At 38.7% G+C, this 72,089-nt stretch overlaps 1 protein-coding gene across 1 annotated transcript; it reads left to right on the plus strand.

The window, feature by feature from the left end:
• Positions 1 to 18,751: 18,751 nt before the first annotated feature.
• On the plus strand, positions 18,752 to 19,534 carry LOC137756429 (olfactory receptor 1N1-like). The gene has a single exon (XM_068532689.1). It carries the CDS (start codon positions 18,752 to 18,754, stop codon positions 19,532 to 19,534), a length of 783 nt encoding a protein of 260 aa, XP_068388790.1.
• Positions 19,535 to 72,089: the final 52,555 nt, after the last annotated feature.

Here is a 72,089-nt window from a genome sequence, read left to right on the forward strand (position 1 = left end):
TATTTATGCACCCAAAATAGGAGCAACTCAGTACATAAGGCAAATGCTAACAGCCATAAAAGGGGAAATCGACAGGAACACAATCATAGTAGGGGACTGTAAAAACCTCACTTTCACCAATGGAAAGATCATCCAAAATGAAAATAAATAAGGAAACACAAGATTTAAATGATACATTAAACACGTTGAACTTAATTGATACTTACAGGACATTCCATCTTAAAACAGCAGAATACACTTTCTTCTCAAGTGCTCATGGAACATTCTCCAGGATAGATCATATCTTGGGCCACAAATCAAGCCTTGGTAAATTTAAGAAAATTGAAATCATATCAAGTATGTTTTTGGACCACAATATTATGAGACTAGATATCAATTACAGGAAAAAATCTGTAAAAGATACAAACACATGGAGGCTAAAGAATACACTACTTAATAACCAAGACATCACTGAAGAAATCAAAGAGGAAATCAGAAAATACCAAGAAAAAAATGACAATGAAAACACGATGACCCAAAACCTATGGGATGCAGCAAAAGCAGTTCTAAGAGGGAAGTTTACAGCAATAAAATCCTACCTCAAGAAACGAGAAACATCTCAAATAAACAACCTAACCTTACACCTAAAGCAATTAGAGAAAGAAGAAGAAAAAAAAAAAACCCTGAAGTTAGCCAAAGGAAAGAAATCATAAAGATCAGACCAGAAATAAATGAAAAAGAAATGAAGAAAATGATAGCAAAGATCAATAAAACTAAAAGCTGGTTCCTTGAGAAGATAAAGAAAATTGATAAACCATTAGCCAGACTCATCAAGGAAAAAAGGGAGAAGACTCAAATCAATAGAATTAGAAATGGAAAAGGAGAAGTAACAGCTGACACTGCAGAAATACAAAGGATCATGAGAGATTACTACCAGCAGCTATATGCCAATAAAATGGACCACCTGGAAGAAATGGACAAATTCTTAGAAAAGCACCACCTTCCGAGACGGAACCAGGAAGAAATAGAAAATATAAACAGACCGATCACAATCACTGAAATTGAAACTGTGATTAAAACTCTTCCAACAAAAAAACCCAGGACCAGATGGCTTCACAGGTGAATTCTATCAAACATTTAGAAAAGAGCTAACACTTATCCTTCTCAAACTCTTCCAAAATATGGCAGAGGGAGGAACACTCCCAAACTCATTCTGTGAGACCACCATCACCCTGATACCAACACCACACAAAGATGTCACAACAAAAGAAAACTACAGGCCAATATCACTGATGAACATACATGCAAAAATCCTCAACAAAATCCTAGCAAACAGAATCCAACAGCACATTAAAAGGATCATACACCATGATCAAGTGGGATTTATCCCAGGGATGCAAGGATTCTTCAATATATGCAAATCAATCAATGTGATAAACCATATAACAAACTGAAGGAGAAAAACCATATGATCATCTCAATAGATGCTGAAAGAACTTTCGACAAAATTCAGCACCCATTTATGATAAAACCCTCCAAAAAGTAGGCATAGAGGGAACTTACCTCAACATAATGAAGGCAATGTATGACAAACCCACTGACAACATTGTTCTCAATGGTGAAAAACTGAAACCATTTCCTCTAAGATCAGGAACAAGACAAGGTTGCCCACTCTCACCACTATTATTCAACATAGTTTTGGAAGTTTTACCCACAGCAATCAGAGAAGAGAAAGAAATAAAAGGAATCCAAATCGGAAAAGAAGAATTAAAACTGTCACTTTTTGCAGATGACATGATACTATATATCGAGAATCCTAAAGATGCTACCAGAAAAATACTAGAGCTGATCAATTAATTTGGTAAAGTAGCAGGATATAAAATTAATACACAGAAATCTCTTGTATTCCTATAAACTAATGATGAAAAATTTGAAAGAGAAATTAAGGAAATATTCCCATTTACCTTTGCAACAAAAAGAATAAAATACCTAGGAATGAACCTACCTAAGGAGACATAAGACCTGTATGCTGAAAACTATAAGACACTGATGAAAGAAATTAAAGATGATACAAACAGATGGAGAGATATACCATGTTCTTGGATTGGAAGAATCAACACTGTGAAAATGACTATACTACCCAAAGCAATCTACAGATTCAATGCAATCCCTATCAAACTACCAATGGCATTTTTCACAGAACTAGAACAAAAAATTTTACAATTCGTATGGAGACACAAAAGACCCCGAATAGCCAAAGAAATCTTCAGAACGAAAAATGGAGCTGGAGTAATCAGAGAGCCTGACTTTAGTCTATATTACAAAGCTACAGTAATCAAGAGGGTATGGTACTGGCACAAAAGCAGAAATATAGATCAATGGAACAGGATAGAAAGCCCAGAGGTAAACCCACACACATATGGTCACCTTATTTTTGATAAAGGAGGCAAGAATATACAAGGGAGAACATACAGCTTCTTCAATAAGTGGTGCTTTGAAAACTAGACAGCTACATGTAAAAGTATGAAATTAGAACACTCGCTAACATCATACACAAAAATAAACTCAAATTGATTAAAGACCTAAATGTAAGGCCAGACACTATCAAACTCTTAGAGGAAAACATAGGCAGAACACTCTATGACATAAATCACAGCAAGATCCTTTTTGACCCACCTCCTACAGAAATGGAAATAAAGTCAAAAATAAACAAATGGGACCTAATGAAACTTAAAAGCTTTTGCACAGCAAAGGAAGACATAAACAAGACGAAAAGACAACCCTCAGAATGGGAGAAAATATTTGCAAACGAAGCAACTGACAAAGGATTAATCTCCAAAATTTACAAGCAGCTCATGCAGCTCAATATCAAAAAAACAAACAACCCAATCCAAAAATGGGCAGAAGACCTAAAAAGACATTTCTCCAAAGAAGATATACACATTGCCAACAAACACATGAAAGGATGCTCAACATCACTAATCGTTAGAGAAATGCAAATCAAAACTACAACGAGGTATCACCTCACCCCAATCAGAATGGCCATCATCCAAAAATCTACAAACAATAAATGCTGGAGCAGGTGTGGAGAAAAGGGGACCCTCTTGCACTGTTGGTGGGAACGTAAATTGATACAGCCACTATGGAGAACAGTATGGAGGTTCCTTAAAAAAGTAGAAATAGAACTCCCATATGACCCAGCAATCCTGCGACTGGGAATATACCCTGAGAAAACCATAATTCAAAAAGAGTCATGTACCACAATGTTCATTGCAGCGCTATTTACAAGAGCCAGGACATGGAAGCAACCTAAGTGTCCACTGACAGATGATGGATAAAGAAGATGTGGCACATATATACAATGGAATATTACTCAGCCATATAAAGAAATGAAATTGAGTTATTTGTAGTGAGGTGGATGGACCTAGAGACTGTCATACTGCGTGAAGTAGGTCAGTAAGAGAAAAATAAATACTGTATGCTAACACATATATATGGAATCTAAAAAAAAAAGACAAAAGCATATGGTTATGAAGAGCCTAGGGGCAGGACAGGAATAAAGGCACAGACATAGAGAATGGACTTGAGGACACTGGGATGGGGAAGGGTAAGCTGGGACGAAGTGAGAGAGTGGCATGGACTTATATGTACTACCAAATGTAAAATAGATAACTAGTGGAAAACAGCCGCATAGCACAGGGAGCTCAGCTCGGTGCTCTGTGACCACTTAGAGGGGTGGGGTATGGAGGGTGTGAGGGAGATGCAAGAGGGAGGAAATATGGGGATATATGTATATGTATAGCTGATTCACTTTGTTATACAGCAAAAACTAACACACCATTGTAAAGCAATTATACTCCATTAAAGATGTTAAAAAAAAAAAAGGCTACCTCTGAGTCAAAAAAAAAAAAAGAAATTAAAAATAGAACTACCATGATGCAGCAATCCCACTACTGGGTATATACCCTGAGAAAACCATAATTCAAAAGGAGTCACGTACCACAATGTTCATTCCAGCACTATTTACAATAGCCAGGACATGGAAGCAACCTAAGTGTCCATCAACACATGAATGGAGAAAGAAGATGTGGTACATATACACAATGGAATATTACTCAGCCATAAAAAGAAATGAAATTGAGTTATTTATAGTGTGGTGGATGGACCTAGAGTCTGACATACAAAGTGAAGTAAGTCAGAATGAGAAAAACAAATACCATATGCTAACACATATATATGGAATCTAAAAAAACACACAGAAATCAGTTCTCAAGAACCTAGGGTCAGGACAGGAATAAAGACGCAGATGTAGAGAATGGACTTGAGGACAGGGGGAGGGGGAAGGGTAAGCTGCGATGAAGTGCGAGAGTGGCATGGACATATATACACTACCAAACGTAAAATAGATAGCTAGTGGGAAGCAGCCGCATAGTACAGGGAGATCAGCTTGGTGCTTTGTGACCACCTAGAGGGGTGGGATATGGAGGGTGTGAGGGAGATGCAAGAGGGAGGAGATATGGGGATATATGTATATGTATAGCTTATTCACTTTGCTATAAAGCAAAAACTAACACACCATTGTGAAGCAATTATATTCCAATAAAGATGTTAAAAAAAAAAAAGAAAAAAAATACCCATTGGAAAAAAAAAAAAAAGAAGATTCAATGAGTTTAAATTCATTGACATGTTTCAGGGCAGTCCACTATGCCCAAAATATAGTATTGGACGAGACGCAAGAGGGAAGGGATATGGGGATATATGTATATGTATTCACTTTGATTCACCTTGTTATAAAGCAGAAACTAACACACCATTGTAAAGCAATTATACTCTAATAAAGATGTTAAATAAATAAATAAATAAATAAATAAATAAATAATAAAGTTGAAAATATATTGGCTTTGAAGTACAACAAAACTGAGTCTGAATCTTGTATTTACTACTAACTAGCAGTTTTACTTTGGCAAAGTTGTCCTCTCTGAACCTCACCTTTCTTGTCTGTAAACAGGTAATAGTAATACTAACCTCATATGCTATCGTGATGATTAAATATGAAACATAGGTAAAGCACATGGCACATGACAGCTTCTCAATAAATGGTGGTCATTATTAGCTACTATGTAGGTTAATACATTGTAGCTTTCTCTTCAGAACATATTTGTTCATTAATTAGTTATAAATACTCTCTCTTTCTAGCTCTCAAAATAAACATAGATCTTCTCTACTTTCCCAAAGAATAGCTTGGCAATAGTGCAATTAACTTATTAGCAACCTGATTTTACACATAAGGAAACCAAAGTTATATGACTAGTGTAACGTCATACAGTGAGTTAGTGACAGAGCTGAATCTAAAACCCAGGTCATCTCATCCCCAGTTCAGCAGATTTTATGCACTCAACTGATACCCCTTAGACTAGGCTGTACTGCTATTAACAGTTTGTGGTGTCAGGCAATAATAACAATTATTTTCGTTCACTTTTTTTTTAACATCTTTATTGGAGTATAATTGCTTTACAGTGGTGTGTTAGTTTCTGCTGTATAACAAAGTGAATCGGCTATACGTATACATATATCCCCGTATCCCCTCCCTCTTGCGTCTCCCTCCCCACGCTCCCTATCCCACCCCTCTAGGTGGTCACAAAGCACCCAGCTGATCTCCCTGTGCTATGCGGCTGCTTCCCACTGGCTATCTATTTCACACTTGGTAATGTATATGTGTCCATGCCACTCTCTCACTTACCCTTCCCCCTCCCCTTGTCCTGTATTGCTTATCTAAGTCTATGCAAGAAGAGCAAAATAGAATACTGGAAATCTGAGTAATTCAGACTAAAGCTTTTTTTCTACGTTTGGGGCAAAAGAGCCAAATGAAAAATACTTGGGCAGTTGCAGAAGAAGCAGGGCAAATTAATGTCAATGCTTACTTCCCCATATATACTCTTGTCCTCCTCCAGTTAGTCTGACCATCTGAGTGAAGGGTGCCACTCTCCATCTAGCCAGAAACCTAGGAGTCACACTTAACACCTTAATATCAATACCTCCTTTCTCCACTCCTCCCTTATCCAAAGGTAACCAAGTCCTTCTAACTCTATCTTCTAAATTCTGTTCAATACTTTCTAACCCCTCTACTAGGTGAAATTTTTTTTCTCACCTGGAAACTGCAAAAATCTGCTAATTGATCTCTATTTGGCTTTTCTTAGGCCTCTAAAATAAATTTATTATGCACATCCAGTTGGTCTTTTAAGACAAAAATTGGAATATGTATGGAAAAAGTGAAAATTTATGTACTATTATTATGTATCTTGTCCTGTATACCTCTTTTCCTTGAGTCACTAATTATCATTTTGACTTGACTAATTTGCTATATAATTATTTTCACTTTTCCCACAAACACTATCAGATGTTAAGACTACAAATATCATTTCTTCCAAATAATAAAATGTCAGATAAATTTATTCAACAAATATTTACTGAGGGTCTATTATGTCCTAGGCACTAGAAATGTATAGTGAACAAGACAGACAATATCCCTATTTTTATGAAACATGCATACTTGTAGATGAAGAAATATAATAAACAAATATATAAATATATAATATAATGAAAGTGCTACAATAAACTTGTTAAATGCCATGATGAAAAAGGGTTTCCAGTTAAATGCAGTGGATTAGACATTCATATTTATCTATAAATGACATAAAAGAACTATTTTAGAGCCGTAAACCCATGAGAACAAAACAGGAAAGAGTATGAAAACAGCAGCATTTTAGGAAATGGAAAGCTCAAGAGCAAATATTAACTGATTAGCAGACCCAAGGAACCTGAATCCTAAACCAGCAGTGAGAAAATGAACAATACAATTTGTACCAACAAACTCCCAAAAGGCTCAGAAACTAGCAGCATCAAGTCAGCATCCGGTACTTCTATAAGTGAGGGTAAAAGTGGAGCCAAAAACATGGGAATTAGTAGATAAGTGATTTGTGAAGCAATTAGGCCTCCAAATCCCCTTCTTTATTCTTTGAAGCTGGGTAATTCCCCTACGTACTTCCCTCTCAGAAAAGACTAGAGACTTATTCTCTGATAATTAAAATAGGAGTTCTGTCTTAGAACTGAGTGTAAGATTAGGTGAAAGTCTAGCTATATACTGCATGTTGAGACCACCAGCCCTCTTCCACTTGGTTCTCAGAAACCTACAGCCAAGGCTTGCATCCCCCAAGTAGAAGATTAGAAGATTATTTTCTGAGAGAATTTGACCAGACTTACAGAAAATTATCTGAACATAATTAGGGGTTCACCAAAGGAAAGAATCCAGCCAAATCATCCTATAGTAGGGCCCACCATAACAAAAAGTTTTAATCGTGCTTTTCATGCCCCATTCAAATATAACCAAACATTCAAGGATCCCAAGACATATGCTTTGTTTTTAATTCTCTCATGAAAGGAAGAGATCAAAACAAATGAGGAAAAAAAGCAACTCAGAGGAAACATTTCAGGAAGATGAGAACCTTAAAAATCTTTAAGATCATCAGAAATATAAAAGAAGATATTGTAGTCATTAAACAAGAATAGTATATTATTTTTTAAATGGGAATTAAATAAAAGAGTTCTTGGATATTTTAAATGACAGCAGAAATAAAGCTTCAGTAGAAGTAGTGGAAAATGAAGTTGAAAGATTCTCACAAAAACTAGACCAAAGAAACAGAGACAGAAAATAAGAAAAAAAATTTTTTTTTTATTTAGAAAACCAAACCAGGAGGTTTGGGATAGGTTTGATAGGAATGAAAGGTTTTTCTGAAAGAGAACAGTGAAAATGGAGGAGAGGAAATTATCAAAGAAATCATTTAAAATTCCCAGAACTGAAGAAATAGTTTCCAGATTAAAAGGGCCAATTGAGTACCCAGCAATACTGATGCAAGTAGATTCACACTAAGGCATGCCATACTGAAATATAAGAATACTGGAAACCAAGAGAAGATTATATTTGAATGGCAGAAGTTGAGTAGGAAGGCACAGATGAATAAGGGCCACAGAGATGACCATAGTCATGGCATTGCATATAACCACTATATCCAATCCATCATACTCTGCCTGATCTACTCTAAAAGGTCATCCAGTATCCAAAGACTTCTATTTACCTCCACTGTACCCTCTTAGCCCAATCCAATTGTCTTTCTCTTAGATTACTACAATAGCCTATAACTGGGCTCTCTGTCTTTACTCTGGCCCCCTATAGTCCATCGTCCAGATAGCAGCCAGAATCATCTTTGCAAAGTGTAAATCAGACCCCTTTTCTTCCTTTCTTAATCCTATCAATGGCTTTCCACTGCTTCCAGAATTAAGTCCAGACACTTCACCATAGCATTCTGGACTCCACCATTAGATGTCCTTGAATATCTTTTGACATCATCATCTATCTGTCTCTCTCATTACTTCCAGACGCATTGATTTAATTTACATTCTATGAACATGCCCACTACATTTCCAGCTTAGGTCTTTTGCACTAGTCTCTATCTGCAATCTCCAGCTCTTTCTCATCACTCATTACTTAGGTCTCAGCTCACTTGTCACTTCCTCAGAGAAAATTTCCCTGATCAACTTACCTAAAGCAGTCACTGACCCAGCAATTCTCTACACCATTTTATTCCAGCATTTATTCTAGCTATTATCAGCTAAAATTATGTTTTTAAATTCATCTCTCTATATATATTTATTATCTGTATTCTCCCACAAGAATATAAGTGCCATATGGGCAAAAGTGAATTTGCCTATCACTTTGCATGTTCATAGGTGCTCAATAAATATTGCCTGAATTAACTTTCTAATGGATTAACCACCAAGAGTTCATAGACCTTAACACAGTAACAGAATAGAGTTGCAGATTTACATGGTGACATAGTGGCCACATATTAGATAATCCGAAAGGCATCCCATGGCTGAGGAAAAAATGATAAACAGGCTCATCAATGTCACACCTGAAGAGAAACCAATAGCTTCGAACTCTGCTATAATGTCCTCTAGCTTCTTTGTTCCCATGACTAAGGAGTAGCAAACATGCAGAAAAGACATGCTAGTGAGTAAGAAATACACAAATGGTGTAAAATGGAGTATGTATGTGCAAGGTAGGGGTGATTATTTTGGTACAAAAGAGGGTAATCAAGCCCAGTTCCTCACTATAGCAATAGAAAAAATAATTTTTATTGCCCCTCAAAAAGAGACCCCTGAAGAGCCAGGCTCTAACGGGTTCTCAAGAACGCAAACTCAAATTGGTGGTATTAGATTTCCTTTCTTTACAGATCACATGGCAAGCCCAGTTTAGGAGAGGGTACTTGTCTTAGTCTGCTAAGGCTGCCATAACAAAATACCACTGAGTGGTTTAAACAACAGAAATTTATTTTCTCACAGTTCTGGAGGCTAGAAGTTGCAGATCAGGGTGCCAGCATGGTCAATTAATGGTGAGAGCTCTGTTCCCAGCTTGCAAACAACCACCTTCTTGCTGTGTCCTCACATGGCAGAAAGAGAGAGAGAGAGAGAGAGTGCACTCTGATGTCTCTTTTTATCAGACATCTAATACTAATCCCATCATGAGGTGCCCACACTCATGACCTCATCTAAACCTAATTACCTCCAAAAGGTCCCATCTCCAAATGCCATCACACTGGTGGTTAGGGCTTCAACATATGGATTTGGGTGGGGGGACACAATTCAGTCCATAGCAGTAATGAAACTGATAGAGAAAAGAGGCAAAGTGTAAGGCAGGCCTGCCAGATGATACAGTTGAATGAAAGAGTCTACAATTACATTCCTCTCAAGATTTATCTATTGGTGGAGCTCACTAAAGCACTCCTACATTTCCAATTATCCAACCCTTCCAAACCATCATGTGGTAAATACAAAGATTGTTATATTCTAAAGTTATCTGATGGGATCAAGTTACATAGCCAGGAAAGGAATTCCTTCGTGTTTAATAGATCATAAATCCAATATGCATACTAGGAAAATAATACGTTCAAAGTCACACTGAAAATAAGATTTCAAGCCGGATTTGAGACCAGAGCTCTTGTCTCCCAGCAAAAGGCTTTTCCCTCTGAAGATGCAGCTATTGTCCCAAGAGACCCATGCCTCAGGTTGGTTCTGAAAGAATACCATAGAGATTTAAGGGCTGCTAAAACCTTGGGTCACTGTGACCCTTACTCTGTACTTCGTTGTTGAATTCTGTCTTTCACTTCATCTAAGTAACTGAAGATCAGGAAGATCCTCCTTCTCTACCAACCTTGAATCTCATTAGGGAAGAAGTACACTGTGTACTTGTTCCCTTGGCACTTCAGGTGGCAAATTTCATCCTTTCCCAGGCCAGTTAGAAGCTTGCAAGTACCTTGTTCCCTTGCCAGCTGTCTTCAAGGACAGTGTGCTCCCTAAGACCCACATGACAACAAATATTACTTAACAGACCAATAATTCCATACCGCAGTTGAAAATATCAAGATTACTACTGAGATTGAAGCATTGACTAGAAAAGAGTCCCAATGATCTCCTGATTATGAAGCAATTATGGGTATAGGAACTGTCACCTCCCCTAAACTTATGTTCTCCAGGACATCTTTTATGATAAAACCCACCTAACTCTGATTACTCAATTCCTCTACTTTGCATTCTATTGTTTGCTTTTGTTCAGTTGTTGCTTTAAAAGACTACTTTGGGATGCAGAGCTGTCATCGTACAAGTATGTGTTTGTTCTCCCTAACCAACTTGTGTGTTCTGTATAGCTGCTTCTGAGTATGGTCTTCATTACCTGTGCTTTATCTGTTCTAAATTTCTCTTTCCTGCATTTCTTTTCACTGACAAAATAATCTAATGTTATGGGGAAGCATAAAAGCTAAGGGTTGGCAAAATATGGCTCATGCACCAAAAAAGCAAGCTGAATAGCAAAATGTGACACCATCTGCTATGATTCTCTGTGATAATAGGAACTAAATGGTTTAACTCTGATGCCCAAATATCTCCCTACTGATCTCCCTTCAATAGTCCCGCTAGGTCCCAACGTCTCCTTATGTAGCTGCCAACAAGACCTTCATAAATTGATAATTGGATGGAACAGGGATGATGTAGGTAATCTAACACTTGCTCTCTCAGCTTTCTCACTCCTCTCAGTATTTTTTGTTTTTATTTTTGTTTTTTTGCTGTAAAGGATGTTTGTGGAGGGGAAAGAGAAACAGGTAAGAAGGGGAGTCAATCCTAGATCCTTGGGCCCCCTCTCCCAACTGGATGAGAGAGGAGAGGGGCGACCTATGGGATGCTTCTCTCACTTCATTTCCTCTTCTCTAATCCTGAAGAGCTTTAATACTGCCTCTTTCTCCCATTAGTGAAACAATGAATTAATGGATAATCTGTTTGTCCACCCTGAAGAGGTTGCCATTAAAGGTAGAAACAGAGATTGGCTCCAATTTAGTTGACAAGCTGATAACAATTCCTAGTGTTTTTCAAAAACTTTTATTAATCAGATTACTTAAAGCTATGTTTAATCTTTTTCTCTCCCTTCTGCTGCTTACCTTTACTACCACCTCCAGATACCCCTCTTCCCTAACACCTCTTCTATAATGAGCCCCCTACCCCCACACATAGCATAGGTGAACCGATCAGGCAGAATGTAATTTTATTGTCACAAGCTCTTTCTAAGCTAGAAATAGAAAAACTTCATGAATTATACATCAAAACACATACACCAAACCCACTGTGTTAGGTGAAAAGAAATTGTACTATTTCTACTACCCACCTTCTAGTCATATATGATCACATTTCCACCACAACCTGCATAAATGTACCCAATTAGAAATCATAGAATTGTCAAGTGTCAGAGTGGGAAGGGAGTGTAGAGATAATTTAGTCTAACCCTCTCATTTTACAGAGGATAAAACTAATACCCAGAGAAAGGGCTTTCCAAAGGTCACTCAGGTAGTTGAGAATATAAGTTCAACTAAAACCATGGCCATGTTTATGATCCTCTGTGTCAAAACAAACATATATTCAACTAAGAATTTAAGGGTATTTGGATCCATCCTCCAAACGAGGAAGTATCAATCTTTTCAAAGCAAAAACGACCCCATTCATCATATCTGAACATCCCTGCTCTTTTCTGTACTGCTTTGCTGCTATTGTCAATTCCCAGGACTCTTTCCTTCCCTGGCCTCTGAACAGCCCCCACGAATGAGCAATTCCTAAACGCATTTGCTATGACGTTTGCAAAGGCAGCCACTCAGAGAAAAGGTCAGTGTCACTGTTCTCTGTTTCCAAATATGTCCCTTTAAAGAATCAGACATTACAATACTGAATACCAATTGCCTAAAGACTTAGAAATCTCCTCTAGGAAAGTTCAAGGCTCCTGAAAAAATGGAAAATCCAGTGAAGTTTGTGAAGTGATTTACCAAATTGGAAAAGGAACACAAAAGGGGAATGAAGAGACACCATTTTTCTACTGGCCTGGGGAATTGCGCTGATGGGTTCACAAGAGAGTGACATGACTCCTCATTCCTCTGTCTTTATACTCAGCCATTTCTCTAGTGAGTTGGAAAGTCAGGCAAGCCCCACACATGCTCCCTGGTCACTAGAAATAGGGAGTCGGGTTTCTAGGGGGCCTCCAAACATAGAAGTAGAGCCACAAAGGAAAGAAGTAATTATTTATAGCTATTTTGCTTTGTACTTCTGATGTTAGTTCTTACCTGGTGCCTGTCAGTCAGCTCTGATCTCTGAATTTCCCACGACAGAAAATGATGCTTACTATTTCTCTTAGATGTTGCCAAGCATCCTTAATCATATGGTATACACAAAAACCTTCACAACCATACCCAACCTATTACTTTCTAGTCTCACCTTCTACCACTTTCTCCTGTGCTATAGTTAGTCTCGCTTTCTACCACTATCTCCTGTGCTACAGCCCACACTAGACAACTCTAAGTTACTGCACGCATCTTGTATTTTGAGGACTCACACTTTTTTCCCCTCTATATCTTTACAAATTGTGTTTCAAATTGCTAGAATGCCTCCATCCCATCCTCCATTTCATTATGTAAAACATATTTTTAAGCTATTTTCTCTTTAAAGTCTTCCATGATCCCTACCCCTACCCCAAATTAATTGCTCTATAAATAATTTCTATTCTTCTATTAATTCAATCATTCACAAATTGTTGAGTATGAACAATTTGTCAAGCACTTTGCTAAGCACTGGGAATATAACAGTAGGTAGACATATTCCCTATCCTTATAGAATTTATAGGATAATAGGAAAAATAAGTATTTGCAGTACTTTTCATAGGAGATGTATACATGGCTATGGGATGTCACTGCAAGGATGTGACATAGTCTTGAGAGGTCAGAAAAGGTATACCTTCGAAGGAGCATTTAAATTGAGAACTGAAATAAAAACATGAGTTAGCCAAATATAAAGGCTGTTCCCTTCCAGAAAGAGAATATAAACATATGAAAAAAACAATAAGGCAAGAAGGAATTTGGTATTTTCAAGAAACTGAAAGAAGGGGAAAGTGGCACAACGTGAGAATTCAGAAGAAAGCCAGGCATTGTAGGCTACATTATTAATTCTGGACCATAAACTAAGAGGATTAGGAAGTCACTGAAAATTATCAACCTGGGGACTGTTTGGAGGGAACAAAAGTAGATGTAGAGACATGGTGATGGCTTAGAATAGGGTGATGGAGAGAAGCAGATACATTTGAGAGATATTTAAGATGGGGAATCTACAGGACTTAAATAATGGGATCTTAAGAAATAAAGTGGAAGGTATCAAAAATGACAAAAATTGATAATGCTATATTTTATTGAGGTAAGGAATAATAGAGGAGGGCCAAAATTGATTTCAGCAGTGTTGTGGGTAGACAATGAATATGGTTTTGAAAATACTGAATTTGAGGTGCTTATGAGATATAGAATTGTATATAACAAACAGTCAGGTGTGTGGTTCTGGGGCTCAGAAGAGAGAGCTAATTAAAGGTAAGAAACAGAATCATCAGCATAAAGATGGTAACTGAAGTCATGAAAGTGGATAATTTTATTCTAGGGATAGAGTAGAGTGAGCAAATAAAAACTTCGTGATATCACAACAAACATTTAAAGGTTATGTTGAAGAGCCTTGAAAGGAGATGGAGAAAGAGTGGTCAAAGAGATAGAAGGAAAACCAGGGGATTGCAGGTTCTCAATATCCAACAAAAGAGGGTACATCAAGAAAGAGGACCTACTGTATAGCACAGGGAACTATACTCAATATTTTGTACTAACCTACAAGGGAAAAGAATCTGAAAAATGATATATATGTGTATATATATATATATGCCTGAATCACTGTGCTGTACACCTGAAACTAACACAACATTGTAAATCAACTATACTTCAATTAAAAAAAAAAAAAAATATATATATATATATATATATATATATATATATATATATATATATAAAGAAAGAGGACCATCATCTGAGGTGAGTGTTGTTGAGTTGCCAAGAAGTGTGGATTTAGCAACATGGGTGTCATTGTGACCTTATCGAGAGCTATTTCAGTAGAGTTGTGTGAGGCAGAAGACAGATTGGAGTGGGTTGAGGTGAAGAAATGGAGACAGAAATGTAGACAATTCAAGAAATTTGTGTTTAATGGTAGGAGTGAGATTGTTTAGTAACTGAGGAGGCTAAGGGATCCTGGGGGCCTTGCCTGTCTCTTTGTTTGAACAGAAGAAAGACTATAACATGTTTTAAAGCCAAAAGAAAAATCCAGTAGAGAAGGGCTGATTGAAGATATAAGAAATAAGTTAACTGATAGCATGAGTCTTCTGGGAAAGCAAAAGGAGAAGGAATCCAAAATATAGGTGAAGGGATTGGCCCTTAATAAGAGGAAGGATAGCCTTCCATAGTAATATTAAGAAAGAAGAGGGTAGTGAAATGTCCATAATCTCTCGGTTTGGAGGTAGAGTTGAACAGGAAGTGAGGTCCTTTGCTGGGATTCAGGGTAGGGAGAAAGATAGGAGTGAAGTTTCAGAAGATAAGTTTTAGTCAAGTTCTCAGAATGCTTTTTTTTTCTAGAGCTGATTAATGATTAATAAGGGATATTTTAATGCAGTGATTAAGAAAATGGGATCAAGAGTGAGAGTTTCTGGTCAGAACCTTGGCTCTACCATCAAGTAGTTGTATGACCTTGGGCAAATCATTTAACTTTTTTATTTTCAGTTTCCTCATCTGTGAAAAGGGGATGATATTTTTACCCACCTCATACTTTTATTGTGAAAACAAATCAACTGAGTTAATATACATGAAGGGCTGAGAATAGTGCCTGATAAATAATAAGCACTCTGCAGTGTTGCTTTCATTATTAAAGCTCACCAAATATCACCTGAGTCAGTATGTTATCAGATTACGTGGAGATACAAAAGATAATTATTAGGTAGAAAGGAAGGTGAAGTTCTTCAAAAGTTGATATTTTAGTTTTCTAACTAGAGTAAAAATACAACAGGGACATAAGGCTTACTTTCTATTCATATATATATATATATATAAATCCCAAGAAATCAGTGAGTATCAATATATCCCAGCAGAGAGGACTTCATCCGTAGAGGATGGAATTGAGAGTGGTTTCTAATGAGTAGCCTAGAGAATTGTGTCCTGCAGGGTGATCTTTTTCTTAATACAGCAGCAGGGACAACACCACCAGTTGAGACTTTCAGTTTTATTTCAGCCCTCTCCTCTGTCTTTTTCTGTATTTAGAAAGAGAAAAGGTTCACATCTGTGGCTGGGAAAATCACCATTTTTTTTTTTTTTTTTAGTTCATAGTTATTTTTTATTTTTTTCCATTCAATGAAGGTGACCTGGGAGGAGCCAGTATCCTAGTTCCCAGAATTTTTTTTTTTTAATTTTTTAAACATCTTTATTGAAGTATAATTGCTTCACAATTGTGTGTTAGTCCTAGTGGCAAGATGGGAATAAAGGCACAGACCTACTAAAGAATGGACTTGAGGATATGGGGAGGGGGAGGGGTGAGATGTGACAGGGTGAGAGAGTGTCATGGACATATATACACTACCAAATGTAAAATAGATAGCTAGTGGGAAGCAGCCTCATAGCACAGGGAGATCAGCTCGGTGCTTTGTGACCACCTAGAGGGGTGGGATAGGGAGGGTGGAAGGGAGGGAGATGCAAGAGGGAAGAGATATGGGAACATATGTATATGTATAGCTGACTCACTTTGTTATAAAGCAGAAAATCACCATTTTTTGAGTGGAGGAAGTGGAACTGTTTTTTTCTGGAAAAGCTTTGGAAATAGCCACAAAACATCTAGGTAAGTTCCAAAGGAGGGGGATCCCCAACCCAAATACACAAATGTTTGTTCCCCAAGTTCACTACAAGAGTATTGTGCCTTGATTCAAGTCACAAATTAGTGACTTGAATATACAAGGGTTGAAAACCTGAAGATACTTATGTATTTGGTTGTAAAAGATGGTGCCACCTAGGAGATAGTAGATGAGAACATGCAGTTAAATGGAACTGACTGATATGGTGTTTGAAGGTGAAATCAGAAACGTGGACTGTCAAATTTTGCTAATACAGTCTGTATTAGTGAAAAGCCTATATTACATGTACATAATAATATGCCACTTTATTATTTTCAGTACATTCTGTACATATGAAATGGCTAAATGTTGCCTAGCAGAGGTCCCACCAGAACTGATCCTGCCTGATTTATAATCAGCACATTTATTTGTTAGTATGCAAATAAGAACTGCTATAGCATTTGGGGAAAATTGTGTTGTTAAGTAAGTGCAACATTTCTCCTGCAATTTTGCTCCAACTGTTAATTAGTTCTGCTAACCTCTTTTTGCAGATTGTATGAAGTTAAACAGCAAACCAGCAGAAGTATGTGAATTTATACAATGGCAATGCAGTTGTGTTACACTGGGCAGGTTGTATGAAGACATACAGATTTTTTTTTAAGAATTAACTTTTTTATAGGTTTTATTTATTTATTTATTTATTTATTTATTTATTTATTTATTTATTTATTTATTTACGGCTGTGTTGGGTCTTTGTTGCTGCGCGCGGGCTTTCTCTAGTTGTGGCTAGCGGGGACTACTTTTCGTTGTGGTTCGCGGGCTTCTCATTGTGATGGCTTCTCCTGCCATGGAGCACCAGCTCTGGGAGCATGGGCTTCAGTAGTTGTGGCACGCGGGCTCAGTAGTTGTGGTGCACGGGCTTAGTTGCCCCTCGGCATGTGGGATCTTCCCGGACCAGGGATCGAACCCATGTCCCCTGCATTGGCAGGTGTATTCTTAACCACTGCGCCACCAGGGAAGTCCAAGACATACAGATTTTTGATTAAGTAGCAAGTGTGTAAAATGGATCTCACAGCAGCATAGATAAGGTACAAACTGGAATAAGCAAAGACAAAGCTTCCCATTTGTTAGCCCATTTGCTCTCATTTGGACTTACACAGATATGGCAAAAACTCTTTGGCATCAAGATTCAAAGTCAAGCTCCACCACCTGCTAGCTTTGTGACTTTGGCTGAGCAAGCTCTTATGTGCCTAGAACATAGGTGATGCTCTTCACAAACATGAAGCTGTAAGCAATATAGTAGCAACAGAGCATAGTTGTTAAGTAAGAGGGTTCTGAAGTCAGACTAACTGAGCTCAGAATCCTCACTCCACTACACTAGCTATGCATCACTCTTATCAAATTATTTAACTTCTTTAATTCTTGATTTATTCATCTGTAAATGGAACATATTCTTAGTAGACCTACTCAGCTCACAGAGTTGTGGTGAATATTTAATAAAATAATCAATGTAAAGCACTTAGCACTTGCATGCAACTGCAACATAGTAAGTCCTCAATAAACACTCGCTGTTAAAAGTGTTATCCCAAAACTTTCTTCACTGTGGCTTATGCCCAATCAGCTCCACTATAAATAGTCTTGTTAAGGACACTTACCTTTGCATTGCTTAATTCAGTGGACACCCCTGCATGACTTCAGCAGCATTTATGGCAAATAACTAATTTTTCCTTGTTGAGAAGTAAAAACTGGGAAGTTTTCAGAAAGATCTGAGGAAGAGCTAATTACTTAAAGGATAAAATTTTGGATCAGGTGCTGGAAGTAGAGTGTGGCATCTCTCTCTCTGGAACACTAAAACATCATCAGCTAAACCATCGCATGCATATTGAATATTTAACTGCCTAAAGACAGAGGCTCAGCTAGATGTTCTCTGAAGGTTTCCTTTTGCCTTTAAAGTCTGTGATTTTTCCAAAGTAGTGAATGATATCAGCTACTATTTGTTCAGCAATAGCTAAAATACAGATATGGACATTTTACATATGTCCTTGCAATCCTCACAAAAATCCTACAAAGTGGGTGTTCTCCACATTTTAAAATTGATGAAATAAGCTTAGAAAAGCACAGATAACAGTCATGAAGATACTGAATGGTAAATTCAAAATATTTCTTTTTTAATTTATTCACTCATTCTTGTATAAATACAACCAATATTTATGAACACCTACTATGTGCTGGGCACTGTCTTTAACACTGGTGTATAGCATTGAACATAGTAGATAAAATCAACGCCCTTTTGGAGCTTATATTTTGGTAAGCAGAAAATAAGACACAAGACTATCTGGTTCCAAGGCTTGATTCACTTCTATAATATGGTACAATGTCCTCTGACTGGATTTTGTGTCATGTTACCATTTTACGGTGAAGTCGAATTTTTCCCGTTTTAGACACAGCAAAATCATGCACCAAGGAAACCAAACTATTTCCAAATTTTTCCTCCTGGGACTCACAGTGGTGTCTGAACAGCAGCAGCACATCTTTACGCTGTTTCTGTGCATGTATCTGGTTACCATAGTGGGAAACTTACTTATCATCCTGGCTATTATCAATGATGCTCACCTCCACAGCCCCATGTACTTCTTCCTTGCCAATCTATCCTTCACTGATATCTGCTTCACAACCACTACAATCCCCAAAATGTTGGCAGACATCCAAAGCCAGAGCCTAATCATCTCTTTTGCAGGGCGCCTTACACAAATGTACTTTTTTATGTTGCTGGTGGACCTGGACAATTTCCTCTTGGCAGCCATGGCATATGACCTGAACATTGCCATCTGTCACCCATTACACTATGCTGCATTACTGAGTCCCAAGGGTTGTGTCCTGCTGGTAGTGACTCCATGGGTTGTCTCTAATCTTGTTTCAGTACTGCATCTCAGTCTGCTGGGCCTCTTGAATTTCTGTGATCAGAGAGAAATCCCACACTTCTTCTGTGACCTGGAAACCATTTTAAGGCTTGCTTGTTTAGACACCCAGATCAATGATTTGACAATCCTAGTTATTGGGGGATCAGTTATCTTCATCCCATTCACCTTCATTTTTGTCTCCTATTCCCTTATTGGGAATATGTATACGGTTGTAACTCCCATGCTGAACCCCTTCATCTATAGTCTAAGGAACAAGGACATGAAAGGAGCACTGAGGAGACTACTCATCAGGAAAATCTATTTCTGGAGATGGTGATCCCTGCCGTAAGAAACACCTGTATCAACTTCTTAGACTTAGATGAGCACACAGAGGACCCAAAGCCTCAGGCTACTGTGCCACCATGGTAGTTTCTTTCCCATCCATTTCCTGCCCCCAATACAGGTCCAAGACTCTAGATCGGACTCATCTCTCCATAAAAAATAATACCAAATAAAACAAAACAAAAATGCTCCTTTACTCCACAGTCCTTCACAATTTACAAACAGAGTTTTACCTGAATAAGCTTATGGCTTTGTAGTCAGTACTTACTAATTGGCCTCTAATTTTTGGTTGGTGCCTCCTTTCCCCCTCTACAAAACTCTACATGCTAGATCATTGATAGGAAGGAAGGGAGGAAAAGAGGATGGAAGGAAGAAAACATTGATGACAATAGTTCAAACTATCTTGCAGATAATACCATTTTGAAATTCACTACTTCCAAACAATGACTTGATTCACACTAATATTTTGGGGTGAATACTGTATCATTCTCATGTACTAGGCAAGAAAAAAGATGCACTAATAGAAGATAAACAAACTAAGGCAAAAACAATCATGTCATTTGTCCTGCTCTGAGCCCTACAGAGGCTCCCCAGCAAAGCTTAAGTTCTTCAGCATCTAAGATCCTCTACCACCTGCACTCACCTACATTTCCAGAAGTAAGAATCATCATTCCCTACCTGCTCACCATCTTTTGAACACCCTACATCCCAGGTACACTGGACGCTCTGTCATTCTTTGGGCAGTGTATGGATTTGCATGACTCTTGTCTTTGTACATGTTACATCCTCTCCTTGGAATATCTGTTCCATTCTCTCTTCCTACAGACATTTGACACTTTTTAAAGGCTCCATCTCAGGTCTTACATTCTCTGTGAATTATTTCATAATTCCTCCACCTTTCTAGGTAAAATTATTCCCTTCTCTCCTCTAGGATCCTGTAGCACTTTATTTTTCTATTGTATCACTTATCACAATTAATTATAATTATAAGGATATTTGTCAGTGTTATCCAAGATGATCTGAACTCTTTACAGTGTACAGGAACTATGTTTTATTAGTCTCTGTAGCTCTAGCCTAGTAAAATGCCTGAAACAGGGTAGGTATTCAGTAAACCAAATTGAATAAAACAATTGTCATCCCTCAAAACAGAAAATTTATTTTTAGTATCTTCTGCTGACTTGTTGAGTAATACTAGATGACTCAATTAATCTCTCTGAGCTTAGTGTCCCATTGATACAATTCATGAAACAGTATACTAACTTTTGCCTCCTAGCTACCCCCATTGATGATATAGAACATGTTAGAGGTTAAAACTTTCTGAGACAGAAGGTTGTTAAAGTGCCACACTGGGTAGGTGCCAGGAGTCCAAAATAAATCAAGAGAAACATAAAGAAAATCAGGTATTCAACATACACAAGAATATGAGGATTTGAGGTGTGGTTATGAAACTTAAGACATGATACCTGGGCTCTTTTATTCTGTATCTGTGTAATATCTTAACCTTTGATCATGGAGGAAACTTCAAGCTTTTCATGCATCTGATACTGCTAAAACATATCCCAGTTATATTGTCTGGTTGAATGAACCTAGCTCTTTGTTCCGCCTTCAGGGTTGGGTTTGTGGCTTTGTTGTGACACCACAATAGTCCAGTCAGTGCACTCAATGTGTAGTTTGCCGACCTATGTTAATCACAAAACTATTTGTTACTGGTCAGCAGAGGGATTGAGGTGAGATAAGTTTAGAAACTGAGACAAACATTTAGAACTATAGAGCAATTTCACATTGCTATGAAGTTTTTGTTTTATTTTACAGAAGTATCAGTTTACAAAAATTTGGAAATTAAAAAGTCTAGAAGCACTAGATTCTTCTCTGTCTTCTCCTCCTCCTTCTACTTCTTTTTCTTCTTCTCCTTCTTATCCTCCCCTTCCTCCTTTCCCTCCCCAATTTCTCCTTCTCCTTTATCATGTTCAACATAAAATCTTAAGCAGGACTCTGTATGATGAATACCTTTTTAACCAATAGCATCAGGGACTGATATTGGATATTTAATTTAAAGCATCAATTAAAGCATTTCTAAAGTATACAAACAGCTCATACAGCTTAATAAAAAAGAAACAAACAACTCAATCAAAAAATGGGCAGAAGACCTAAATAGACATTTCTCCAGAGAAGACATACAGATGGCCAACAGGCACATGAAAAGATGCTCAACATCACTAATTATTAGAGAAATGCAAATCAAACCTACAACGAGGTACCACCTCACACCAATCAGAATGGCCATCATTAAAAAGTCTACAAATAATAAATGCTGGAGAGGGTGTGGAGAAAAGGGAACCCTCCTACGCTGTTGGTGGGAATGTAAACTGGTGCAGCCACTATGGAGAACAGTATGGAGGTTCCTTAAAAAAGTAAAAATAGAACTACCATATGTTCCTACAATTCTACTCCTGGTCATATATGTGGAAAAAATGAAAACTCTAATTTGAAAAGATACATGCACCCCAATGTTCATAACAGCACTATTTACAATAGCTAATACATGGATACAACCTAAATGTCCATCAACATATGAATGGATAAAGAGGATGTGATACATATATATCAATGGAATACTACTCAGCCATAAAAAAGGTTGAAATAATGCCATTTGCAGCAATATGAATGTACCTAGAGATTATCATACTAAGTGAAGTGAGTCAGACAGAGAAAGACAAATATCATGTGATATCACTTATATGTGGAATCTAAACTATGACACAAATGAACTTATCTACAAAACAGAAACAGACTCGCAGATGTAGAGAACAGACTAGTGGTTAGCAAAGAGGAAAGGGGGGGAACTCAGTTGGGAATATGAGATTAACAGAGACACGTATCTATATTTAAAATAGACAAATAACAAGAACCTACTGTATAGCATAGGGAACTATATTCAATATCTTGCAATAACTTATAATGGAAAAGAATCTGAAAAAGAATATATATGTTTGAAACAATCACTTTGCTGTACACCTGAAACATTGAAACTATACTTCAATTAAATAAATAATTGAAATTTTTTAAAATTAAAAATACATCAACTAAAGCAAAGAGTCATTAAGAACACACAGCCCCTTAACACTTCATTTTTCAGAATACTCTATTTTGACTTATTCCATGCAAAGATATATTCCTTAACTAATCTTTTGATGTAGGGAACAAGACCCTTTCTTTGATTATGGATTGACTGATTGTGTTCTGAATAATCACTTTTGAATGAACCTCACATTTTTAAAAAAAATCATATATTGTTTTATTGTTGATAATAAAACTGGGCCTACTCATGTTATAAAATTTAGCAAATACATTAAACTATATAAAAGATAAAATTAAAAAATCACCACAATCCCACTTTCCACAGATAGCCATTGTGATATTTTGGTGTATTTTTTTCTATGAAAACATATGAGATATATAAAGAATATACAAAAGGATATACATGTAATACAGAAGTTAAACTAGAAATGTAACAGGTGAGGTCTTAGATGTACTTTTGGCATAGATGTATTCCTTTTGATATCAGTGTTGCTAAGCCCTATGCCTTCAAGTCTTTGCACCCCTGTTTAGCTTTGCAACATGCCCTCACCCCACCCCCAGCACCTCCAGCTTCCCTATCCTGCTCTACTTTCGTTTTCTTCAACACTTGCCACCTTTAATCTATTAAAAACTTTTCTTATTTATTATGTTTATTGTTTTTTGTGTGTCTTTTCCTCACCCCTTCAACGTAAGCTCCAAGAAGGCAGGATCTTGTCAGTTTTGTTCAATGATGTATCCCAAATGCCTAAAGCAATGCCAAGCGCAAAGTAGGTGCTAAATAACTCATTGTGAAAGAATGACTTAAGATTATATGAGTCTTGGGAGGGAGTAGTCAAGATTGCGGAATAGGAGGACGTGAAATTCACCTCACCTCACAAGTATATCAAGAATACATCTACAAATGGAATGATTTTCACAGAACACCTGCTGAACACTAGTGGAAGACCTCGGACACCTAAAAGGACAAGAAAAATCCCCACGTAACTGCATAGGATGAAAGGAAGAAAAAAAGAAAAGAGGAAACAGGAAGGGACCAGCACCCCTGGCAGGGAGCTGAAGGTGAAGAGAGGTTCCTGCACTCAGAAAAGCCCTGCTCACAGTGGGGAAATCAGCTGGGACAGAAAGAGACCTTCGGGGAATCGGAGGGGAATGCAGTAACCAGTCTGTGGAAGGCAGGACAAAGTAAGAACTGTGCTCATGGTCCGTGCCGCAGCCCTGCACACCCCAGCATGAGTCATGTGTCCCCTGGTAGAGTGGGGGCCTGGGAGCTGGAAAGCGGGGTATGGAGAGTGGACCCAGGGAAGGGACAGCTGTTGGCTGTGAAGAGACAGCCTGAAGGGATGGAGTAAGGAGCCCCACAACTGGGAAAGTTGCAGAAGAAGCCTGGGCCACCATAGAAGCAAGGTGCCGCTGTTGAGTGGCACGCAAGGGGAGGGGTCAGCATTGCAACCCTTTCCCCCCTCACTGGCCCCTGCCTCCGTGGGCACTGGGGGGGCACCCACCTGAACAGGCTCGCCCGCTCCTCAAGCCAAGGCCTCCGCCATCTGTGCAGGCTTCAAGATCCTGAGCGCTGACACTGCCAAAGCCTCCATTGGCTGCACAGGCCCCGGTGGGCCCACGCATGCCGCTCATGCCAAAGCCTCCTTGGGAAAAAGCCCTGGGTGCCCCAGCCTGAGACGGGAATCTGCCAATGGTGGCAGGGGCTGAGCGCTAAAGTGTGGGGTTAGGAGAGTGGATCAGGGAGAGGACCGCTATTGGCTGCTTGGAGAAAACCTGAGGGGAATGGGAGTGAGGGGCTCCGGGGACAGGAGTGAGGAGCTCCATGGCCGGGAATGCTCCTAGAGGAAGCGTGGTCTGCCTTGGAAACGAGGCACCATTGCTGAGTGGTGTGCAAGGGGCGGAGCCTACATCCCGGACTCTCTCCCCACATGCCAGCCCCTGCCTCTGTGGGCACTGGGAGGGACTCCCACCAGAGCAAGCACACCGTAGGCTGTTGCAACTTCCTTCCAGTCTCTGCTGCCACAGGCACTTTGCACATGCCCTAGTTGTGGCCGCCTTATCCTTCCCCAGCCTGAGCAAGTAAGTGTGCCCCAATCAGTTACTGCTTTTGGCCCCTCTCGCCTGGGCAGGGAACAGATGCCTGAGGGTGGCCCACATGCAGAGGTGGGGCCAAAAGCAAAGCTGAGCTCCAGGGGCTGTGCGACTAAGGAAGAGGAACAGAAATCTCTTGCTTGCACCTGCACAAACTGTGGATTAAATCCCTGCAATCGGCTTGGTAAACCCTGCATCTGTAATCTATCTGAAAAAGCATTCAAAGTAATGACAGTAAAGATGAATGAAGATCTCAGAAACAGAAGGGAGGCACGGATTGAGAAGATACAAGAAATGTTTAACAAGGACATAGAAGAACTACAGAACAAACAAACAGTGATGAACAACACAATAACTGAAATGAGGGACTTCTCTGGCTGTCTAGTGGTTAGGACTTCGCCTTCCAATGCAGGGGATGTGGGTTCAATCCCTGGTCAGAGAGCTAAGATCTCACATGCCTTGCGGCCATAAAAACAAAACATAAAACAAAAGCAATATTGTAAAAAATTCAATGAAAACTGTAAAAATGAGGGGAGGACCTACAAGATGGAAGAGGAGTAAGACGTGGAGATCACCTTCCTCCCCACACATACATCAGAAATACCTCCACATGTGGAACAACTCCTACAGAACACCTACTGAACACTGGCAGGAGACCTCACACTTCCCAAAAGGCAAGAAACTCCTCACGTACCTGGGTAGGGCAAAAGAAAAAAGAAAAAAACAGAGACAAAAGAATAGAGATGGGACCTGCACTTCTGGGAGGGAGCAGTGAAGGAGGAAAAGTTTTCACACACTAGGAAGCCCCTTCACTGGTGGAGACGGGGTGGAGGCAGGGAAGCTTTGGAGCCATGGAGGGGAGCACAGCAATAGGGGTACAGAGGGCAAAGCGGAGAGATTCCGGCACAGAGGATCAGTGCCGACCAGCATAACCAGCTGGAGAGGCTTGTCTGCTCACCCACTGGCCGGGATGGGTGGGGGCTGGGAGCTGAGGCTTGGGCTTTGGAGATTAGACCCCAGGGAGAGGACTGGGGTTGGCTGCGTGAACACAGCCTGAAGGGGGCTAGTGTGCCACAGCTAGCCGAGAGAGAGTCCAGGAAAAACTCTGGGCCTGCCTAAGAGACAAGAGACAATTGTTTTGGGTTGCGTAAGGAGAGGGGATTCAGAGCACCACCTAAATGAGCTCCAGAGACAGGCGCAAGCCACTGCTATCAGCATGGACACCAGAGACGGGCATGAAACAATAAAGCTGCCGCTGAAGCCAACAAGAAGCCTGTGTGGAAGCACAGGTCACTATCCACACCTCCCCACCTGGGAGCCTGTGCAGCCCGACAATGCCAGGGTCCCGTGATCCAGGGACAACTTCCCTGGGAGAACACACGGCATGCCTCAGGCTGTTGCAACATCACGCTGGCCTCTGCCGCTGCAGGCTCGACCCGCATTCCATACCCTTACCTCCCCCTGGCCTGAGTGAGCCAGAGCCCCCTACTCAGCTGCTGCTTTAACCCTGTCCTATCTGGGCAGGGAACAGACACCCTCAGGTAACCCACATGCAGAGCTGGGGCCAAATCCAAAGCTGAACCCAAGGAGTTGTGCGAACAAAGAAGAGAAACGGATGTCGCTCCCTGCAGCCTCAGGAGCAGTGATTAAATCTCCACAATCAACTTGATGTACCCTGCATCTGTGGAATACCTGAATAGACAATGAATTACCCCAAAATTGAGGCAGTGAACTTTGGGAGCAATGATATATATATTTTTTTACTTTTCCTCGTTTTGTGAGAGTGTATGTGCATGCTTCTTTGTGTGATTTTGTCAGTATAGCTTTGCTTTTACCATTTATCCTAAGGTTCTGTCTGTCCGGTTTTTTTTGTTTTTTTTTTTTAGTATAGTTTTTAGTGCTTATTATCATTGGTAGATTTGTTTTCTCGTTTCGCTGCTCTCTTCTTTCTTAATAATCCTTTTTTATTTTAATAACTTTATTTTATTTTTCTTTCTTTCTTTCTTTTTTTCTCCCCTTTCTTCTGAGCCATGTGGCTGACAGGATATTGGTGCTCTGGCCATGTGTCAGGCCTGTGCCTCTGAGGTGGGAGAGATGAGTTCAGGACATTGGTCCACCAGAGACGTCCCAACTCCATTTAATCTCAAACGGCAAGAGCTCTCCCAGAGATCTCCATCTCAACGCTAAGACCCAGCTCCACTCAACAACCAGCAAGCTACAGTGGTGGACACCCTATGTCAAACAACTAGCAAGAGAGAGACACAACCACACCCATTAGCAGAGAGGCTGCATAAAATCATAACAAGGACACAGATACCCCCAAAACACACCACCAGATGTGGTCAGGTCAAGAGAAACACAAGATCCAGCCTCATCCTCCAGAAGACAGGCACTAGTCCCCTCCAACAGAAAGCCTACACAACACACTGAACCAACCTTACCGACTGGGGGCACACACCAAATACAACGGGAACTACGAAACTGTAGCCTGCGAAAAGGAGACCCCAAACACAGTAAGTTTACCAAAATGAGAAGACAGAGAAACACACAGCCAATGAAGGAGCAAGGTAAAAAGCCACCAGACCAAACAAATGAACAGGAAATAGGCAGTCTACATGAAAAAGAATTCAGAGTAATGATAGTAAGGATGAACCAAAATCTTGGAAATAGAATGGAGAAAGTACAAGAAACGTTCAAAAAGGACCTAGAAGAACTAAACAGCAAATAAACAATGATGAACAACACAATAAATGAAATTAAAAATTCTCTAGAAGGAATCAATAGCAGAATAACTGAGGCAGAAGAACAGATAAGTGATCTGGAAGATAAAATAGTAGAAATAACTACTGCAGAGCAGAATAAACAAAAAAGAATGAAAAGAATTGAGGACAGTCTCATAGACCTCTGGGACAACATTAAACGCACCAACATTCAAATTATAGGGGTCCCAGAAGAAGAAGAGAAAAAAAAGGGACTGAAAAAATATCTCAAGAGATTATAGTTGAACACTTCCCTAATATGGGAAAGGAAACAGTCAATCAAGTACAGGAAGCACAGAGAGTCCCATATAGGATAAATCAAAGGAGAAACACGCCAAGACATATATTAATCAAACTATCAGAAATTAAATACAAATAAAAAATATTAAAAGCAGCGAGGGAAAAACAACAAATAACATAGAAGGGAATTCTCATAAGGTTAACAGCTGATCTTTCAGCAGAAGCTCTACAAGCCAGAAGGGAGTGGCAGGACATACTTAAAGTGATGAAATGGAAAAATGTACAACCAAGATTACTCTACCCAGCAAGGATCTCATTCAGATTCAAAGGAGAAATTAAAACCTTTACAGACAAGCAAAAGCTAAGAGAATTCAGCACCACCAAACCGGCTTTACAACAAATGCTAAAGGAACTTCTCTAGGCAAGAAACACAAGAGAAGGAAAAGACCTACAATAACAAACCCAAAACAATTCAGAAAATGATAATAGGAACATACATCTCAATAACTACCTTAAATGTAAATGGATTAAATGCTCCGAGCAAAAGACATAGACTGGTGGAATGGATACAAAAACAAGACCCGTATATATGCTGTATACAAGAAACCCACTTCAGACCTAGGGACACATACAGACTGAAAGTGAGGGGATGGAAAAAGATATTCCATGCAAATGGAAATCAAAAGAAAGCTGGAGGAGCAATTCTCATATCAGACAAAATAGACTTTAAAACAAAGACTATAATAAGAGACAAAGAAGGACACTATGTAATGATCAAGGGATCAAACTAAGAAGAAGATATAACAATTGTAAATATTTATGCACCCAACATAGGAACACCTCAATACATAAGGCAAATGCTAACAGCCATAAAAGGGGAAATCAGCAGTAACAATCATAGCAGGGGAGTTTAACACCCCACTTTCAACAGTGGACAGATCAACCAGGATGAAAATAAAAAAGGAAACACAAGCTTTACATGATACATTAAACAAGATGGACTTAACTGATATTTATAGGACATTCCATCCAAAAACAACAGGATACACTTTCTTTTCAAGTGCTCATGGAACATTCTCCAGGATAGATCATATCTTGGGTAACAAATCAAGCCATGGTAAATTTAAGAAAATTGAAATCGTATCAAGTATCTTTTCCAAACACAACGCTATGAGACTAGAAATCAATTACAGGAAAAAACTGTAAAAAATACAAACACATAGAGGCTAAACAATACACTACTAAATAACCAAGAGATCACTGAAGAAATCAAAGAGGAAATAAAAAAATAAGTAGAAACAAATGACAATGAAAACACGATGACCCAAAACGTATGAGATGCAGCAAAATCAGTTCTAAGAGGGAAGTTTAGAGCAATACAATCCTACCTCAAGAAACAAGAAATATCTCAAATAAACAACCTACCATTACACCTAAAGCCATTAGAGAAAGAAGAACAAACAACCTCCCTCAAAGTTAGCGGAAGGAAAATAATCATAAAAATCAGATCGGAAATAAATGAAAAAGAAATGAAGGAAACAATAGCAAAGATCAATAAACTAAAAGCTGGTTCTTTGAAAGGATTAAACAAAACTGATAAACCATTAGCTAGACTGATCAGGAAAAAGTGAAAAGACTCAAATCAACAGAATTAGAAATGAAAAAGGAGAAGCAACAACTGACACTGCAGAAATACAAAGGAACATGAGAGATTACTACAAGCAACTATATGCCAATAAAATGGACAACCTGGAAGAAATGGACAAATTCTTAGAAAAGCACAACCTTCTGAGACGGAACCAGGAAGAAATAGACAATATAAACAAACCAATCACAAGCACTGAAATTGAAGCTGTGATTAAAAATCTTCCAAAAGGCAAAACCCGAGGACCAGATGGCTTCACAGGCGAATTCCATCAAATATTTAGACAAGAGCTAATATCAATCCTTCTCAAAATCTTCCAAAATATAGCAGAGGGAGGAACACTCCCAAACTCATTCTACAAAGCCAATATCACCCTGATGCCAATCTGGACAAAGATGTCACAAAGAAAGAAAACTACAGGCCAATATCACTGAGGAACATGCAAAAATCCTAAACAAAATACTAGCCAACAGAATCCAACAGCATATTAAAAGAATCATACACCATTATAAAGTGAAGTTTATCCCCAGAATGCAAGGAGTCTTCAAGATATGCAAATCAATCAATGTGATAAACCATATTACCAAAGGAAGGATAAAAATCATACGATCATCTAAATAGAAGCAGAAAAAGCTTTTGACAAATTCAACACCTATTTATGATAAAAACTCTACAGAAAGTAGGCATAGAGAGAACTTACCTCAACAAAATAAAGGTCATATATGACAAACCCACGGCCAACATTGTTCTCAATGGGGAAAAACTGAAACCATTTCCACTAAGATCAGGAACCAGACAAGGTTGCCCACTCTCGCCACTATTACTCAACATAGTTTTGGAAGTTTTAGCCAAGCAAATCAGAGAAGAAAAAGAAATAAAAGGAATCCAAATTTGAAAAGAAGAAGTAAAACAGTCACTGTTTGCAGATGACATGATACTATACATAGAGAATACTAAAGATGCTACCAGAAAACTACAAGGGCTAATCAATGAATTTGGTAAAGTAGCAGGATACAAAATTAATACACAGAAATCTCTTGCATTCCTATACACTAATGATGAGAAATCTGTACAAGAAATTAAGGAAACACTCCCATTTACCATTGCAACAAAAAGAATAAAAAACCTAGGAATAAACCTACCTAAGGAGACAAAAGACCTGTATGCAGAAAACTATAAGACACTGATGAAAGAAATGAAAGATGATATAAACAGACGGAGAGATACACTATGTTCTTGGATTGGAAGAATCAACACTGTGAAAATGACTATACTACCCAAAGCAATCTACAGATTCGTTGCGAACCCTATCAAAATAAAAATGGCATGTTTCACAGAACTAGAACAAAAAATTTCACAATTTGTATGGAAACATAAAAGACTCAGAATAGCCATAGCAATCTTGAGAAAGAAAAACGGAGCTGGAGGAATCAGGTTCCCTGACTTCAGACTATACTACAAAGCTAGAGTAATCAAGAGACTATGATACTGGCACAAAAACATAAATATAGATCAGTGGAACAGGATAGAAAGCCCAGAGATAAATTAGTCACCTTATCTTTGAGAAAGGGGGCAAGAAAATACAATGGAGGAAAGACAACCTCTTCAGTAAGTGGTGCTGGAAAAACTGGACAATTACATGTAAAAGACTGAAATTTGAACACTCCCTAACACCATACACAAAAATAAACTCAAAATGGATTAAAGACCTAAATGTAAGGCCAGACACTATCAAACTCTTAGAGGAAAACATAGGCAGAACACTCTATGACATAAATCACAGCAAGATCTTTTTTGACCCACCTCCTAGAGAAATGGAAATAAAACAAAAGTAAGTGGGCCCTAATGAAACTTAAAAGCTTCTGAACAGCAAAAGAAACCATAAACCAGACGAAAAGACAACCCTCAGAATGGGAGAAAATACTTGCAAACGAAGCAACTGACAAAGGATTAATCTCCAAAATATACAAGCAGCTCATGCAGCTCAATATCAAAAAAACAAACAACTGGATCCAAAAATGGGCAGAAGGTCTAAACAGACATTTCTTCAAAGAAGATATACACATTGCCAACAGACACATGAAAGGATGCTCAACATCACTAATCATTAGAGAACTGCAAATCAAAAGTCCAATGAGGTATCACCTCACACCATGATGATGGTCAGAATGGCCATCATCGATAAATCTACAAACCATAAATGCTGGAGAGGCTGTGGAGAAAAGGGAACCCTCTTGCACTGTTGGTGGAAATGTAAATTGATACAGCCACTATGGAGAACACTATGGAGGTTCCTTAAAAACCTAAAAATAGAACTACCGTATGACCCAGCAATCCCACTACTGGGTATATACCCTGAGAAAACCATAATTCAAAGAGTCATGTACCACAGTGTTCATTGCAGCAGTATTTACAACAGCCAGGACATGGAAGCAACCTAAGTGTCCATCAACAGATGAATGGACAAAGAAGATGTGACACACATATACAATGGAATATTACTCAGCTGTAAAAAGAAAAGAAATTGAGTTATTTGTAGTAAGGTGGATGGACCTAGAGTCTGTCATACAGAGTGAAGACAGAGAGAGAAAAACAAATACTGTACGCTAACACATATATATGGACTCTAAAAAAAAAAATGGTTCTGAAGAACCTAGGAGCAGGACAGGAATAAAGACTCAGAGGTAGAGAATGGACTTGAGGTCATGGGGAGGGGGAAGGGTAAGCTGGGATGAAGTGAGTGAGTGGCAGTTGCATATATGCACTACCAAATGTAACATACACAGCTAGTGGGAAGCAGCTTCATAGCACAGGGAGATCAGCTCAGTTCTTTGTGACCACCTAGAGGGGTGGGATAGGGAGGGTGGGAGGGAGATGCAACAGGGAGGAGATATGGGGATATATGTATATGTATAGCTGATTCACTTTGTTATACAGCAGGAACTAACACACCATTGTAAAGCAATTATACTCCATTAAAGATGTTTAAAAAAAAAAAGACTACCTCTGAGTCAAAAACAAAAAACTAAAAATAGAAGTACCATATGACCCAGCAATCCCACTACTGGGCATATACCCTGAGAAAACCATAATTCAAAAAGAGTCATGTACCACAATGTTCATTGCAGCGCTATTTACAATAGCCAGGACATGGAAGCAACCTAAGTGTACATCAACAGATGAATAGATAAAGAAGATGTGGCACATATATACAATGGAATATTACTCATCCATAAAAAGAAATGAAATTGAGTTATTTGTAGAGAGGTGGATGGACTTAGAGTCTGTCTTACAGAGTGAAGTAAGTCAGAATGAGAAATACAAATACCGTATGCTAACACATATGTATGCAATCTAAAAAAAAATGGTTCTGAAGAATCTAGGGGCAGGACAGGAATAAAGACACGGATGTAGAGAATGGACTTGAGGACACGGGGAGGGGGAAGGGTAAGCTGGGACGAAATGAGAGAGTGGCATGGACATGTTTACACTACCAAATGTAAAATACATAGCTAGTGGGAAGCAGCCGCATAGCACAGGGAGATCAGCTCCGTGCTTTGTGACCACCTAGAGGGGTGGGATAGGGAGGGTGGGAGGGAGACACAAGAGGGAGGAGATATGGGGATATATGTATATGTATAGCTGATTCACTTTGTTATAAAAAAAAGAACCTAACACACCACTGGAATGCAATTATACTCCAATAAATATGTTAAAAAAAAAAGAATAGAATACCTAGGAATAAACCTACTTAACGAGGCAAAAGCCCTGTACTCAGAAAACTATAAGATACTGATGAAAGAAATCAAAGACGACACAAAGAAATGTAGAGATATATCATGTTCTTGGATTGGTAGAATCAATACTGAGAAAATGACTATACTCATCAAAGCAATCTATAGAGTCAATGCAATCCCTATCAAATTGCCAATAGCATTTTTCACAGAACTAGAACAAGAATTTTACAATTTGTATGGAAATTCCAAAGACCCCCACTAGCCAGATAGTCTTGAGAAAGAAAAACAGAGCCAGAGGAATCAGGCTACCTGACTTCAGACTATACTAGAAGTTGCAGTAATCAAGACATTATTGTACTGGCACAGACACAGAAATATAGATAGATGGAATAGGATAGAAAGCCCGGAGATAAACCCATGCACCTATCATCACCTAATCTATGACAAAGAGGCAAAAATATAAAATGGAGAAAAAACAGTCTCTTCAATAAGTGGTGCTGGGAAAACTGGACAGCTACATGTAAAAGCATGAAATTAGAATACTCCTGAACACCATACAGAAAAATAAACTCCAAATTGATTAATGACCTAAGTGTAAGGCTGGATACTGTAAAACTCTTAGAGGAAAACATAGGCAGGACACTGTCTGTCATAAATCGCAGCAAGATCTTTTTGATCCACCTCCTAGAGTAATGAAGATAAAAACAAAAATAAATTGGACCTAATTAAACTTAAAAGATTTTTGTACAGCAAAGCAAACCATAAACAAGAAGAAAAGACAACACTCAGAATGGGAGAAATTATTTGCAAACAAAGCAACTGTCAAACGATTAATCTCCAAAATATACAAACAGCTCGTGCAGCTCAACAACAACAACAAAACAAACAACCCAATCAAAATATGGGTGGAAGACCTAAATAGACATTTCTCCAAAGAAGACATACAGGTGGCCAACTAACACATGGAAAGATGCTCAACATCACTAATAATTAGAGAAATGCAAGTCAAAGCTACAATGAGGTGTCACCTCACACTGGTCAGAATGCCCATCATCAAAAAATCTACAAACAGTAAATGCTGGAGAGGGTGTGGAGAAAAGGGAATCCTCTGGCACTTTTGGTGAGAATGTAAATTGGTGCAGATGGAGAACAGTACGGATGTTCCTTTAAAAAGTAAAAATAGAACTACCATATTATCCAGCAATCTGATTCCTGGGCATATATCCGGGAAAACCATAATTCGAAAAGAAACATGCACCCCAATGTTCATTGCAGCACTATTTACAATAACCAGGACATGGAAGCAACCTAAATGTCCATCAACAGAGGAATGAATAAAGAAGATGTAGTACATATATACAATGGAATATTACTCGGCCATAAGAAGGAAGGAAATTGCGTCATTTGTAGATATGCAGACGGACCTAGAGACTGTCATACAGAGTGAAGTAAGTCAGAAAGAGAAAAGCAGGTATTGTATATTAACACATATATGTGGAATCTAGAAATATGGTACAGATGATCTTATTTGCAAAGCAGAAGTAGAGACACAGACGTAGAGAACAAACATATGGATACCAAGGGGGAAAAGGGGCAGTGCGATGAACTGCGAGATCGGGATTGACTTGTATACACTATTGATACTACGTATAAAATAGATAACTAATGAGAGCCTACTGTATAGCACAGGGAACTCTACTCAATTCTCTGTGGTGACCTAAATGTGAAGGAAAACCAAAAAAGAGGGCATATATGTATACGTATAGCTGATTCAATTTGCTATACAGTAGAAACTAATACATTTTAAAGCAACTACACTCCAATAAAAATTAATTAAAAAAAAGATTATATGAGTCTTCTACTTTTCATTACTAAAAATTATAAACATATACAATAAGCAAAAATGTATAATATTCTATGCTATGGCTATTTCATGATTTATTTAACCATTCCCCTATTGTAAATCATTTAGGCTGATTATAATTATAATTTTCCATCAGAATAAATAATGTAATTTTATTTTTTTGAGTTAACATTGATTTATAACATTATATCAGTGTCAAGTGTACATTATATTTCATATTTCTGTATATGCTACAATGTGCTCACCACCAAAATTTAGTATTCAACCATAACCATACAGCTAATCTCCTTTACCCATTTTTCCTTCCCCTCCCCACTCCTCCTCCTCCGGTAACTACTACTCTGTTTTCTGCATCTACAAGTTTGTTTTTTTTTTGGTTTGATATGTTCATTTGTTTGTTTGTTTGTTTATTAGTTTTCTATAATCCACATATGAGTGAAATTATACAGTATTTGTCTTTCTTAATCTGACATTTCACTTAGTATAATACCAGCAAGGTCCATCCATGTTGTTGTAAATGGCAAGAGTTCATCTCTTTGTATGGTTGAGTAGTATTCCATTGTGTATGTATACCACATCTTCTTTATCCATTCATCCACTGATGAGCACTTAGGTTGTTTCCTTATCTTGGATATTTTAAATAATGCCACAATGAACATAAGGATGCATATATTTTTCAGATTAGTGTTCTCATATTCTTTAGATAAATACCCAGAAGTGGGATAGCTCAGTCAAGTGGTAGTTCTATTCTTAATTTTTTTTGGAGGAATCTCCATACTGATTTCCACAGTGGCTGCACCAACTTACATTCTTACCAACAGTGTATGAGGGTTCCCTTTTCTCCACATCCTCACCATCTTTTTTTTGCCACTATTTTATTTATTTATTTATTATACAGCAGTTTCTTATTAGTTATCTATTTTATACCCTCACCATCTTTTTGATAATAGCCATTCTGACAGGTGAACCTTACCCTTCATGCATCATCTTTGGCTTCCAGTTTCAGTTTCTTTAAAGTGAAGCGGAACTCAAGGACATTTGGAAAGCAAGCTAAGTGCATTATCCTCCTTGGGTAGCTTTCAGTTTTGTCCACAATCTTTTACATCTAATTCAACAACAATATTTACTGACCTGCCTTTATTTAGTCTTTTCAATGCATGTAACTTCGTTTTCGTAGAAACAAACTTCTTTTGTCTTCATATTGTGTTGGTTAATATAATTGTATTAAATTTAACTAAAATTATACTTACAAAAACAAGTGTAACTAACACAAAGAGATTCTGGAAAAACACAACTGACTTAGTAAGATAACACAGAATTGGTGGGACAGGACCATAACTGTGTGGACATACAGAGAGTAGCTGAGTAGCTACTAGTATTATCAGTGCATGGCCATTGGCCAGAATGTTTTGCACAGAGAAAGGAGGGTGCCTTTAAGGTAGAGAGTCATATCTTAAGGCCAGAAGAGACCAAATCAAATGGTGTTTAGCCTAAGATGCTTTTATACTCTGAGCCAGCAAAGAATGAAATGCCTACTGGAAGTTATGGTGAAGGAGATATATAAATATATATATATATATATATATATATATTTTTTGCGAGTATATCAGTGGACACAGTATCAAACAGACCTGGCTTTGCCTCTCAGCTCTTCCAATTCTTAACTGTATGATCTTGGGTAACTCACTTCACTTATTTAGTACTCAAGTTTCTTCATGTGAAAAATGAGGTTAATAATACCTATCTCAGTGATTTGTTTCAGGGATTACATAAAATATTGGATATAAAGTACCTGGCACATGATACATGCTTACAAAACGTGAATATCCTCTCTTCCTTTCCTCCTTACAATTTTAGACCCTGAGGGCAAAAAAGAACATTAATTCTGTTCCAAGTCATCTGGAAATTTGATGTTAGTTTCTGCTGTATAACAAAGTGAATCAGCTTTCACTGATTCATATATAAATCATATATATATATGTATACATATATATATGTATACATATATCCCCATATCCCCTCCCTCTTGCACCTCCCTCTCGCACTCCCTATCCCACACCTCTAGGTGGTCACAAAGCACCGAGCTGATCTCCCTGTGCTATGCAGCTGCTTCCCACTAGCTATCTATTTTACATTTGGTAGTGTGTATATGTCGATGCTACTTTCTCACTTCATCCAAGCTTCCCCTTCTCCCTCCCCATGTCCTCAAGTCCATTCTAAAATAAGGAAAGAAGATAACTTGAAAATAAAAATTGATGTAGAAGAAAGAGTGGTAATGAAGAATCAGAGGAAACATTTAGCTCAAAGTAATTTAATTTTGTATCAAACATGAAGAAAAATAAGAAGTTTCTTAAGCATTTTCTGTGTAGTTCTTACCCAGACTGGCCTTGAACCTTATAGAGGAGATTTTCAAGAAATCTATCACTTCCATTTTTCTTAGGCAATAGATAATGCAGTTTGACAAAAGAATTATCACCATGTAGAAAATTGATACGGCCTGGTCTTGATCCAGAGAATAGTTGGAAGAATGTCACATATATATAAATGTAATGGACCCATAGAAGAGAGTGACATCAGTCAAATGTGAAGATAAAGCGGAAAAGGCTTTGGATTTGACTTCAGCTAAGAAGATTCTCAAGAGAGTGGCAACGATGAACATGTAGAAGACAAGAATCATCTGGATGAAGCCCCCAATGAAAAAGAACAAGTAATTCATTATGTGGGTGTTTGAGAATGAGAGTATCAAGAGTGGAGAAATGTCACAAAAGAAGCTCCTGATGATTTGGGCTCATAAACGTCAGATAAAATGGTTGGACTTCCTAAAACACAGTACTGATAACTCCATCACTTGTTGGATGTAACAAACCTGGGACATGATTACAGGATAGAGCAGGGGATATCTGATTGTGAGGTAAAGTACCTAGGCCAGGGAGGATGGAAGATAGCATTTAATACAAAGAGCAAAATGTCAGCATTCGAATTACAGAGCAGGAAAAGAAAATGGTCCTCTTTCTGCCAAAATTTTCACCAGCACCTTTGAGTCTGTGACAGGGGAAAAACAGAAATCAGTGAAGGATAAACTTTAGAGGAAGAAATACATGGTAATTTGGAAATTGGACAAATGTTGATAAGGATGAGTGAGCCAAGGTTTCACAACAAAGGGCACTTATATACTGAGACAAGCACCCCAAAGGGGAACACTTGAAATGTGATCACATAGATGTAAAACAAATTTTGTCAGCAAGCTGTCATTCTTTTGGGCATCCCTCGTCACAACTGCTGCATCTTATTAGCTCAACAGCAGGATATTTCATTAGTAAGAATATCAATAGTTAGAATTTCTGTACACACACACAGACACACACACACACAGCAATCTATGGAGATATGTAGAATATAGACTGCTGCTTAATAGAATAGTGCAGGCTGTCTTACTTTGGGCTGATATAACAAAATACCATATACTGGGTGGCTTAAAAAACAAACATTTATTTCTCACAGTTCTGGATGCTGGGAAGTCCATGATCAAGATGATGGCAGATTCAGTGTCTGGTGAGAGCTCTCTTCCTGGTTTGCAGATGGCTTCCTTCTTGCAATATCCTCACATGAGAGAAAGAGAAGGAGAAGGAGAAGGAGAGGGAGAAGGAGGTGGAGAGAGAGAGAGACAGATAGACAGAAACAGACAGAGATAGAGATTTCCTATCTCTTCCTCTTGTTATAAGGGCATAAATCTCATCATGAGGGCCCCACCCTCGTGACCTTTCTAAACCTAATTGCCTCCCAAATTCCCCACTTCCTGTCACAATCACATTGGGGACTAGAGCTTCAAAATATGAATGAATTTTGGGGGTACAAACATTCAGTCCATAGCACAGATCTTTTTTTTTTTTTTTGTAACAAGACTTCCTCTCACCAGACTTATCTGGAAGCCAGAGGGCAAGGCTACTCCACAGTCTGTCCCAGCCTCTGGGACAGACAGCAGAGCAGAGAAAGAAAGAGTGAATTCAAGGGGCACAGAGACATCCATAGAACAACACAGCTAAGTGAAAGGAGCAAGTTCCAAAGCAGTATCTATCAATATTATCTGACACCTATTTTTACATGAATATTATATAGTACTATACCTGGGGTGTAATATCACATTATGGTTGATTTCTAAATAGTTTTTACTTTTATCTATTTGTTAAACTTAATAAAATGAATGTCATTTAAAAAAAGAGAAGAATTCCAAATATTACATATAGGTTATGGCCTTAAGACGATGACGTAAAAGGCCTGGATGGAGAAAAAGTTAAAATATTTACAGGGGTTGCTTTTGGGTTATGAATGTGTACGTTTATAGATTTAAAAAGTGGTTATTTCTGGGGGGCAAGTGTTGTAGTTTTGTTTTTGTGTTTGCATCTTAATTTTTCTTTCTTTCAAAATATTATAAAGTGAACATATGTTTTGCTATGATAAATCCAGAAGATATTCAATAAGTAGGCTGGAAGAGAGGAGAATAGACAGGTCTATGATGGAGAGAAGAGAGAGAATAAATAATAAGAATCTCCCTAAATGGTCACACTGTCCTTCATGGGGGTTGGCATTCTCAGCCCAACTATATAGATCTGCAGATTTTATTCAAATGTGTAAAATCATATCATGATTCTACAAGCTCCTTTTGCTCTAAAATTCCTTTTAAAGAAGAAACACAATTCTTATCTAACAGACCTCATAACCTGCAGTAATAGTCATGAGACTGAAACTGAGCAGGACCCTGTGGGGCCCTCCCAGGTACAAATCCTTTCTATGTTCCCTGTTTCTTGTTCATATCACAGATCTTTATTTCTGGGAACCTGAAGCAGAGACCCTCCTTTAGATGTCACGTGGAAAACAGTGATTAAGTTGGTATGTGATGTCAACCAGATCAATCCATTGTCCCAATATGTTAGCTGCATAGCCTCTTACATCTCCTATGTAGAGCACAACCTAATGCTTTGCATGCAGTAGATGCTTTGAGAAATTTTCATACTCTTTGGTTATGTAATCCAACTTTTGGGACAGTAACCCAAAAATAATCCAAAAGAGGGAAACAATGTTTAGTACAAAGTAATGAATTCTGAAGGCCACTGCATTTTTTAACTCACTTGTATTTTTTGTATTCCAATATGCAGTTATGATTGCTTGGTTTCTGAAGTTCATTAGCTCATTCCATGTACATTTACTGAGGACCTTGCCTAGGCCACACAACATCTTAATTCTGGTAGCACAGACATGAACTGTACAATTGCTGCCCTGAAGGAGCTCACAAGTTAGAAGTGGAGATAGCCATGATACAGGGTAAGAAGTGCATATAGGGAACAATATAAGCACTGAGTCCAGATAGGTAGTGACTACATCTGCTGCTTTTGTGTAGGACTTTGGGATGTAGTGGCTTAAGACTCCTCAAAAGCTCAAACTGGAATTCAGATTGCTTTGGAATGGTACCATTCTGAGGCAAAAGAGCTGCTAATTCAATATGACCATGGAATTGAAATTCTGTATGTCCTCTAAGACCTTGTCACACAGTGCCTTCACACACAGTACCCTACTTACTTCTGCTAAGATTTTACAGTTTCCAAAGGTACGTGTTTGCTTAAGATTAGGCAGTTCTGGCACCCCCAGAGAAAGTGCCCCTCAAGCACTGGACATTCACAAATGCATTTTTTAATGCTAGAAACAGTGTACACACAAAACCATGGAGATGAACCAATAGTCCAGAGCATGGAAATAACCTACATTCTTGTGAATGGATGGAGCACAATGCTAAGTGGAAAAAAAAAAGATACATTCACTTTGTTTTTCACAGAGGTCAAAGGGTCTTTGCTAACACTATCACAGAGGTTAATTAATTTAATCATGCCTCTAAAAATGATGTTTTATGTTGTTATTTTAAATGGAGAAGATAAAAATTCTTGATTCTAAATCTCATAGGCCAATCAAAGAAAGCACACCTTAGATTCTAGTATCTCAAGAGAAGTTCTCAATCACAGCTGCTCCTCAGAATCCCATGGGCTGATACCAGGAAGGAACCCATGCTGGATCTACTTAATCAGAATCTCTGCATGTGGGTCCTCATCACATGTTTTTGTGTCTGGAGGGTGATTAACTTTATTGAGGTATAATTTTCATCCACAAGTGCAATGTAAGTGTAATTTCATCCATAAATACAAAGTAAGTGTACAGTTCAGTGAGCAGGGACAAATGTGTATACTTGTGTAACTATCACTCCACAATCAAGATATAAAACATTTACATCACTTCAGAAAGTTCCCTCCTACCCCATCCCAGTCAATCTGTTACATCGTTGGCACCAGGCAATCACTGATCTGTTTTCTTTCACTGTGTATTAGTTTGTCTGTCCTGGAATTTCACACAAGCAAATTCATACAGTAACTAGAACATATCATTTTTAAAAGTCTCCACAAGTAATTTTGATGGACAGTCAATGTTGGGAACCACTGATATAGAGGCTTCCATAAAGGAAGGAGTCATGATGACCAGCATGAGCTGGACATAAGCCAAAGAGTTTAGATTCTAAAAGCATATGTTTATTTAAATTATGATTTCAAAAATCACCCTTATAAAATTCCTATGGTTCAAAACTAAAGGCCATGAAAAATTATTGGATGAAAATTGAAATTTATATTTAACTACATGAAAACCTATTATATATCAATTACTGTATAGCTAAGTGACACATCTATTTCTCAGATTCGTTGTCAAATGCCCAACATCCCCCTCTAACTTAAAAAAAAATCTTCCTCAATAGGAAGTCATCTAGGTACCAAAGTACATTATTTAGCAGTATAAGACTACAGTGTGGAAGGGGAATGAGGTCTGGGGTTGAGGATACATTTTAATAGACTCAGTCATGAGCACCATAACAGGGCTTGCTGGCATGAGCTGAGTCAGTAAATATGTACACAAGACCAGTTACTGGTTGTCATGGAACAATGGTCTGGACTCTGCCACTGTCTCCATGGGTTTCTGCATCTTTGCTCTCAAGATTCCCCATTTACAAATGAGATTAAATGAGATGCTTTCAAAGGTTACTTCTGACCTCAACATTCTGTGATCTCTTTTAGTAAATTTCTTGATGGAAATACTGCCTAACACAAATGCTCAATGTTAGTTTGTACTGTAAGAGGAAGCTAAACAAAACTCTCACTGGAAGAGTTTGTGAGGTCAGGTTATTCCAGTTCCTAGTGTGACCACAGCGCCTGTGACAGGAATAAGACTTCAATGTGGGTTCTCTATTCTTGGAGGTAAATGTGTTCTTTGAAGGTTATGTTGTATATTATTTTTAATATTCCTTTGGGAGCCATGTAGAAATTCTAAGAAGATGCCAAACTTTATTTGAAGAAATTATATCATCAGGCAGTTACCTTGGATTTACATCTTTTTCCTTTTTGCCACACAAGAAAGATCTACAGAAATGAATTAGTTCAAAGTTTTGAATGTGTATAGGCAAGAGCATTTTCCCCTCTTCTCTCTTTATGAACCACTCACATAATAGGCATTTGAAATCTAAATCCAGATTAACTTAACAGATCTTTCTAGAGTATCCATAAACTCACCAGGTCATGAAATTCATATACAAGAGAAAGTCTATGTAACCCACAAAACTGTACTTCTATTTAGATAGCCATCTCAGATGTGTGTTCAGAGCAAAATAAGGGGCCGATCTAGATAATGTGCTGGCTTAAGGAAAAAAAAAACCCTGTATATGCTTAAGTCACAATGTAAAAACTACATATAAATGATGGTGGTATTAAAACATTACCTATATCCATTCTGGTAAGAATCACTCACAACTCTATTAAAACCAAAAAGAATGCTTGATGGAATATATTCCAAAATAATGTTTTGTGGAAGGTCAAGAAAATATGGTTCCATTGAAAACTGCTGGAGATATGGAAGCATATACATAAATGTAAGTTTATTAAAGTGTTAAATATCTGAAATGCAGGACTTTCAGAAATACTGTGAATAAGACTTCCCAAGTAAAGGGACATTCAAAAAATCATAGACATTTCATTATGAACATGGACACCTCCTCACAGGTAGAGAATGTGAAGTGCAGAGAAGGTTAAGGGTAGTTTCCACTCATAAAAGAAAGAAGAATGAGGCAGACATTTCAGCTTAAAGGGCACCCCAACTTTATGCTGACACGCTGGAAAAAAATGCGTACCCACAAAGAGAAAATAAAGACGCTAAGGGAGATGGAGTTAGAAGCAGGGACCAAAGTAAGAGGATGCAAGTGCTCAGTACTGGTCCCAGCGGACATTATGACTCTGGGCATGTGGTGCGAGTACCCATTTATCTCTGCCATCTCTCCCTGCCCACTCATGCTCAGACCCTCTCTAGAGAAACCCCTGCTCTTGAGAGAAAACCCTAGATCATGCTCTCTACAGTAGAAAGACTAATCCCAGCGCCCTGGGACTCCTGGGAATTGCTGGGGGTGAGCAGGAGAGAGGTGGGGAGACAGATGGAAGAGAGGGCGGTGAAGGGTGTAACTGTTAACAAAGGTGACACCAGTGCATTCAGCTAAAGGAGTCTGGTACAAGTGGGAGAAGTTGGGGCAGGAGGTCTTCCCTCTCTTCCTGCATCTGTGTGGGGCTGTGCTGGTGACCGCCACACTTTCAAAAATGTCCTGTTGCAAACAAGTGCCAGTGTTCTTGCTACACTAACAAGCTAAGTGACGCAGTGGACAAAGCAAAGATGTTGTTCCTGGCTCAATCTCTCTTCGACAACGATAATTTGCCACGTCAACTTACCTTGCCAGGCATGAAGCATCAGAGGATTAGCTATTAAAAGAAAGACATTTTCTTGCTCATTACAGCCTACAATGCAAAATGTCCAGAGATGTAAAGAGTTCTGTTTTCACCATTAAAGTAGAAATTATTTCCGGCAGCTTTGGGAGAAAATGCAATTATTTTCCTTCCTGTCACAGAGTTTCCACACTCACCTAGAGATAAGCGTACCCTATTAAAATGGCCTCATCTTTCTTTGAATGATGCCAATGAATGATCTTCCCTGACCTGTGGGGGGGGGGGGCTGGTCCCTGAGCCCTCACCCCTTGGGATGTGGGGTCACCAAAGGCAGAGGTAATTAGACAGCACTGAGTCATTACCACTCACATCCCCTAGCCGCAGGAAGAGGAAACTTTTCACGGAGGAAAATGAACTCTTCAGGCAGAGTCCACTCATTTTTCCAATGACCAGAACCCACTCGGGCCAGACTGCCACAGGCTGTGTCAGTGCTCTACTCCTGGAGAAGTCTAGTGGGCCCCCCTAGGAAACGTTACACTTTGGGTCTGCTTAGCCACAGCTCTTTCCCCCTTAGCCACCACAGAGAAAGAGGGACACCTGTAGCTCCACCTACACGAATCAGAGCTCATTGGCGGTGGTCACATCTCTCCGCCAGCTTGGTTGTTGAGTGAAATTGGCCCAGGTGGCAATTTGCCTCCCTGAGCAACTGATTCACTCGGCTTTGATCTGGCCACTGGGCTGGCCATAATCTCAGCCCGTGCTTCAGGCCCTCTTCCTCTTGGTTCCAAGGAAGAACCCAGTGAGATAGTGTGGCTATCTCAGTGCAATCTCATCCTCATAAATTCAGGATCAACATTCTACAGATGACACGTTTGCACCATCTGGCATCATGAACATTCGTATCACCGCCCAAGACAGATATCCAGAATAGGTAAGTCAAGAGTCCTTCTCTCTCTACACACACACCTTCTTACCATGCTTTTTACTTCAGTATGTTTTCCATAGTTCAGTGAAAATTCAGTGTTATGATATAAGCGTAGCAGTGAAGTATTCTGATTTATATGTTTTTTTTAAAAGATTGCTCTTGTTGAAAGTGGAATATAGATTCAAAGAGAAGGCAAGAGAAAAGTTAGAGCTGCACAGAGGTTCCGGGCAATATATGATAGTGTGAGAAGAGTACCTGGAGAGACAGGTTTCTATACAAGACGAATTTTGTAGATGGAATACACAGTATTTGCTAATGAATTTTAAATAAGGGGTATAGGGAAAAGAGGATACAAAGATGACTCGCAATTTTCTGACTTGAATAACCAATTTTACGAAGATTCCATTTTTGGAGATAGGGAAGATTATACTTGTGAACAGGTTTTGGGGTAAAAAACTTGTATTTCCATCAAACAACTAACTTTCTGTCTGACCATTCTCCTCCACTCATAAATCAAATCTAACAAGTCAACTCCATCTTGTTAAGGCCAGCCAAGCACGACCAGTGCTCCCAAAGGATAGTCCTATGTTCTCATTTTTGTGTGGTTCCAGCATAGATTGTGAAGGGAATAAGTCATCATACTGGTAATTCTTATACAATGACCAATATCTTCATGCAAAATTCAATCCACCATTCAGAAATCTCCAATTAATAAAACAGTAGAATATTATTTGGCCTTTAAAAAGGAGATCCTGCCATTTGCGACAACATGGATGGCCCTGAAGAATGTTATGCTAAGTGAAATAAGCCAGATACAGAAAGAAAGGTGCTGCATAACCTTACTTATATGTGGAACCTAAAAAACTCAAATACATAGAAGCAGGGAAAGAAATGGCAGTTACCAGTGGCAGGGAGGTGGGAGAAATGTGGAGATGTTGGTCAAAGGTTATAAAGTTGTAGTTATATAGGATGAATAAGTCTAGAGATCTAATGTACAGTATGATGACTATAGTTAATAATACTGTAGTGAGTACTGGAAATTTGCTAAGAGAGTAGATTCCAGGTGCTCTCACCATACACTCAAAAAAATGGTAATTGTGAGAAGGGAATGTTAATTAGCTTAACTGTAGTAATCATTTCACTATGTAAAAATAAAAATATCAACTTAAATGTATACAATTTTTACTTTTAAAAAATGGATGTTTGAGCAATATTTTTAGATGTTTGAGATTTTTCTCTTTTGATCCAGATATTTCATGCTGTAGACCATATCCAAGGAAAGTTAAGCATTGTGTGGTCATTCTAAAAACCACTTAGGGTAAAAAGTTTTCTTCCTGGAACTTTCATATAGCGAAGGATCACAGTTATTTGACCACCTCCTTCACCAAAGATGCAAGTGCCACAACCTCAGGCATCTGGGCATATTGTTACACTTTTCCATGTCAAGGGAGGATTTGTCAAGGCTGTCATTCTTTAACACATGTAATAAAAATGTCATGATCTTCTTCCTTCTTAAGCAAGAGACAAAGCCTAGGTTGCCATGACAACAAACAATTTAATAAAAAATAGAAAAATTCAATTAATCAGTAAATCAGTCAATCCTTTCATTTCCAGAAGGATCAAACAACTTACTGGGCACAGTGTGACATTCTTTTAATGTCTTGAAGAGAGAACCAGAATTTTTACAGCAAATTTTAGTATGATATACAAATAATTGAAGCAAAAAATTGCCTTTCAAGTTTCCTGTTTAACTGGATATTTCAAATAAAAATGTTAATGTTGCTGAAATGAGTTGATAAATGTTCTCAAATCCCCATATCACTTGACACTTCTTGGCAATTTAAGTTGCCTTCATATTTCAAGCTCATAATAGTAATGGAAATCAGACCTGCAATAACAGAGATTAACTTTCATCACATGAGAACCCAGTTTCTTATCACTGATTAACAAAGTATAACATACAAACAATGACTGTAGGACGTATATGTGAATTGTAACTCCTATCATGTAGTTGTGTTGCACTGAGCCAGTCATAGTCCCTTATTCTCACTTTTTTTGGCAACAATATGCATTTGTTAAATGATTTTTAAGGATTTAGAGTAAGTTTGTAGTTGACATGATGAATCTTTCTGTGGCCAGGACGAGGATCTGTTTGTCTATTTATCTTTCTCTATCTAAATCTGTCCAGTGAGCTATTAGTCTATGATTAGAAAAAAAAACAATTTGAGGCAGATCATAAAGCTAAACATAATACAAGATACATATAAAACTATTAGTAAAGTTAATGTGCAAAGTTTATGTAACAATCTGTGTACTATGCTAAGAAATGACCCACAAATTTGGCTCAGTCCCACACAGTAGCAAAAGCAAAGGAGGAAATAACAGTGACAAGAGCCATAGTGTTCACAAGAGTATTATGAAAGAAAATTTTCATGAGAGACAGTTTTTTTTTGGGTAGCAAATCCAGAAAGAAATGTATAATGTGGGTCTTTATAAAATTGGAAAATATAGAGAACAATGTCCTCAAAAGCATTCTGTCAGTAAAATACAATAAGTAGCTAGCTTCATAGGACTCTTGATGATATACCTCAATGCAGGCTGATAGCATTTTGTTAAAGGGCAATTTCATTAAATAATTCTGCAAAAAGACAAAATAGTGTGGTCTAAATATACATCTCTCTGATGATATAGCTTGATTTCCAAAGTATAAATCTGGAGAAGTGAATGTAATATATTTCCTTTAAGCTATTCTATGTATCCTTTCCCCCCACCCCCCGGCAACTCAGGTTTAGATAAGATACAAAAATTAAGACTCTACTTTCTGAAGACCAATTGGGGTAAAGATTTTCCAGTTTTCCAATTAAGGACAGACTAATAAGTTTTAATAGTTGCTTAAACAGCTTTGAGATAGATATCACATCATGAAAATTACACAGTGTAATACTAATTTCTGAATGTATGGCCACATATTGAATATTTTCTCAAAAAATGAGCAAATGCGGTGCTTTGTGACCACCTAGAGGGGTGGGATGGGGAGGGTGGGAGGGAGGGAGATGCAAGAGGGAAGAGAAATGGGAACATATTGTATATGTATAACTGATTCACTTTGTTATAAAGCAGAAGCTAACACACCATTGTAAGGCAATTATACTTCAATAAAGATGTTTAAAAATAAATAAATAAACAACAAGGGAAAAAAAAAATGAGCAAATGAGCTAAAAAGGTCCCAAAGTTCTGTGACATGATGCGACGTCTTTTTAAAAATTTCTAACCTTTTCAATTCAGTGGTGTTAAATGTAAAATATATTCATAAGGTTATTCAACTATCACCACTATCTAATTTTAGAACATTTTCGTTACCCCAAAAAGCCGTCAATCCCCATTTTCCCACCTCTCCAGCCACGAATTATCTGTCTATAGATCTGACTATTCTAGCCATTTTGTATAAATTGAATCATAGTATATGCGGAGTTTTGTGACTGGCTTCTTTCACGTAGCATAATGTTTTCAAGGTTTATCCATGTTGTAGCATATATCAATGCTTTATTACTTTCAATGGCTGAATAATATTCCATTGTATGAATATACCAAACTTTGTTGAGTCATTCATCAGTTGACAAACCTTTGGATTTTCCCAGTTCTGGGCTGTTATGATTAATACAGCTATGAACATTCATGTACAAGTTTTTGAGTATATACCTAGAAGTGAAATTGCAGGGTCATATGTTAACTCTATGTTAAACTTTGGCCAACTGTAAAACTGTTCTTAAAAGTGATTAGGAGGAGAGAAGATGGCGGAAGAGTAAGACGCGGAGATCACCTTCCTTCCCACAGATACAGTAGAAATACATCTACACGTGGAACTGCTCCTACAGAACACCCACTGAACGCTGGCAGAAAACGTCCGACCTCCAAAAAGGCAAGAAACTCCCCCCGTACTTGGGTAGGGCAAAAGAAAAAAGAAATAACAGAGACAAAAGAATAGGGACGGCACCTGCACCAGTGGGAGGGAGCTGTGAAGGAGGAAAGATTTCCACGCACTAGGAAGCCCCTTCGCGGGCAGAGACTGCGGGTGGCAGAGGGGGGAAGCTTCGGAGCCACGGAGGAGAGCCACAGGGGTGCAGAGGGCAAAGCGGAGAGGCTCCCGCACGGAGGAGCGGTGCCGACCAGCACTCACCAGCCCGAGAGGCTTGTCTGCTCCCCCGCCGGGGCGGGCGGGGGCTGGGAGCTGAGGCTCGGGCTTCGGTCGGATCGCAGGGAGAGGACTGGGATTGGCGGCGTGAACACAGCCTGAAGGGGTTAGCGCACCACAGCTGGCTGGTAGGGAGTCCGGGAAAAGGTCTGCAGCTGCCGAAGAGGCAAGAGACTTTTTCTTGCCTCTTTGTTTCGCTGCGCGCAAGGAGAGGGGATTCAGAGCGCCGCCTAAACGAACTCCAGAGAAGGGCGCGAGCCGGGGCGATCAGCGCGGACCCCAGAGACGGGCGTGAGACGCTGGGGCTGCTGCTGCCGCCTCCAAAAAGCCTGTGTGTGAGCACAGGTCACTCTCCACACCGCCCCTCCCGGGAGCCTGTGCAGCCCGCCACGGCCAGGGTCCCGTGATCCGGGGACAACTTCCCCGGGAGAACGCACGGCGCGCCTCAGGCTGGTGCAACGTCACGCCGGCCTCGGCCGCCGCAGGCTCGCCCCGCCTCCTCCGTACCGCTCCCTCCCCCCGGCTTGAGTGAGCCAGCGCCCCCGAAGCAGCTGCTCCTTTAACCCTGTTCTGTCTGGGCGGGGGACAGACGCCCTCAGGCGACCTACACGCAGAGGCGGGTCCAAATCCAAAGCTGAACCCCAGGAGCTGTGCGAACAGGGAAGAGAAGGGGAAATCTCTCCCAGCAGCCTCAGAAGCAGCGGATTAAAACTCCACAAACAACTTGATGTGCCTGCATCTGTTGAATACCTGAATAGACAACGAATCATCCCAAATTCAGGAGGTGGACTTTGGGAGCAGGATATATTAATTTTTCCCCTTTTCCTTTTTTTTGTGAGTGTATATGTATATGCTTCTGGGTGAGATTTTGTCTGTATAGCTTTGCTTTACAATAGCTTTATTTTACTTCACTATATTATAGCCTCTTTCTTTCTTTCTTTCTTTCTTTCTATTTTTTCTCCCTTTTACTCTGAGCCGTGTGGACGAAAGGCTCTTGGTGCTCCAGCCAGGCATCAGGGCCGTGCCTCTGAGGTGGGAGAGCCAACTTCAGGACACTGGTCCACAAGAGACCTCCCAGCTCCACGTAATACCAAACGGCAAAAATCTCTCAGAGATCTCCATCTCAACATCAAGACCCAGCATCACTCAATGACCAGCAAGCTACAGTGCTGAACACCCTATGCCAAACAACTAGCAAGACAGGAACACAGCCCCATCCATTAGCAGAGAGGCTGCCTAAAATCATAATAAGGCCACAGACACCCCAAAATACACCACCAGACGTGGATGTGCCCACCAGAAAGACAAGATCCAGCCTCATCCACCAGAGCTCAGGCACTAGTTCCCTACACCAGGAAGCCTACACAACCCACTGAACCAACCTTAGCCACTGGGGACAGATACCAAAAACAACGGGAACTACGAACCTGCAGTCTGTGAAAAGGAGACCCCAAACACAGTAAGATAAGCAAAATGAGATGACAGAAAAACACACAGCAGATGAAGGAGCAGGGTCAAAACACACCAGACTTAACAAATGAAGAGGAAATAGGTAGTCAACCTGAAAAAGAATTCAGAATAATGATAGTAAGGATGATCCAAAATCTTGGAAATAGAATAGACAAAATGCAAGAAACATTTAACAAGGACGTAGAAGAACTAAAGAGGAACCAAGCAATGATGAAAAACACAATAAATGAAATTAAAAATACTCTAGATGGGATCAATAGCAGAATAACTGAGGCAGAAGAAAGGATAAGTGACCTGGAAGATAACATGGTGGAAATAACTACTACAGAGCAGGATAAAGAGAAAAGAACTGAGGACAGTCTCAGAGACCTCTGGGACAACATTAAACGCACCAACATTCGAATTATAGGGGTCCCAGAAGAAGAAGAGAAAAAGAAAGGGACTGAGAAAATATTTGAAGAGATTATAGTTGAAAACTTCCCTAATATGGGAAAGGAAATAGTTAATCAAGTCCTGGAAGCACAGAGAGTCCCATACAGGATAAACCCAAGGAGAAACACGCCAAGACACATATTAATCAAACTGTCAAAAATTAAATATAAGGAAAACATATTAAAGGCAGCAAGGGAAAAACAACAAATAACCCACAAGGGAATCCCCATAAGGTTAACATCTGATCTTTCAGCAGAAACTCTGCAAGCCAGAAGGGAGTGGCAGGATATACTTAAAGTGATGAAGGAGAAAAACCTACAACCAAGATTACTCTATCCAGCAAGGATCTCATTCAGATTCGATGGAGAAATTAAAACCTTTACAGACAAGCAAAAGCTGAGAGAGTTCAGCACCACCAAACCAGCTTTACAACAAATGCTAAAGGAACTTCTCTAGGCAGGAAACACAAGAGAAGGAAAACACCTACAATAACAAACCCAAAACATTTAAGAAAATGGGAATAGGAACATACATATCGATAAGTACCTTGAATGTAAATGGATTAAATGCTCCCACCAAAAGACACAGGCTGGCTGAATGGATACAAAAACAAGACCCATATATATGCTGTCTACAAGAGACCCACTTCAGACCTAGAGACACATACAGACTGAAAGTGAGGGGATGGAAAAAGATATTCCATGCAAATGGAAATCAAAAGAAAGCTGGAGTAGCAATTCTCATATCAGACAAAATAGACTTTAAAATAAAGACTATTACAAGAGACAAAGAAGGACACTATATAATGATCAAGGGATCGATCCAAGAGGAAGCTATAACAATTGTAAATATTTATGCACCCAACATAGGAGCACCTCAATACATAAGGCAAATACTAACAGCCATAAAAGGGGAAATCGACAGCAACACAATCATAGTAGGGGACTTTAACACCCCACTTTCACCAATGGACAGATCATCCAAAATGAAAATAAATAAGGAAACACAAGCTTTAAATGATACATTGAACAAGATGGATTTAATTGATATTTATAGGACATTCCACCCAAAAACAACAGAATACACATTTTTCTCAAGTGCTCATGGAACATTCTCCAGGATAGATCATATCTTGGGTCACAAATCAAGCCTTGGTAAATTTAAGAAAATTGAAATCGTATCAAGTATCTTTTCCGACCACAACGCTATGAGACTAGATATCAATTACAGGAAAAGATCTGTAAAAAATACAAACACATGGAGGCTACACAATACATTACTTAATAACGAAGTGATTACTGAAGAAATCAAAGGGGAAATCAAAAAATACCTAGAAACAAATGACAATGGAGATACGATGACCCAAAACCTATGGGACGCAGCAAAAGCAGTGCTAAGAGGGAAGTTTATAGCAATACAAGCCTACCTCAAGAAACAGGAAACATCTCGAATAAACAGCCTAACCTTGCACCTGAAGCAATTAGAGAAAGAAGAACAAAAAAACCCCAAAGCTAGCAGAAGGAAAGAAATCATAAAGATTAGATCAGAAGTAAATGAAAAAGAAATGAAGGAAACAATAGCAAAAATCAATGAAACTAAAAGCTGGTTCTTTGAGAAGAGAAACAAAATTGATAAACCATTAGCCAGACTCATCAAGAGAAAAAGGGAGAAGACTCAAATCAATAGAATTAGAAATGAAAAAGGAGAAGTAACCACTGACACTGCAGAAATACAAAAGATCATGAGAGATTACTACAAGCAACTCTATGCCAATAAAATGGACAACCTGGAAGAAATGGACAGATTCTTAGAAATGCACAATCTGCCGAGACTGAACCAGGAAGAAATAGAAAATATGAACAGACCATTCACAAGCACTGAAATTGAAACTGTGATTAAAAACCTTCCAACAAATAAAAGTCCAGGACCAGATGGCTTCACAGGTGAATTCTATCAAACATTTAGAGAAGAGCTAACACCTATCCTTCCCAAACTCTTCCAAAATATTGCAGAGGGAGGAACACTCCCAAACTCATTCTACGAGGCGACCATCACCCTGATACCAAAACCAGAAAAAGATGTCACACAGAAAGAAAACTACAGGCCAATATCACTGATGAACATAGATGCAAAAATCCTCCACAAAATACTAGCAAACAGAATCCAACAGCACATTAAAAGGATCATACACCATGATCAAGTGGGGTTTATCCCAGGAATGCAAGGATTCTTCAATATACGCAAATCAATCAACGTGATACACCATATTAACAAATTGAAGGAGAAAAACCATATGATCATCTCAATAGATGCAGAGAAAGCTTTCGACAAAATTCAACACCCATTTATGATAAAAGCCCTGCAGAAAGTAGGCATAGAGGGAACTTTCCTCAACATAATAAAGGCCATATATGACAAACCCACAGCCAACATTGTCCTCAATGGTGAAAAACTGAAACCATTTCCACTAAGATCAGGAACAAGACAAGGTTGCCCACTCTCACCACTATTATTCAACATAGTTTTGGAAGTGTTAGCCATCAGAGAAGACAGAGAAATAAAAGGAATCCAAATCGGAAAAGAAGAAGTAAAGCTGTCACTGTTTGCAGATGACATGATACTATACATAGAGAATCCTAAAGATGCTACCAGAAAACTCCTAGAGCTAATCAATGAATTTGGTAAAGTAGCAGGATACAAAATAAATGCACAGAAATCTCTTGCATTTCTATACACTAATGACGAAAAATCTGAAAGTGAAATTAAGAAAACACTCCCATTTACCATTTCCACAAAAAGAATAAAATATCTAGGAATAAACCTACCTAAGGAGACAAAAGACCTGTATGCAGAAAATTATAAGACACTGACGAAAGAAATTAAAGATGATACAAATAGATGGAGAGACATACCATGTTCCTGGATTGGAAGAATCAACATTGTGAAAATGACTCTACTACACAAAGCAATCTACAGATTCAATGCAATCCCTATCAAACTACCACTGGCATTTTTCACAGAACTAGAACAAAAAATTTCACAATTTGTATGGAAACACAAAAGACCCCGAATAGCCAAAGCAATCTTGAGAACGAAAAATGGAGCTGGGGGAATCAGGCTCCCTGACTTCAGACTCTATTACAAAGCTTCAGTAATCAAGACAGTTTGGTACTGGCACAAAAACAGAAATATAGATCAATGGAACAGGATAGAAAGCCCAGAGATAAACCCACACACATATGGTCACCTTATCTTTGATAAAGCAGGCAAGCATATACAGTGGAGAAAAGACAGCCTCTTCAATAAGTGGTGCTGGGAAAATTGGACAGGTACATGTAAAAGTATGAAATTAGAACACTCCCTGACACCATGCACAAATATAAACTCAAAATGGATTAAAGACCTAAGTGTAAGGGCAGACACTATCAAACTCTTAGAGGAAAACATAGGCAGAACACTCTATGACATACATCACAGCAAGATTCTTTTTGACCCAGCTCCCAGAGAAATGGAAATAAGAACACAAATAAACAAATGGGACCTAATGAAACTTAAAAGCTTTTGCACAGCAAAGGAAACCATAAGCAAGACCAAAAGACAACCATCAGAATGGGAGAAAATATTTGCAAATGAAGCAACTGACAAAGGATTAATCTCCAAGATTTACAAGCAGCTCATGCAGCTCAATAACAAAAAAACCAACAACCCAATCCAAAAATGGGCAGAAGACCTAAATAGACATTTCTCCAAAGAAGATATACAGATGGCCTACAGACACATGAAAGAATGCTCAACATCATTAATCATTAGAGAAATGCAAATCAAAACTACAATGAGATATCATCTCACACCGGTCAGAATGGCCATCATCAAAAAATCTAGAAACAATAAATGCTGGAGAGGGTGTGGAGGAAAGGGAACACTCTTGCACTGTTGGTGGGAATGTAAATTGATACAGCCACTATGGAGAACGGTATGGAGGTTCCTGAAAAAACTACAAATAGAACTACCATACGACCCAGCAATCCCAATACTGGGCATATAGCCTGAGAAAACCATAGGTCAAAAAGAGTCATGTACCACAGTGTTCATTGCAGCTCTATTTACAATAGCCAGGACATGGAAGCAACCTAAATGTCCATCGACAGATGAATGGATAAAGAAGATGTGGCACATATATACAATGGAATATTACTCAGCCATAAAAAGAAATGAAATGGAGGTATTTGTAATGAGGTGGATGGAGTTAGAGTCTGTCATACAGAGTGAAGTAAGTCAGAAAGAGAAAAACAAATACAGTATGCTAACACATATATACGGAATCTAAGGGAAAAAAAAAAAAAGGCCATGAAGAACCTAGTGGCAAGACGGGAATAAAGACACAGACCTACTAGAGAATGGACTTGAGGATATGGGGAGGGGGTGGGGTGAGATGTGACAGGGTAAGAGAGTGTCATGGACATATATACACTACCAAATGTAAAATAGATAACTAGTGGGAAGCAGCCGCATAGCACAGGGAGATCAGCTCGGTGCTTTGTGACCACCTAGAGGGGTGGGATGGGGAGGGTGGGAGGGAGGGAGATGCAAGAGGGAAGAGAAATGGGAACATATTGTATATGTATAACTGATTCACTTTGTTATAAAGCAGAAGCTAACACACCATTGTAAGGCAATTATACTTCAATAAAGATGTTTAAAAAAAAAAAGTGATTAGGATTGACATAAATACACTACCATGTGTAAAACAGATAGCTAGTGGGAACCTGCTATAAAGCACAGGAAGGTCGGCTCGGTGCTCTGTGATAACCTAGATGCATGGGAAGGGGGTTGGTGGGAGGGAGGTCCAAGAGGGAGGGACTATATGTATACATATAGCTGATTCACTTCATTGTACAGCAGAAACTAACACAACATTGTAAAGCAATTATACTCCAATTAAAAGAAAGTGAATGCAACATTTTACATTCTCACTAGATATGTATAAGATTCCAATTTCTCCACCCTTGCCAACACAGTATTGTCCATATTTTTATTACAACCATTATAGTGGGTGTGAAGTCTTATCGTGATTTGGATTTGCACCTCCCTCATGATCAATGACGTTGAGCATCTTTTCATGTCCTTACTAGCCATCTGTATATCTTCTTCAGAAAATAACGAGTTCAACCCTTGGCTTATTTTTAATTGGATTATTTGTGTTTTTATTATTGAGTTGTAAAATTTCTTTATATATTCTGGATACAAGTCCCTTATCAGATATGTTATTTGCTAGTATTTTCTTTAACACTGTTCATTGTCTTTTTCACTTTACTGATGGCATTCTTTGAGAACAAATATTTTCAACTTTGACAAAGTCGAATTTATCCATTTTTTTGTTGTTATTGTGCTTTTGGTGTCATAGCTAAGAAACCGTTGCATATTACAAGGTCATTAAGATCAACATCTAGGCTTCTATCTAAATTTTTTATAGTTTAGCTATTACAGTAAGGTCTTTTAATCAATTTGTAACTTTTGAGTTAATTTTTTTAGATGACAACAGTCCAACTTCATTCTTTTGCATGTGGATATCCAGTTTCCCCAGCACTGTTTGTTGAAAAACTACTCTTTCCCCCATTGAATTCCCTTGGCATACTTGTCAAAAAATAAATTGACCATAAATGTGTGGGTTTATTTCTGGATTCTCAATTCCATGCCATTGATCTATATGTTTGTATTTATGCTAATACTACACTGTCTTACCATGACTCAAGCTGTGCAATAAGTTTTGGAATCCAGAAGTGTGAATCCTCCAACTTTATTATTCTTTTTCAATTGCTTTGGTTGTTGTGGGCCCCTTGTACTTCCATATGAATTTTAGGATCAGCTTCTCAATTTCTGCAAAAAAGCAGGGGGGATTTTGATAAGGATTGCATTGAATCTATAGATCAGTTTGTGGAGTATTGCCATCTTAACATTAGTCATCCAACCCATGAACCATTTATTAGGGTTTTTAGAAATTACTTTCAGTGATATTTTGCAGTTTTCAGTAGTAAGTCTTGCACATATTTTAAAAGTTCTTCCTAAGTATTTTATTCTTTTTTTATATTATTGGAAATGGAATTATTTTCTCATTTTGTTTTCAGATTTTCATTACTAGTGTATAGAAATACAATTGATTTTGTACACCGATCTTGATACCTGTAATCTTTCCAAACATATTTACTAGATCTAATAGTTTTTGTGTGCATTCCTTAGTATTTGAAATATAGAAAATCATATCATCTGTGAATAGAGGTAGTTTTACTTCTTTTCCAACTGGGATTCTATTTTATTTTACTTTCTTCCATAAATGCCCTGGCTAGAAGCTTCAATACAGTGTTGAATAGAAGCACAGAGGAAATATGTGGGCTTTTTATAATGCCCTTTACTGGGTTAAGAAATTTCCCTTCTATTAATATTTTGTTGAGTGTTTTATCATAAAAGGGTGTTGGATTTTATCAAATATATTCTCTGTGTCTACCAAATGATCTTGTGAGTTTTGTCCTGTTCCTCTTAATGTGGTTTACTATTTTGATCTATTTTCCTATGTTGAATCACTCTTCCATTCACGGGATAAACTTCATTTAGTGATGCTGTATAATCCTTTTTATACATTGCCAAATTTGATTTGTTAACATTATGCTGAAATTTTTTCTATCTACATTCATAAGGGATATCAGTAGGTAGTTTTCTTTGTCTACATTGATAGCAGGGTAATACTGGCCTCAGAATGAGTTAGGTAGTGTTCGCTCTTCTTCCACATTTTACAGAATTTGTCAAAATTTGATGTTAATTCTTCTTTAGATGATTGGTAGAATTCACCTGTGAAGCTTTTGGTCTTGAGATTTCTTTGTGGGGAGTTTACTGATAACTAATTCAGTTTCTTTACTTGTTATAGGTATGATTAGATTTTCTCTTTCTTCTTGAGTCAGCTTCAGCAGTTTGTGCTTTTCTATGAATTTGACCATTTTGTCTAGGTTACCTAATTTATTGGCATACAGTTGTTAGTAATATTCCCTTACAATCATTTTCAGTTCTGTAAGGTTGATAGTAGTACCACCCTTTTCATTCATGATTTTAGAAATTTGACTTCTCTCTCTTTTTTGAGGGGTTGTACACAAAAGATTTGTCAACATTGTTGAAATTTTTGGTTTCATTGGTTTTTCTCTCCTGTTTTTCCATTCTATATTTCATTTATTTCTGTCTAATATTTATTTTCTTTCCTCTGCTTGTTGTGGGTTTATTTTGCTCTTCTTTTTCCACTTTCTTAAGGTAGAAAGTTAGGTTATTGATTCGAGATCTTTTTTCCCCAGCTCTATTGCTCTATTGAGATATAATTTATATATGTATATATATAGAATTGTATAAGTTTGAGGTATACGATGTGATTACGTGATGTTAATATATATTTTAAATGTTTATGACAATAAGGTTAGTTAACATATCCTTCACCTCACATAATTACCATTTTGTTGTTGTTATGGTGAGAACATTAAAGTCACTCTCATAGCAATTTTCAAGTATAAAACTCAATATCTTTAACTATAGTCACCATGCTGTACATTAAAACCCTGGAACTTACTCATCTTATAACTGAAAGTTTGTACTCTTTGACCAACATATCCCCATTTCTGACACCTCTCAGCCCCTAGCAAACACCATTCTACTCTCTGCTTCTATGAGTCTGATGTTTTTAGATTCCATATACAAGTGACATCATACAGTATTTGTCTTTCTTCTTCTGACGTATTTCACTTAGCATAATGCCCTCAAAGTCCATCCATGTTTTTACAAAATGCAAGATCGTTTTATTTTATGGCTGAATAATGTATGTGTGTGTGTGTGTGTGTGTGTGTGTGTGTGTGTATCTCACATTTTCTTTATCCATTTATTCATCAATGGATACAACTTGTTTCCATATTGTGCTACTGTGAACAGTACTGCAATGATCATGGAGTTGCATACATTTTTTCGAATTTGTGTTTTCATTTTCTTTGGGTAAATACCATTGACCACAAATGTGAGGATTTATTTCTGTACTCTCTATTCTGTTCCATTGGTCTATATGTCTGTTTACTGCCTGCACCATACAGTTTTGGTTACAGTATCTCTGTAATATATATTTTGAAAACAGGAAGTGTAATACTGCTAGCTATGTTCTTCTGCTCAAGATTGCCTACTTGTGGTCTTTTATACTTTCATACATATTTTAGGATTGATTTTTACAATTTCTGAAAAAATGCTATTGGTATTTTTTTAATTGAAGTATAGTTGATTTAAAACCATACTATAGAGGAGCCTCAAGATGGAGGAAGAGTAAGATGTGGAGATCACCTTCCTCCCCACAGGTACATCAGAAATACATCTACAGCTGGAACAACTCCTACAGAACACCTACTGAACGCTGGCAGAAGACCTCAGACCTCCCAAAAGGCAAGAAACTCCCCACGTACCTGGGTAGGGCAAAAGAAAAAAGAAAAAACAGAGACAAAAGAATAGGGATGGGACCTGCACCAGTGGGAGGGAGCTGTGAAGGAGGAAAGGTTTCCACACACTAGGAAGCCCCTTCGCGGGCAGAGACTGCGGGTGGCGGAGGGGGGAGCTTCGGAGCCACGGAGGAGAGCGTAGTAACAGGGGTGCAGAGAGCAAAGTGGAGAGATTCCCGCACAGAGGAACGGTGCCAACCAGCACTCACCAGCCCGAGAGGCTTGTCTGCTCACCCGCCGGGGCGGGCGGGGGCTGGGAGCTGAGGCTCGGGCTTCTGAGGTCGGATCCCAGGGAGAGGACTGGGGTTGGCTGCGTGAACACAGCTTGAAGGGGGCTAGTGTGCCACAGCTAGCCGGCAGGGAGTCCGGGAAAATGTCTGGAGCTGCTGAAGAGGCAAGAGACTTTTTCTTGCCTCTTTGTTTCCTGGTGCGCGAGGAGAGGGGATTAAGAGCGCTGCTTAAAGGAGCTCCACAGACGGGCACGAGCCGGGGCTACCAGCGAGGACCCCAGAGACGGGCATGAGATGCTAAGGCTGCTGCTGTCGCCACCAAGAAGCCTGTGTGTGGCCACAGGTCACCATCCACACCTCCCCTCCCGGGAGGCTGTGCAGCCGGCCACTGCCAGGGTCCCGTGATCCAGGGACAACTTCTCCGGGAGAACACATGGCACGCCTCAGGCTGGGGCAACGTCACGCCAGCCTCTGCCACCGCAGGCTCGCCCTGCACTCCGTACCACTCCCTCCCCCTGGCCTGAGTGAGCCAGAGCCCCCGAATCAGCTGCTCGTTTAACCCCGTCCTGTCTGAGCAAAGAACAGATGCCCTCAGGCGACCTACACTCAGAGGCGGGTCCAAATCCAAAGCTGAACCACAGGAGCTGTGCGAACAAAGAAGAGAAAGGAAAATCTCTCCCAGCAGCCTCAGGAGCAACAGGTTAAATCTCCAAAATCAACTTGATGTACCCTGCATCTCTGGAATACCTGAATAGACAACGAATCATCCCAAATTGAGGGGGTGGACTTTGGGAAAAACGACATATATATATTTTTCGCTTTTTCTCTTTTTGTGAGTGTGTATGTGTATGCTTCTGTGTGTGATTTTGTCTGTATAGCTTTGGTTTTACCACTTGTCCTATGGTTCTGTCTCTCCGTTTTTTTTTTTTGTTTTATTTTTAAGTATAGTTGTTAGCACTTGTTATCATTGGTGGATTTGTTTTTTGGTTTGGTTGCTCTCTTCTTTCTTTCTTTTTTTTATTACTAAAACAATTTTTAAAATACTTTTTATTTTTAATTTTAGTAACTTTATTTTATTTTATTTTATTCTATTTTATATTCTTCTTTCTTTCTTTCTTTCATTTTTTCTCACTTTTAATCTGAGCCGTGTGGATGACAGGCTCTTGGTGCTCCAGTCAGACGTCAGGGCTGTGCCTCTGAGGTGGGAGAGCCAAGTTCAGGACACTGATCCACAAGAACCTCCCAGCTCCATGAAATATCAAACAGCAAAAATCTCCCAGAGATCTCCATCTCAACACCACGACCTAGCTCCATTCAATGACCAGTAAGCTATAGTGCTGGACACCCTATGCCAAACAACTAGCAAGAAAGGAACACAACCACACCCATTAGCAGAGAGGCTGCCTAAAATCATAATAAGGCCACAGACAGCCCCAAAACACACCATCAGACGTGGACCTGTCCAACAGAAAGACAAGATCCAGCCTCATCCACCAGAACACAGGCACTAGTTCCCTCCACCAGGAGGCCTACACAACCCACTGAACCAGCCTTAGTCACTGGGGACAGACAACAAAAACAACAGGAACTACAAACCTGCAGCCTGCGAAAAGGAGAGCCCAAACACAGTAAGTTAAGCAAAATGAGAAGACAGAGAAACACACAGCAGATGAATGAGCAAGGCAAAAACCAACCATATCTAACAAATGAAGAGGAAATAGGCAGTCTACCTGAAAAAGAATTCAGAATAATGATAGTAAAGATGATCCAAACTCTTGGAAATAGAATGGAGAAAATACAAGAAACATTTAACAAGGACCTAGAAGAACTAAAGAGCAAACAGTGATGAACAACACAATAAATGAAATTAAAAATTCCCTAGAAGGGATCAATAGCAGTATAACTGAGGTGGAAGAACGGATAAGTGACCTGGAAGATAAAATAGTGGAAATAACTACTGCAGAGCAGAATAAAGAAAAAAGAATGAAAAGAATTGAGGACAGTCTCAGAGTCCTCTGGGACAACATTAAATGCACCAACATTCCAATTATAGGGGCCCCAGAAGAAGAAGAGGAAAAAAAGGGACGGAGAAAATATTTGAAGAGATTATAGTTGAAAACTTCCATAATATGGGAAACGAAACAGTTAATGAAGCCCAGGAAGCACAGAGAGCCCCATACAGGATAAATCCAAGGAGAAACACAGCAAGACACATATTAATCAAATTATAAAAATTAAATAAAAAGAAAAAAATTAAAAGCAGCAAGGGAAAAACAATAAATAACATACAAGGGAATCCCCAAAAGGTTTACAGCTGATCTTTCAGCAGAAACTCTTCAAGCCAGAAGGCTGTGGCAGAACATATTCAAAGTGATGAAAGAGAAAAACTTATAACCAAGATTACTCTACTCAGCAAGGATCTTATTCAGATTTGACAGAGAAATTAAAACCTTTACAGACAATCAAAAGCTAAGAGAATTCAACACCACCAAAGGAGCTTTACAACAAATGCTAAAGGAACCTCTCTAGGCAGGAAACACAAGAGAAGGAAAAGACTTACAATAACAAACCCAAAACAATTAAGAAAATGGTAATAGGAATATACATATAGATAACTACCTTAAATGTAAATGGATTAAATGCTACTACATAAAGACACAGACTGGCTGAATGGATACAAAAACAAGACTCAAAAATATGCTGTCCACAGGAGACCCACTTCAGACCTAGGGCCACATACAGACTGAAAGTGAGGGGATGGAAAAAGATATTCCATGCAAATGAAAATCAAAAGAAAGCTGGAATAACAATTCTCATATCAGACAAAATAGACTTTAAAATAAACACTATTACAAGAGAAAAAGAAGGATACTACATAATGATCAAGGGATGAATCCAAGAAGAAGATATAACAATTCAAAATATTTATGCATCCATCATAGGAGCACCACAATACATAAGGCAAATACTAACAGCCATAAAAGGGGAAATCGACAGTAACACAATCATAGTAGGGAACTTTGACACCCAACTTTCACCAATGGACACATGGAACATTCTCCAGGATGGATCATACCTTGGGTCACAAATCAAGCCTTGGTACATTTCAGAAAATTGAAATCGTATCATGTATCTTTTTGGACCAAAACGCTATGAGACTAGATATCAATTACAGGAAAAAAATCTGTAAAAAATACAAATGCATGGAGGCTAAACAATACACTACTTAATAACCAAGAGATAACTGAAGAAATCCAAGAGGAAATCAAAAAATACCTAGAAACAAATGACAATGAAAACAGGATGACCCAAAAGCTATGGGATGCAGCAAAAGCAGTTCTAGGAGGGAACTTTATACCAATACAATCCTACCTCAAGAAACAAGAAACATCTCAAATAAACAAACTAACCTTACACCTAAAGCAATTAGAGAAAGAAGAACAAAAGACCCCAAAGTTAGCAGAAGGAAAGAAATCATAAAGATCAGACCCAAAATCAATGAAAAAGAAATGAAGAAAACAAAAGCAAAGATCAATAAAACTGAAAGCTGGTTCTTTTAGAAGATAAACAAAATTAATAAACCATTAGCCAGACTCATCAAGAAAAAAAGGGAGAATAATAAAATCAATAGAATTAGAAATGAAAAAGGAGGAGTAACAACTGTCACTGCAAAAATACAAAGGATCATAAGACATTACTACCAGCAACTATATGCCAATAAAATGGACCACCTGGAATAAATGGACAAATTCTTAGAAATGCACAACCTTCCGAGACTGAACCAGGAAGAAATAGAAAATAGGAATAGACCAATCACAAGCACTGAAATTGAAACTGTGATTAAAAATCTTCCAACAAACAAAAGCCCAGGACCAGATGGCTTCACAGGCGAATTCTATCAAACATTTAGAGAAGAGCTAGCAACTATCTTTCTCATACTCTTCCAAACTATAGCAGAGGGAGGAACACTCCCAAACTCATTCTGTGAGACCACCATCACCCTGATACCAACACCAGATAAAGATGTCACAACAAAAGAAAACTACAGGCCAATACCACTGATGAACATACATGCAAAAATCCTCAACAAAGTACTAGCAAACAGAATCCAACAGCACATTAAAAGGATCATACACCATGATCAAGTGGGGTTTATCCCAGGAATGCAAGGATTCTTCAATATACGCAAATCAATCAATGTGATACACCATATTAACAAATTGAAGAAGAAAAACCATGTGATCATCTCATTAGATGCAGAGAAATCTTTCGACAAAATTCAAAACCCATTTATGATAAAAAAAACCCTCAAGAAAGTAGGCATAGAGGGAAATTTCCTCAACATAATAAAGGCCATATATGACAAACCCACAGCCAACATCATCCTCAATGGGGAAAAACTGAAACCATTTCCACTAAGATCAGGAACAAGACAAGGTTGCCCACTCTCACCACTATTATTCAACATAGTTTTGGAAGTGTTAGCCACAGCAATCAGAGAAGAAAAAGAAATAAAAGGAATCCAAATTGGAAAAGAAGAAGTAAAGCTGTCACTGATTGCAGATGACATAATACTATACATAGAGAATCCTAAAGATGCTACCAGAAAACTACTAGAGCTAATAAATGAATTTGGTAAAGTTACAGGGTACAAAATTAATGCACAGAAACCTCTTGTATTCCTATCCACGAACGATGAAAAATCTGAAAGTGAAATTAAGAAAACACTCCCATTTACCACTGCAGCAAAAAGAATAAAATATCTAGGAATAAACCTATCTAAGGAGACAAAAGACCTGTATGCAGAAAATTATAACACACTGATGAAAGAAATTAAAGATGATACAAACAGATGGAGAATATACCATGTTCTTGGACTGGAAGGATCAACATTGTGAAAATGACTCTACTACCCAAAGCAATCTACAGATTCAATGCAATCCCTATCAAACTACCACTGGCATTTTTCACAGAACTAGAACAAAAAATTTCACAATTTGTACGGAAACACAAAAGACCCCACAACGTCAAAGCAATCTTGAGAAAGAAAAACGGAGCTGGAGGAATCAGGCTCCCTGACTTCAGAATATACTACAAAGCTACAGTAATCAAGACAGTATGGTACTGGCACAAGAACAGAAATATAGATCAATGGAACAGGATAGAAAGCCCAGAGATAAACCATGCACATATATGGTCACCTCATCTTTGATAAAGAAGGCAAGAATATACAGCAGAGAAAAGACAACCTCTTCAATAAGTGGTGCTGGGAAAACTGGACAGCTACATGTAAAAGAATGAAATTAGAACACTCCCTAACACCATATACAGAAATAAACTCAAAATGGATTAAAGACCTAAATGTAAGGCCAGACACTATCAAACTCTTAGAGGAAAACATAGGCAGAACACTCTATAACATAAATCACAGCAAGATCCTTTTTGACCCAGCTCCTAGAGAAATGGAAATAAAAACACAAATAAACAAATGGGACCTAATGAAACTTAAAAGCTTTTGCACAGCAAAGGAAACCATAAACAAGACCAAAAGACAACCCTCAGAATGGGAGAAAATATTTGCAAATGAAGCAACTGACAAAGGATTAATCTCCAAGATTTACAAGCAGCTCATGCAGCTCAATAACAAAAAAACAAACAACCCAATCCAAAAATGGGTGGAAGACCTAAATAGACATTTCTCCAAAGAAGACATACAGGTGGCCAACTAACACATGGGAAGATGCTCAGCATCACTAATAATTAGAGAAATGCAAATCAAAACTACAATGAGGTATCATCTCACACCGGTCAGAATGGCCATCATCAAAAAATCTAGAAACAATAAATGCTGGAGAGGGTGTGGAGGAAAGGGAACACTCTTGCACTGTTGGTGGGAATGTAAATTGATACAGCCACTATGGAGAACAGTATGGAGGTTCCTGAAAAAACTACAAATAGAACTACCATACGACCCAGCAATCCCACTACTGGGCATATACCCTGAGAAAACCATAGGTCAAAAAGAGTCATGTACCAAAATGTTCATTGCAGCTCTATTTACAATAGCCAGGACATGGAAGCAACCTAAATGTCCATCGACAGATGAATGGATAAAGAAGATGTGGCACATATATACAATGGAATATTACTCAGCCATAAAAAGAAATGAAATGGAGGTATTTGTAATGAGGTGGATGGAGTTAGAGTCTGTCATACAGAGTGAAGTAAGTCAGAAAGAGAAAAACAAATACAGTATGCTAACACATATATATGGAATCTAAGGGGGAAAAAAAGGGTCTTGAAGAACCTAGTGGCAAGATGGGAATAAAGACACAGACCTACTAAAGAATGGACTTGCGGATATGGGGAGGGGGAGGGGTGAGATGTGACAGGGTGAGAGAGTGTCATGGACATATATACACTACCAAATGTAAAATAGATAGCTAGTGGGAAGCAGCCGCATAGCACAGGGAGATCCGCTCGGTGCTTTGTGACCACCTAGAGGGGTGGGATAGGGAGGGTGGGAGGGAGGAAGACGCAAGAGGGAAGAGATATGGGGACATATGTATATGTATAACTGATTCACTTTGTTATAAAGTAGAAACTAACACAACATTGTAAAGCAATTATACTCCAATAAAGATGTTAAAAAAAAAAAAAGAACTGCAAGGTTTGAACATGTGTAAAAACAGATTGTTTTTCCTGGATTTTCTGGGATAATCCTGGTGTCAATTTGATCATATCTAAGATGCTACTGATTGTAAGACACACCGTTATTTTTTATACCACTAATCAAGAAAAAAAGTTAAACCAACATGTTACTGATTGCAAGACACATCCTTATCCTTATTTCAGTGATGTTAGAATAATAAAACTATGTGTATATTAGAATTGATTAAAAAATACTCTGTGCTGTGTTCTTGTTTGACCATGTGCAGCTAGACCAATGTGTCTGACCAGTATGCTTCAATTTTGATTCCGAAAATATGATTATATTATACATAACTTAAAAAAAGAAAAAGCACAGACACACTCACTAAGCAAGGCTGGGCCATGTAAAAAGGGTACAAGAAGCTGTCTTGCTTTCAAATAGATTCCAGGTTTAGACACTCTCACAATAATGCACAGAACCGAGTACAGGGCTGACATCAGAAATCACCATCAAGCATAATTTCCCCAAGGATTCAGAATACAACACAGTAACCCCTGCAGTGCCTTTGTCCTGTGCCACTGGGTGGGGCTAACTACTTTTTGTTATTAGACCTTTAAGTGCTACTATAGCTATCTGTAAATGGAGGACTTAGATAAATGCATTTAGAAACTAGGAGACAATGAAGGGACACTGATTGTAGGACTAATAAGAAATGGGACTAATCCTAGCAGTTAACTCCTCCTCTGCATTTATCTCATGCCACTGGCTATTAATATCACTAGCTGATTTTAAAAAGACGTTGATAAATATTTGCTGATATCTGGGGTGTCTCCTTGTGGGAGTATAGCTTCCCATCTTCTCTGCTTCTATTCATCTTCATTCATAATGCGTTTATTGAATATCTATTTTTGTAAAGCACTTGGCTAGGCATTGTGACAGTTTATAAGAAGAACAAGACACTGTTCCTGCCTTCAAGGACCTGAGAATTCATCAGAGGAGGTAAGACATGAATGCAAAGCTCACTAGGGCAGAGCAGAGACAGACATGTTCTAATAATCCTAAGGAAACACATGGTAAACTCTGAGAAAGGACAAACAATATATTTAGAAGGCCTTGAAGGATGTCAATGTTTGCACGTGTGATTGTTTGAGAGGGGCATTTCAAATGTAAACAAAACCACAGCAGCAGCAAATTATAAGACATGTTTGGGGAAAAAAAGGAAATAATTTGATTAGGCTGAAACTCAGTCTCTGACTGACTATAGGCCAGTGGTTGTATTTAGAAACATTGAATGCCAAGTTAATGGTTTAAACAGGTTTTTGTAGGTAACAAGTAGCCAGTGAAGATTTCTGAGCAGAAAATGACAGACTCAGAGGTATGGTTTAGGAAAGCTAACATAGGAACAAGTAGAATGGCCAGAAAGTCTGGAGGCAAAGAAAACACACACACACACACACACACACACACACACACACACACACACACACACACACTGCTGCCTGGCTAGTTCAATAGCCTGGTGAGAGCTTACTAGACTGTGAACAAAGAGATTAGAAGGGGGAAGAGAAAGGAGATGACAAAGTCAAGAGATGTTGAAGATGTAAAATTGCCAGGCTTTGGCAATGGATGAGATGTGAGAACATGAGGGATGGAGGTAACAAATATGACTGACGCTTTCAGCCTGGCTGACTGGAAAGATTCAATGTCATTAATGTAGGAAAGGAACAGAAAAAGAAGAAAAGGTATGGGAGGTGTTAATGATTTTTTTTTTATTTTTTAAGACAGCCTTGGAGAGGAGAACTTCTCAGACGTTAAGGTACTTTCGAATCACCCAAGGATTTTGCTAAAGTGAAGACTGATTCATTAGGTGAGGAGTGGGGCATGATAGTCTACATTTCTAACGAGTGCATAAGCAATGTCAATGTCACTGCCCTACACCACAGTTTAATGCAGCAAGGCTGCAGAGAATGCCAAGCGGAGAAGTCAAGGAGAATTTTGGTAGAATAAAGCAGGCCTGCCTAGGAGCTGTGCCAAGAAGTCAATTTGACAACAGCATTAATAAAAATCCATATAAAAGGAAAAACAACACAATTTAGGTTAAATATAATTTAGGAAAATTAAGCACAATTATTTTTAAAGTGCTTTCAATTTTTCTTGCTACTTATTCATAGTACCCATAAACACATATGCATACTTGCTACTCACATTCACAAACCCACAAACACATACAAACACATGCAACTTCTTTATTTATTACATGGGTTTTTTTCCAAACAGAAATCCCTCATAAACACCTAAGTGTACTGGTATAGACAAGTATCTATATTAAAAATTAAGATGGAGGGGTTCCCTGGTGGTGCAGTGGTTAAGAATTCGCCTCCCAGTGCAGGGGACACGGTTTCGAGCCCTGGCCCGGGAAGATCCCACATGCCACGGAGCAACGAAGCCCATGCGCCACAATAACTGAGCCTACGCTCTAGAGCCCGCATATCACGACCACTGAAGCCTGCGTGCCTAGAACCCGTGCTCCGCAACTAGAGAAGCCACTGCAATGAGAAGCCCGCGCACCGCAACGAAGGGTAGCCCCACTCACCGCAACTAGAGAAAGCCCGCGCACAGCAACAAAGACCCAATGCAGCCAAAAATAAATAAATTAAATAAATAAATTTTTTTAAAAAACAGTGTATATGTGTCAATCCCAATCTCCGTAAAAAAAAAAATTAAGATGGAGAAAACAAATTAATATTCCTTCAAAAATACCATATTCAGGGGCTTCCCTGGTGGCGCAGTGGTTGAGAATCTGCCTGCCAATGCAGGGGACACGGGTTCGAGCCCTGGTCTGGGAAGATCCCACATGCCGCAGAGCAACTGGGCCCGTGAGCCACAACTACTGAGCCTGCGCGTCTGGAGCCTGTGCTCCGCGACAAGAGAGGCCGCGATAGTGAGAGGCCCACGCACCGTGATGAAGAGCGGCCCCCGCTTGCCGCAACTGGAGAAAGCCCTCGCACAGAAACAAAGACCCAACACAGCCAAAAATTAATTAATTAATTAATTAATTTTTAAAAAAATACCGTATTCACACATAATTGACTGTAAGTTGCTCTTTCTCCTTGAACTCCCACCCCCTACTTCATGATAACTTTGATTATATGGATAAATAACTTTATCCTTTTAATTCTCAGATGTAAATATGAATTATCTCTACATGCCATCTTTTCACTAGTTAGTAAGTCAACACTTCTGTCAGATACACCATTTAGCATGAGTAATACAAATTAAATATTTTGCTAACTTTATATCTTCTCTAAAGAATTTGGTTAGCCTGACTTATATGAGGAGACTCAGATGATTCCACTTAATGGGCAGGGACGGTGCATTGATATAACATGAACACCTGACTGTGCACAACTTCTCAGGGAAATCATGGATTCTCTTTTAACCGAGAAGTTGTTTGGGTTTTTTTTTAACATCTTTATTAGAGTATAATTGCTTTACAATGTTGTGTTAGCTTCTGCTGTATAACAAAGTAAATCAGCTATCTGTATACGTATATCTCCATATCCCCTCCCTCTTGGCTTCTCTGCTATCCAAAAGAAAGGGCATCAGAACAGCCAAACTACCTGCTGTGGAAACGTTTCCATCACTCGTGTTTGAAATCTCTATTCTATGCTTGCTTTCATAAGGAGTATAAAATCATCCATACTCGGTCACCTGGGAAGCTGTGACGTTAACTGCCAAGGACCTGCATCACACAAAAGCTGAAACCAAAGGACAAGAAGAGGGTCCATGCGGATAAACAAGCAAGGGCACTGTGAACCCCATCCCAGGCGTATATTGTGAATTTGTGAGAGGGAATGTGGAGCATCACAGGTGGCATTTCCTCTGGCCCTTAGTTTTTAGGATGCTCCCTGAAAATTCTCAGCAGAGGAAATGGCAGGAGTGATGAGCCGGTTTCCAAAGCTCTTTCCAACAACCTTCAGACTTGATGCATTCAGACTGCACTTAAAAATATCAATCAACTCACCAGTATTCTTAGAAGCGTTCCAAATGGGTCACCTTTCAAAGAAATAATTGGAGCCAAGCTGAAAAAACAGCATGCAGTCAATAAATTCTTCTATGAATGAGTGAAATGGATGAATGTGTGAGAGAGTGGATGTAAAGCTTACAATCTAAAGAGTCTAAATCTGTAAATGATAAGAAAAGTACATTTCCTGAGGAAACTATTTCAGCTCAATTTGAAAATACTAATTTCTGGCCTCAGAGAGTCTGTATAATGTATTGTCCAATCTGGCCAACTGGTGATCATAAAAAATAGTTTTTTCAGACAAAATTCATTGTCAGAAAAAGTAAAAACTGATAAATTGTTCATGCCTTCTGCCTGAGCCCTTGAATCTGTTTGGTTCAAATATGAAGCCCAGGCCCTCTTGGCTTTTACCCAGCTTTATGGCCATTCAAGGAAGTTTCAGCTGCATTAGACTTAGTATCTGTCCATCAAAAGGTGTAAACCCCAGGTGGACTTGAGGGGGACACCCGCCCCCAAAAAAAACAGCTAAAGTACGTAGTCCGTCATCTTTCACTGAGATGCCGGGTAGAAGCCAAGATTTACGTCCTCAGGCAAAAGGCAAATCTATGGCTTCCGTAAATGGTAGAGTTTGATTCTTTTGTTGGAAGTTAATAAAAACTTTATAAAGAATTTAAAACAACAACAATGACAAGTGTCTGGACCTTAAGTATACTTCTTGACTAGAAGATTCTTAAGGGCTATTATGGAAATTAAGGATGCTGTGAACAAACATCAAAAATTTTTATCTCAATATCTATTATGGGAACTTCCATGATTTCCTATGAACCACACCTTAAGGTGCCCCTCACACTACATTATGGAATGGATGCTTTATGGCTTTGATACTGGGGGAATTTTGGTAAGTATAAAAATATTCTATAAACTACACAAGGTTATGCAAATATTAGTTGTCCTTGTTGCTAGTGTTCTTAGATGTACTTAGATGCCAATAGCGGAATTAAAGTCATCTAGAGGAGAATTGGAGTCCCTTTGCCCCAACCCTTCTCACAGATTAGCCATAACATAACATCTTTGAGGGGAATATTGTGTTAACTACATATCTCTTTCTTTTTAAACTTTCAGCTTGTTTGTGTCCTCCCAAAATCTACAAGTTGAAGCCCTAGTGCCTAATGTGACGGTTTGTGGAGGTGGAGCCTTTCAGAGGTAATTAGGTCATACGTGTGGAGCCCTTATAAGAGACATGAGAGAGAAAACTATCTTTCTCCAGCATGTGAAGGTTCGGCAAGAAGGCATCTGTATACAAATCAGAAAGAGGGTCCTCACCATGAACCAACTCATATGGCACCTTGACCTTGGAGTTCTCAGCATCCAGAACTGTAAGGAATAAGTATCTGTTGTTTAAACCACCCAGTCTATGATGTTTGTTATGGCAACCCAAACTAAGACACAGCTCAAAAAAAATATTGGGGGAAGCTTTAGCTTAAGTTCTTCCTTTCATTACAACTGAAGTAATGAGAATTCAGTGATAAAATGATGGACAGGGTAACTAAATTCGTTAACCCATCTCTATCTGCACCTTAGGAATGATAATATTGACCCCTTAATTCTTTCCAGTTATCCTGTCAAGAACGACAGAGAGATTAAATCAATTTAAGACATTTAACACCTAACACAATTTGTCCCTGTTCCCATTTCTTAGTAAGCTTGGAGGATAAGGAATTGATGAGAACATCGCACAAATGTTTAAACATGCTAGAGTAGACCTTGCTCTGGTGTGGCATGGGCCAAAGTCCGCTGCAGAAAATATTGAATTGAAAAGTTTTACACATCAAAATGTTTTTCAGTGTCAAACTTGGGGCCAGCAGCAATTGACACACTATCCTTAACAAAACTAAAACTTGGCACAGTCCCT

This window comes from Eschrichtius robustus, chromosome X, assembly GCF_028021215.1.
Source record: "Eschrichtius robustus isolate mEscRob2 chromosome X, mEscRob2.pri, whole genome shotgun sequence".
In the NCBI taxonomy this organism is placed as follows: Eukaryota; Metazoa; Chordata; class Mammalia; order Artiodactyla; family Eschrichtiidae; genus Eschrichtius; species Eschrichtius robustus.

Excerpts from the sequence above, each read along its gene's own strand:
- LOC137756429 (XM_068532689.1), top strand. The coding sequence starts at position 18,752 with ATGCACCAAGGAAACCAAACTATTTCCAAATTTTTCCTCCTGGGACTC.